This window comes from Syzygium oleosum, unplaced genomic scaffold (assembly GCF_021117445.2).
Source record: "Syzygium oleosum isolate NSW1041296 unplaced genomic scaffold, Sole_v2.1 Sole_v2.22, whole genome shotgun sequence".
Taxonomy (NCBI): Eukaryota; Viridiplantae; Streptophyta; class Magnoliopsida; order Myrtales; family Myrtaceae; genus Syzygium; species Syzygium oleosum.
Genome location: NW_026607506.1, coordinates 6,685,042 through 6,757,130, shown reverse-complemented (window position 1 = coordinate 6,757,130; position 72,089 = coordinate 6,685,042). Strand labels below are relative to the sequence as shown.

General features: G+C 38.7%; 2 protein-coding genes and 2 long non-coding RNA genes across 5 annotated transcripts; 2 read left to right on the top strand and 2 right to left on the bottom strand.

The window, feature by feature from the left end:
* The first annotated feature begins 14,976 nt into the window (after positions 1 to 14,976).
* Positions 14,977 to 22,522, top strand: LOC115693120 (filament-like plant protein 4). The gene is made up of 6 exons (XM_030620092.2): positions 14,977 to 15,238; positions 16,362 to 16,521; positions 17,390 to 17,630; positions 17,748 to 20,157; positions 20,732 to 20,780; positions 21,787 to 22,522. The coding sequence occupies exons 2-6, from the start codon at positions 16,384 to 16,386 to the stop codon at positions 22,234 to 22,236; spliced, it is 3,288 nt and encodes a 1,095-aa protein (XP_030475952.1). The 5' UTR covers positions 14,977 to 15,238; positions 16,362 to 16,383; the 3' UTR covers positions 22,237 to 22,522.
* A 3,112-nt stretch (positions 22,523 to 25,634) lies between these two features.
* On the bottom strand, positions 25,635 to 27,522 carry LOC115693116 (uncharacterized). Its single transcript, XR_008818844.1, has 4 exons — positions 27,398 to 27,522; positions 26,345 to 26,394; positions 25,822 to 25,887; positions 25,635 to 25,745 (listed from the first exon to the last, which is right to left on the bottom strand). It is a non-coding gene; the product is annotated as an uncharacterized LOC115693116 (long non-coding RNA).
* A 16,384-nt stretch (positions 27,523 to 43,906) lies between these two features.
* Positions 43,907 to 46,947, top strand: LOC115693118 (uncharacterized). Of its 2 annotated transcripts, none has more exons than XR_008818850.1 (2): positions 43,907 to 45,720; positions 46,635 to 46,947. It is a non-coding gene; the product is annotated as an uncharacterized LOC115693118 (long non-coding RNA). The 2 variants fall into 2 exon arrangements; XR_004007188.2 differs by having other exon boundaries at positions 46,578 to 46,947.
* Positions 46,948 to 50,854: 3,907 nt separating this feature from the next.
* Positions 50,855 to 57,179, bottom strand: LOC115693119 (ABC transporter C family member 3-like). Its single transcript, XM_030620091.2, has 10 exons — positions 54,678 to 57,179; positions 54,329 to 54,415; positions 53,590 to 54,240; positions 53,258 to 53,422; positions 52,613 to 52,907; positions 52,301 to 52,515; positions 51,910 to 52,215; positions 51,759 to 51,822; positions 51,322 to 51,561; positions 50,855 to 51,219 (listed from the first exon to the last, which is right to left on the bottom strand). Exons 1-10 carry the CDS (start codon positions 57,084 to 57,086, stop codon positions 51,107 to 51,109), a joined length of 4,545 nt encoding a protein of 1,514 aa, XP_030475951.1. The 5' UTR covers positions 57,087 to 57,179; the 3' UTR covers positions 50,855 to 51,106.
* Positions 57,180 to 72,089: the final 14,910 nt, after the last annotated feature.

Here is a 72,089-nt window from a genome sequence, read left to right as displayed (position 1 = left end):
GTGGAAGGTGTTTAGGGCTTGATGCACTGAGCAAGTATTAAGAACAGTAACTTGAAGAGCTTGAAGTTTTGTTTGCAAGTCTACCATCCTAAGGACGTAATTCATAACCCCACCAAAACCATCATGCCTCATATTTAAGAGTTCTTGCAGATGTGTCCCAATCTCAGCATTAGACGAGACATGGTTCATAGCCTCTAAGTCTTCCATCATTTGTTTAGCACTGCAGTCAGCTGGCAAACCACTCTTTAAGTGATTTTGAATGGACCGCTTTATTGATATTAAGCAAATCTGATTGCTCTTTTGCTAGGCAGCAAACTATGCTTTTTGGGGTTCCGTACTGGTGTCAGTGAGATTTGCCGACTTATCCTCAATAAGAGCAACATGAACATGTGCCAGCTCCATCCCAATTAGAAAATTCTCTTTCTATTTCTTAAAGTTTGAACCAGTAAGAACCTCAATCGTAATGGAGTTGCCATTTACATGGAAGGTGATTGAAAAATAATCAATGTATATAAATGTGAATACCGTGTAACTTAAAACCATATAAGTACACATCTAGAGAGTTACATACATGATCATATAATCATATTTGGGCAGAATATATGACATATAGTTGTATATTCTCCATATGACAACAGCCATGAGAATACATTCCAATCTTCGTGAATTCACGGCCTTTGGGTGTATGAATTGCTAGGATCAGTCACTCCTCAACCATATGTTGTGCATGTGTCTCTCCATAAATCAATACACAATCACCTTCTTTAGGAGTATGACCACGCATTCAGACAAGAGACATCCCATCACAATATGAAACTAATATTTCTTAAACCTAATCAAGTGTGCCACTTTGCAGTCACAACCCAGTTGAATCCTTGACTCTCTTATATCAGGGATACAAACTTTATGTCTCACATTTACGTTATGCATGTAATTTTAGACTTGAAGACAGGGATAATTTGTCATTTAAATCACATGCCATGCCAATTACAATGTTCCATTATTGATATATGTTAAACCTTATACATGTAATCAATAAATCACGCTCTACACATTATGTATGCAATGATATACATGTGAGCTAGCATATGTATTTTTTAAACCATGGAGAAATATATGAAAAAAAATGTCAAAAATACCTTAAAAATACATGTATTCAGGATTATATATGCATTTCCGCATCCTTAATATCATCAAACATGTAAACTGAATATCCCATGTTGTAAAGCATGAGGATACGAGTATGTCGGCGTGAGCCGAGCATGCTCCAAAAGGAGCCCGCCCGCGCTCTCACGCACCACTTAAGTGCACGACGCGTGCAGCACATGCTCAGCGTGCTTAAACGGGCTTGGATCGCCGATCCGACCAGTTCAGTCTGGATCATTAGTCCAAACAGTTTGATTGATCTAGTCAATGGTCAACCTGAGTCGAGTCTTGGGTCGGGTCATCGAGTCAGGTCTCGGGTCAGGTCACTCACAGTCAACTCATGTTAGCAGGTCGCTAACGTCAGCCCTACGTACGTGCTAGGCGACTCTTGCGCGTGGTCATCACACACCAACGCTGTAGTGGCGCGTGTGGGGGCGTGTGCGGCATCCCCTAGAGGTGCACAACCCATCAAAATTCTCGTCTTGATGAGAACTATCTGTTTATGTGATCAAAATTACTTTTCATGAACAAAAATTCCGAAAACAAGCCAAATTTGAAAGTTATAGCCCTATACTATGGCGACTTTGATACCACATGTAAGCCACGAAAACAGTATCCTGAGATCCATAGTTAGAAAACTAGAACACAGTAATCAAGAAAAGGGATTTGCGCACTTGATTTGGAATCCGTCGTTCTTGATGCGGAATAGTGACGATTCTAAGCACAAGTGATTTTCCTTTATTACCCTCTGTATCATTAGCTCAATAAGACTGCCCATCATAATTATCGTTTGGTAGCTATTCTTAATGTGAGCTATTTTGTGAATTGGGGTTAGAGGAGAGATTTGAACACTATTTATAGAGTTTTCAACCACAGGTCGAACTTTACTCGGCTTACACTAGGTAGTTCCATATTAGACTAACTAAGAATCTTTATGTCTTACCTTATTAGACTAACCCCGTAAAACGGTAAATATCAATCTCAATTAATGTAGTCCGTATCAGAAAAATTCTTTCACATATACGATTCAAAGGTAAAGAAATAATCTGCTATGAACATAAAAAGCTCACGCACATTAATGTTGACACTTGATTTTTTGGTCAAATTTTTAATTTTACATAAAAATCATAAAATTAGGTTTAGGAACCTTGGCCATGCTTAGGAACCTATTTCTAAACAAAAATTAAATTTTCTAGATTTTTCTTTAATTTTTCCTTAATTTCTTTTGGTTAAAAATGAGAGGAAAATCAAGAAAAATACCAAATGAAGTCCAAAAATTTCCCAAAAATAGTCATTAGTCTTATTTTAATTCCAATTTCAGTCCTGAAGCTTCAATTTTACAAAATTGCAATTAAGGATATGTTTCCTCAAATTTGGGTAATTTCACATCGTAATTGAACAAAAAATTCAATTAAATCATTTTTAGGCATTTTCAGGCTATAGTGTCTTCAACAACAGTTGATTCTGGGACCTTGAATTTCATATTGGTAGGTCCAATTTCACAATTTGATGAAAATATCAAAAAGCCCCAAATTTAATTTGAAATTAGGGATTTTAGGACTCAAATTGGGGATTTCATTCAATTTGTCATTTTTTATTGAAGCTGATACTTTCCCTAAGGGTAATCGATTGTGGGGAATCCAATTTTGGCCTTAAATTAGTAAAATTAGGTCATTTAGATCTCCAATTGAGTGAAAACCTGTTTGACCCGAATTCCAATTTAGGGTTTTTGGGCTTAATTGAGATAAAAATTCAAAGTGATCCCATATTTCAAAGTAGAATGCGTCAATGAATTGAAATTTGGGGTCAAAATTGTGAAAATAGGTCAAAATTGGGTCCAATTTGCAATTTTAGACCAACTCGAGTTTGTTGGGTCGATCAGATCCGACCTGACCCGACCCAGGTCAGCTTCTTCCTCACCTGACTCAGGGACACGTGGGAAAGGGAAGGAAAAGTTGAGTTGGCCTACCTGTTCACCGACTGAAATCTCCCAAATAGGCACGTGAAATACAACGGTGGACAGCTGGAGACCTCCAGCTATCACCGGAGATTTGTTGTAACGGCCTACGGAGTCAATTAGAGACCGAGGAACAGCTTGGGAAAGAGAACAAAAAGGCGGGAGAGAGGGTAGAGTGTAGAGAAGGTGTTCGCGAATATTCCAAAGAGAGAGAGAGAACTAGAGAGAGAAAGAGAGAAATCGAGAGCGGGAAAGAGTTGAGGTCCCCTTGGCCGAGGGATCGGTGCCGTCCCGATGGGAAAGGCGCCAGCAAATTGTCCATTCAGGTGACCTCCTGCTCCGTTCATCTGGCGGAAGCCTGATCGAGAACGCTTGAAACTCGGCTCCGATCTCCACGTTGGGGACTTTCCCGGCGAAGCCAGACCCTAAGGTTGATACAGCAGGTGCAAGAGGACCAAACCGTAGCCTCCTTGTGGTTCGGAATTTCCGTTTTGGTCGCCGGCGACGAAGGTAAACATCCTTCCCACTCATATGCCAACTGCCTGTTGAAATGCCCGAGTGATCGATCGAATCATTACTTGATTGATTCAGTGATTTCCTTTTTGTTTTTGTGATTATTAATTCCATATTCATGTTTTTGATCAGTTGTTTGCTTGTTCTATGCATTTTGGATCGTGTTTTTGCACATTCACTGAGTCGGCCCCCATAATCACCTTCGCCGGAGGTTCTAAACTTTGCCAGAGTGCATTTCCACGGCCAAAGGCCGTCCAAGTTAGTCCTTTGTGATTCATTTGATGTGTAAAAGTATGTTTTGATTGTTAAATTGAACGGTTAGATCAGGATTTGTTATAATTAGTAAGATTGTTCTTGTTAGGGTAGATTCGGGCTTAGGTTTTCTAGCCTAGAAACTGCCGGTCAACTAGCGGCCGGCGGTGGTCCAGTGGTGGTCGATAGGGAGAGGGTGATAGGATCATGCCTTAGGACCATCGGTAGTGGCCGGAGCACCGGCAAAGGTCGTCTGAGATAGGGCCGAGGTCACGGTGTGAAAAATGAATATTAAGCTCAAATGCGCCCCAAGTATTTGATGAAATGCCTGAGAGAGGAAAGGAAAAATGGCGTCGTTTTGGCACCGTCCTCGCGGGAGGATGGCCGGAGACCGGTCAGGCCGGTCCAACACAGTTGAACCGGTCTGAACCGGTCCAGTTCATTCCCGAGTGAATAAAAAATCAAAAAAATCAAAAAATCAAAAAAATCATAAATTTAAAAAAATCACAAAATTTTAAAAAAAAAAAGGAAAAAAGTCCAAAAAAATAAAAAAAAAATTCAGAAAATCATAAAAAAAATTAGAAATTTCGGAAAATTTGTAGAAATTAGGAAAATTCATAAAAAATACATAAAAAACATAAAAAAAATTCAGAAAATCTTAGAAAATTCATAAAAAAGGAAAAATTCAAGAAAAAATGGAAAATTTAGACTTCTGGAAGTAGCAAAATCAAATAAAGAGTTTTTAAAAAAAATTCAAAAATTCAAAAAAATTGCAAAATGGCTCAAAACACTTGTGGCCACCCCTTTTGAATGATATTAGAATTTTTGGGGGTTGTACAAGTTGTTCTCTTGAAAATTTCCTAGTTTCGAGGTTAAAAGGGGTTTAACCCCTAAAAAAACCCTAAAAGGGGGCTTAACCCCCAAAAGGGGCCTAACCCCTAAAAAACCCTAAAACCCCTAAAAAAAGCACAACCCCTAAAAATGGTTAAGATTAGCGGATAAGCCTCGAGAAATTATATGCTACGCTAGACATTTCAAATCGAGTTAGGTGCCGAAAGGGGGTTAGAGATTTCGACATCAAAGTCATTAACGTAACTAAGTCCCCTTACCCATGATATCTCTGGTTCGTAGAAATCAAGATGGTTCTCCTATGTCTCGATTGGTTTCTAGTCTACCATTAAGGATTAGTGACGATTCCAAAATGAAATATAGGCTAAATAGAATATATTAGAAAATAAATACCCGTTGTTTCGTGAGGTATGGTCGGGAAGAGATAGTCGTTCATTTAATGATGAGATGCCTTACCATTCATGATGAATGAAAGTACCTCCAAGCATGCTCATCGGGGCACGGCGCGACAATCAATACTAAATACCCCTACTTAAAGAAGAAAGAAAGCTCTCAAGGTATAAGCCTAGGTGAAGTAGGCCTGCGGTACAGTGATGCTCGGCTTGGATTGGTGTGCTTGGTGTACAGTAGTTCGCCATCAACAAGCTGCCGTTTTGTAGGTGATTCAGCTCGTGGGATGGAGCAACAACAGGTTGTCTCGGTTTGGAATAGAAAGTGTTCGACGGTGCAGGGACTGAGAAGCGGTTTTGTTGTCGCTAGTGCGGGGAAATTAGCAGCTGATTGTTGTTGGCCTCAACTAGACTTGCGGGTGGGTATAGGTTTGATAGTGAAATAGCAACTCACAGCAAGGCTGTAGTGATGTCAACTGTTCGTGGAGAAAGTAGCACCGGTGCAGGGAAGGTCTCGATCGTGGGGCTCTCTCTCCCTCTCTAGTGTTTCTAATATGTACTCTGAGATTTCTAATTTGTGAGGCTTAATGTGATATATATATATATACCTGATCTTGGTTCTGTTCTTGTTGATAAATAGGCCTAGATATACCTTATATGTTGTCTATGCCGCTAATATTGGTAAGAGGAGGAGCACTTTGTTGTCCTGTTTCTAGAATGATTATAGGAGGTAGATTTGGACTTAAATCTACTGATCTTCTGGAAGAAGTAGAATGCCATGAAGGAATTGACCTAATATCACAAGATCTTTTGGGAATATCACAAGATCTTCTAGAGAATTGGATCATCACTCTTCCTTCTAGATGTTGGATGATCCTGAGACCAATGTCTTAGAGAAAGAGTTTGTGTCAAATAGGATCTTTCTAAATCAAGAATTTTTTTTTTAAAAAAAAATACTCAAATCAGAAGTTGGTTCTTTACAAACTTCAAGGATCAAACAAAACAAATCAAAGAAGAATACTATAGATATATGCAAGAGCATGAGATTTAAATGTTCTTTTTTGACTGGTTTGAATAATGTTTTCTACTAAACAAAGAAATATGTGTTTTAGACCAATTCTACAAGTGGAAATTAGACAATGGCCAAACCATAGAATCTAATCATCCTCCACTTAGAAAAATAAAACTACAACATCGAGAAACTGAAATAATAGCTTCCCCTTTTAAAACATCTTCAGAAATGGAGGGTATAGGTTTAAAAAAGATAGTTGAACAAAATAATTATTCTAATCAACATCTTCACACTATAGGAAAACAATTAGATAGGATAGAATCTTCTGTCCAATCCAATCTGACCCAAATCACTACTAAACCCAATATTTTAAAAACACATCTTTTTAGAAATTTTGAAATCCCTAAAAATACTAGCATAGATTTTGCTAGAGCCTTAGAAGAAAGGAAAAGAGCAATTAAGGGAAAATAAATTTCTAAAGAAGAACCTAGATCTTCCATAATCTTAGATACCCCCAAAATAGAAAGTACCAATTTTATAGTAAAAGATACTCCAGACCAACTCAATGTTCTTGATGAATTTGAAAATGAATCCATTATTGAAATTAATAGAATTATGTGGAAAGACCCACAAAAATTATATTTTTCCAGAGCCACACCGTCTGATATAGCTTTAGAAGAATCGTCTTCTAAAATCCAAAATAAATATTCCTCAAGATCAATCTATGAATGGAACATAGATGGGGTCTCTGAACATAATCTTTTGAACATACTCAGCCAAATGGTCATACTTGCGAATACCTACAAAACTATCCTTGACGCCACAAATCATTTTGTTGCTTATCTTATAATAGCGGGATTTATTGACCATTTAAAGGGATGGTAGGATAATTATCTAACTGAAGAGCAAAGAACACAGATTCTTAATGCTTATAAGTTAGATGATTATGGTCAAAGGATTGTTGATGAGGAAGATCAACCCATCCAAGATGATGTCAATACCTTAATATATTCCATATCCCAATATTTCTGAGGAGACTTATCTCATATTCATGATAAGAATCTAGACCTCTTATCTAATATGAAATTCAAAACTCTAGGAGAATTTAGAGAATACAAAGAAATCTTCTTACAAAGAGTTTTCCTTAGACCAGATTGTAATCAACCTTTCTGGAAAGAAAAGTTTTTGCTGGTCTACCAAAATTGATAGGAGAACAAGTTCGTAATAAAATAAGAGAAGAATATGGAGAACAAATCCCATATAGCCTCCTTTCTTATCGCAAATTAACCTCTTATGTTTATAAGATAGGAACACAATGTACAAATATACATTTGCAAAAACAAATCAAAAAGGAACAAAAGAACTCCAATAAAGGATTAGGAGATTTTTGTGTCCAATATGACCCCTCCTTTAAAATTTCAAAATCTTCAAAATCTAAATGTTCAGGCAAATGTCCTCCAGAACATGAAGCCAAAAGGACTAGGAGAAGATTCAATAAAAAGAAAGATAACCAAAACATTAGAAAAGATCATGACAAAAATAAATCCTTTAAAAAATCCTTCAAAAATATTGAATGCTACAACTATGGAAAGAAAGGACACACTTCCAGATATTGCAAAATAAGCAAAAAAACTTAACGAATTAAATCTAGACGAGGAAACTCTTAATCATCTTAGTCAAATCATGGTTGAAACTAATTGTAGTTCCTCTAATGAATCTGAAGAAAATGGGCTTCAGGTTAATGATATTCAAACCACTTCCTCTTCATAATCAAACGAATCCCAAGATCTTTTTGAAATAAATGTCCTAACAAAAGAAGAAGAAATTCTTTTACAAACAGTTGATCAAATCGCTAACCCTAAAGATAGAATTAAATATCTCAGTGATCTCCAATCTTCTATAACCTCCAAACAGCATTTTGATGCCCCTTATAATCTTTCTACCATTCTCAATAGAGGGAGGAAAATTATTTTTTGACCTATTTCCATAAACGATCTTAATCAAGAGATCAACTATCAAAAGCAAGAAATTCAGAATCTCAAGCTTACCCAAATTGAGATGCAAAAGGAAATTCTAGAGATAAAATCCAATTTTATGAAAGGAAAAGAAAAAATTGAAGAATCTTCGGAATCTCAATTCAATTCTAGTCCTAACCCCTCCGATCCAAACTTCTTACTCATGCTTTAAGAAATAACAACCAGAAAATGGTTTATAAATATCATTATAAGAACTAATAATGATTTCATTTTAAATACAACATCACTCTTTGATACAGGAGCACATCTCAACTGTATTAGAAAAGGTCTTATACCGATCAAATATTTTGAAAAAACAACCCAATCACTCAAATCAGCATTAGGAAATAAATTCCATATTAATTATAAGATTCCAGAAGTTGAAATAGTAAAAGGTATTACTTCTTATAAAACTTCGTTCCTTCTTGTTAAGAACATTAAACAGAATTTCATCTTAGGGACTCCTTTTATAGGACTTATACAACCTTTTAAAGTTACTAATGATGGTATCGAGACCAAATCTTTAAAGAGAAAAATAATTTTTAATTTTATAAGTAAACCACAGACCAAGAACTTAGATACACTTCAGGAACAATCCATTTCTGAAATAAATTGTATGATCCAAAATAAAGAAAACCACCTTTAATATTTAAAAGAAGACCTTGAATATAAAAGGATTGAGCAAAATCTTTCTGATCCTAGAATTAAGAAAAGAATTGCTAATCTTGAAACTTTCATAAAAAGTTCCATATGTTCGACACTTCCTAATGCTTTTTGATCTAGGAAATGTCATATAGTGGACCTATCCTATGAATCAAGATTTTCTAAAAAATAAATCTCAACCAAGGCAAGATCTTCCCAAATGAATCATGAAGTCATGAATTTCTGTCAGGATGAAATCCAGGAACTTCTTGATAAAAATCTCATTAGAAAGAGTCAATCACCCTAGAGTTGCTCTACATTCTATGTCAACAAAAAAGTTGAATTAGAAAGAGGAGTTCCAAGATTGGTAATCAACTATAAACCTTTAAAAACAGCTTTGAAATGGATAAGATATCCAATTCCTGATAAAAAAGACTTATTGAATAGACTACACAGTTCAAAAGAATTTTCTAAATTTGATATCAAATCAGGATTTTGGCAAATACAAATCAATGAAAATGACAGATATAAAACTGCCTTCACCGTCCCCTTTGGATGGTATGAATGGAATGTCATGCCCTTTGGATTAAAAAATAACTCATCTGAATTCCAGAGAATCATAAATGACATTTTTAACCCACATTCTGATTATATCATTGTATACATAGACGATGTTCTCATCTTCTACTCCAACATTGACCAACATTTTAAACATATTAATCATTTTATTAACATTGTTAAGAAAAATGGTTTGGTAGTTTCACCAACTAAAATATCCATTTTTCAAACCAAAATTAGATTTCTAGGACATCATATTCATTTAGGAACATCATACCCATTGAAATATCAATACTTTTTGCTGAAAAATTTCCTAATGAAATCAGAGATAAGAACCAATTACAAAGATTTCTTGGGAGCCTGAATTATGTTATAGATTTTTTCCCAAAAATCAACATAATTTGCAAACCTCTCCACCAGAGACTTAAAAAGGAACCTCCACCTTGGACCTCGATTCATACCAATATTGTGAAGCAAATCAAACATAGCATCAGAGAGATTCCTTGTTTACATCTCACTGACCCATTTACTTTCAAAATTGTTGAAACAGATGCTTCAGATATAGGATACGGAGGAATTCTAAAACAGTCTAAAGACAACAAAGAACAAATTATTCAATTTGTCTCCAAACACTGGAATGACTGTCAAAAGAATTACTTCACTATAAAAAAGGAAATTCCTGCCATTGTTTTATCTATATCCAAGTTTCAAGGAGATCTTTTGAACCAAAAATTTTTATTGCTAATTGATTGTAAATTAGCAAAAGACGTTTTACAAAAGGATGTTCAAAATGTTACTTCAAAACAGATTTTCACCATATGGCAAGCCATATTATTTGTTTTTGATTTTGATATTGAATTTATAAATGGTACCTCCAATTCCTTACCAAATTTTCTCACACAAGAATTCTTACGGGGAAAATGCCTCCCCACCAGAAGACACAAAGGCAAAGAAATTGCCAAGTCTCCAAAAGTAAAACCCAAAGGCTTGGCCAATATCAGGAGCTGGCTACAAGCATCTCAACAACCACAGCAAACCTTATTGATAGGGACTCTTGTGGCATGTGAAGGTGAACTACAAAATAACAAAAATTGTCAAAAGGTAAAAAATCTATTGCGTTCAACAAATCTATTGAGGTGCTCGAGCTTCGCTGCGGCGTCGACCACAAGGTCTAGATCCGGAGGGCTCGAACGCACATATCTGATTAACTCTAATGCAACCCCGATCATACTCGAGCTTGAGCTTGATGTCGGTCATGCTAATGCGATGTCAGCATCATGGCTAAGAGAGACCCGGAGATATAGAGGACTGAGAGCGAGAAACTCTGAATGGAACTAGAGGGGCAAGGTTGGGAGAGGGGCGATGACTTGCAATGGCGAGTTGGAGGAGGTGTTGTTGTTTTCAAAGAGGCGGTGGCGTAAATAGGAGTGGTGGCATTGGCCGGAGAGAGGGAGCAGATGGGCGAGAGAGCAACGAGCGGGAGAGAGAGTGAGGGTGCATATAAAAGAAAAAGAACGGAGTAGGTTGAGGGTAATATGGTCTCTATGAATTAGGTGTTTTGTCGAAGATACAAATTACATATTTTCAATGATACAGGGATGAAATTGCAACATTTGCTGATATTTTCTTCCGATAAGCACCCTTTTCTCTTTGCAAGAATTTGCCTTCAAAGAAAGCTACAACATAAATTTTGAAATTACGTAATTATCCAACCAAAATGAGCAGAATTCAAGTAAAATAGCAAATATCAAATAGAATTGGTGGGATCAGATGAGCCGTTTTCGAGGATATTGACTTTGCCTGTAGGACTAGGACAAGGACTAGGACTAGGGCTAGGATCATGGGATAGATTTAGGACTAGCGTATTGCAGCCTACTCAAACTAGGAGCATAGGATCAGGATGGACGTGTCCCTATATTTTCAAACAGTCTCTAAACTGGAAACTGTAGGTTGCTGTTCCTCCCCAGTGGCCTGCCGTGGAATAAACATATTGAAAATTTCTGAAAAATATTTAATTAATTACCAGAATTTTTAATTAAATCTCTGAACTATATATATATATGTTCATTCAAATTGATTCTTCCGTTAAAAAAGAGACTAAAATATCGTCGTGGCACTTAAATATTGCTAAATGCCAATGTGGCATCTTGACTTATAAAAAAAAATTAAAGTAGAAAATAAATATAAGCCTTGCTCGTGAACCGGGGAAAGATGTGTAGGGATCAAGGTGGCGACGAACTGTGGGGGAGGCGATGTGTCACCGAGGTTCACTTTACCCCAGTCCAAGTTATTTTGGTTGGGGCTGTGTAACCCTAGCTACGTCAATTTAGGTGGTGATTGTCATTTATTCTCTTTCTATGTCTCGCCCTCTCTTTTTCTACACATGTGCTCGATTGGAAGTAGACCTGTCAAATAGGTGAGTCGGGTCAAGTTTGGGTTGGGTCAAGTTTGGGTTGGGTCATAAATGGTCCGACCCAAATTGACCCATTAACCCGTTTATGCGTAATGCAATTTTCTTGACCCATACCCGACCCGACCCATATCCGATCAGACCCATATTGCTAAAACACTTTCATATTTAATTAAATATAGAAAAATTCATACCCAAGCTGAAATGGGAGTGCAGAGTGAGTGAGTGCAAAAATGAGTGAGGGCGAGAGAGATGCATTGAGTTTAAATCAGTTGTAAACTCATTACAACCCATTTACGACCCATTTAACACTAATATAAGACTTCTATCCATTTATGACCCATTTACTAAATATAACTAACCCATTTATGACCCATTTACTAATATGTGGGTTAAAAAATGGGTTTATGACCCATTTTGACAGGTCTAATTGGAAGGCGACATAGGTTGTGTGGTAGTTATCAGAGGCCGATAAACACTTGACGGCCCTCACTGTGCCTCTCACCAACTTAGGAATCGCATCCGCCGTTGCTCGCCCAGCTAGCTAGCCAATTGTCACTTCTTCTATGTATATGAATATTGGTGATGGTTTTTTGAAATTTTGAATTTTTTATTTGTTCCTTAGCCACGTTAGAGCTAAATCAAAAAATAATTCCATGTCATCCTAATTAAGTCAAGTCAGTGCTTATGTGGTGTCTTCGTGACATTCCACGTCAGTGCTCTGTTTACATATTTAACAAAACGACTAACTCAAACAAAAAGCATATAACCTAGGGATCCAATTGCAACAAAACAAGTTTAGGGATCCAATTGAGCATATGGCAAAAGTTCAGGGACCTCTTGTACCTTTTTCTTTTCAAAAACCATTGCTTCTAAGTGATCTGATAAATTGCTATAATCTTTCACAGCACTTATATGATATTGTTAACGAGCGTCTTCCAGGTCTTATTAAATATATATAATAAGGGGATATTCGATTTTCAAAACATTAATTTTCAAACTTATGATACCTTTTTATTATCGAAGAACCAACAATATCTCAGCGTGATTAGTTTTAGTATATTATTTACTAATTTCCAAACAAAGAGAGATTTTTTTGCTTGTGTTATTTTTTTTGGAATCGGCGTGCGATTCCTATCACCATCTCTCTCCTTCTCATTTTCACCGTTCCAGTTGTATAATTGATTCTTCATCCAATAGATTTGTGTACTTTTACGCTAATACACAACTAATCAATTGAATAAACTAATGACCCGTAAAATAATACTCACGCCGTAAATCAATGCGTTTTAGGGCGGGAATGGAACTGAACCAAACCGAACTAATTCATTCAATCCAGTTCGATCCGGTTCGACTTCGAAATGTCATTTAGTTTGATTTGACCTCGTTTGTGAACTCGTTTTGACCTGATTACGGGTCCTCAATTTGGTGTGTCCAAAACCAATGACTAGACCTGTCAAATGGGTGGGTCGGATCGGGTTTGGGTCGGGTCGTAAATGGTCCGATCCAAATTGACCCATTAACCCGTTTATGACCCATTTATGCGTAATGCAATTTTCTTGACCCATACCCGACCCGACCCATACCCAACCCATATCCGATTAGACCCATATTGCTAAAATATTTTCATATTTAATTAAATATAGAAAAATTCATACCCAAGCTGAAATGAGAGTGTGGAGTGAGTGAGTGCAAAAATGAGTGAGGGCGAGAGAGATGCGTTGAGTTTAAATCAGTTGTAAACTCATTACGATCCATTTAACACTAATATAAGACTTCTACTCATTTATGACCCATTTACTAAATATAATTAACTCATTTATAACCCATTTACTAATATATGGGTTAAAAAATGGGTTTATGACCCATTTTGACAGGTCTACCAATGACTGTGTCATACCAGCCCGGTGGTCGACGAACGGCCGAGATGGCGGGGGCGGGGGCGGGGGAGGGATGCACGAGATCTACGGTGCAGCCGCAACACGCGCGCAACACGTGCGTGGTGAGCTGGGGAGTTTGGGGGCAGCCAATAGCGACGGTGGTCCAAAAGGTCGTGGTCGCACGCGCGAGCAGCTGACACCCAAAATATCGGATCCAGCTCAGCTCCCTCTCTTTGCTTCCGCCACACGCGTGCGGGATTCCCCTCTCGACATCGCCAGCCAATCATCGCCCGCTCCCTCCCCCACGCCACCCACATCCCGGGGCAAACCCGTCATTTCACCTCCCCGCCCCCCCCCCACCCATTTGTCACCTTATAAATATGTTCATTATGTTTTATAATGTCTTTGTTCTGTGACTGACACCCAAGCACCTTACAAAATTACCGCCGCTTGCTTGAGAAGCAAGAATAAGAAGAAAATTTTCCATAAAAAAATTGGAGCTCGGAGTCACCATCTCGATCTCTTCTCTCCATTTGCAAAAAAGTTGGTGTGATTACATCTCTTGACAAGCCCTGCATATCTCTTAGTGATGCTGAAACAAGCTATTAAATATATGATACCGAATGGAATAAGGAAATAAAACAGGCACCGAATTTGCGTGGTTCGATGGATATGATTTAATTCACGAGGAGAGGAGTTGATTCCACTGTAAATCAAGCCATACAGTAGATATTGCGATCACACTCGAGTCGCTCGGACATTCTCTATGTTTTCCGGCCTTTAAATACACCCTGAAACTCACACGGTATTTAGCCCTTACGATTTATTGCTAAATGATCTCTCGATCTTACAAAGAAATACACAAATCTTGCCATTAAACTTATCAGCTTCAAAAGCACTTGCAATGTCTTCCGATGCAAATTACAAGCAGAATTAATCGCTGATTGGCAAAAACAGCACCCCTTCTTTCTTTTATAATATCGGGGTTCAACATAAGGAAACCCTATTTAGAAATCCGACTCAAACTACTGGGAAATTTACTTGGATTACGAAACTTATTGGGATCAAATTTCTTTGGCCGGCTTCAACTGTTAGTGAAAACGGACACATGTACCGAGATTATATGGAAGTTGAGTTTGGGTACAAAACTCAATGATGAAAAAAGAAAAAAAAAACACACCTTAGAGAATCACATTATTCCCCAACTTCTATATTGTCTTTGTCTCTTCCCGCAAAACAATAAATAAACAAGTGCAAATTGATTAATTTAAAAAAAAAAGGAAAAAAGAAAAGGTAATGTTATTTTGGAGCTTTTCCAACGTCTTCTCTTTCAAGTGACACCTAAGCCTGAATATCTCATTTCACCCACCACTTTCACCACCACCACCACCACCACCACCACCACCACCCCACCTCCTCCTCCTCCACCGCCATAACTGCCCTTCTCTCTTTTCTGTCTGTCTGTCTGTCTGTCTGTCAGTCTGTGAGGACTTGATTCAATCTAACAAGAGAGGAAGGAGAAGCCGTCTGTGTGTGTGTGCTTAGATCTTTGTTGCGAGCTGCATTCACATTGGGTCGGCTTCGCTCAGCTTCTTCGCAGCTGCATTTGCTCCGGGTGAGTCCGATTTTACCAGGAACTTTTGTCAAGTCCAGGCAATTCCTGCATCGGCATTGCTGCGAATCTGTTTGAGCTCGTTAGCTGACAATGGAGTGAGAACCGGAACCGGGTGTCGTCTCTCGTGTTCATTCTCGGGTGGTTCGTGTTGTTTGGAGGCAGCTTCTTTTTTTTGCGTGTCCTTTCTGTATGTCGGAGAGGTTCTTTGCCCTTTTGCTCTATGTGAATGACGGTTTCTCGTACCATTTCTGTCGGCGCTTCTTGGTTTTTCTTTTTTGGGTACTCAATTGTTTTCTTTGGCATTTGAGGTCTGTTATTGTTTCATAATCTCCTTGATTCGGTCCACAATGTTTGATTTGGCAAATTCTTCTTTGGATTGCGGAGTTCGCGCTTTCTTGTCAGTCTGCTAGTGCTGCTGCTCGAGACTTTCCATGCTGTGTAATATCTCGGATTTTGGTCGATTTGATTACCGTCTGAATCACGGTCCTATGAGGCTGTGACCATTTCCGAATTAGTTCACGAGGTAAAAGGGTGTTTGTATTTTCATCCTCTTGAACATATGCTTCTGGAGAGAAAAAAGGAAAGAAATCCATGTTTTTTCTTTTGGGTCGAAAAACCCATGTCTCATCCGTTAATGTTTCTCTTTATTTTAGGAAATTCTGTCTCTAATGTCTGCGATAGATCTCTCAAGATTCTGCAATTTGCTCCAACTAACTTGTAGCCTGTTGGAAAATTCCATAGTAATCTGGGAAGTGCCCTTGTACGGAATGCGGTGTTTCACGGCGCTGGTTGGACTTTTTTGAGCTGTTAACTTGAAATGTTGATAATGTAACTGGGCATCTACCATGGTGAATTACATGTTTTCTGGCAGCTAATTTTAAAGTGTCGATGTGCTCTTTTCAAATGATTTACTTTGACAACTGAAATGTGAGGACTCAAACTAGGCTAGATCTCTTGTTTGTGCTTTTGAGTTTGTTGTTGTGTACTTGAGGAGTTGCAAGGCATTCTAGATCTTAATACTGGGTGATGCTTGATTTAGCTTTCACTAATCTGTTACAAAGCTCTATATCTCTCCTCTCTCTCTAGTGATATGTTTCTTACTTTATACTATTTCAACTTCTAGAGTGCAACTTTCTGTGTCACAAATGGAACGCCGAAGCTGGCCCTGGAAGAGAAAGTCATCAGATAAGGCAGCTGCTGAGAAGGCAGCGGTTGAAAAGGCGACAGCTATATTAGATTCTGCTGGTGCTTCACTACCACCGCCTAAGTCCCAGAGTGATCAGGTTGGTTAAGACACGAAGATCTTGTTTGAGAAATAAAAATGCACTAGTTCTAATGCTGTTGGCGTTGTCCCCCCAGAACTGAGATCTTGTTAGCATCCGTTTTCTGTTCAGCCTCCCAAGTATTCATAGCGCCAATTATTATTCAGTATCCTGCGTTGCACTGCAGGCACTGCTCACATGTTGTCTTGAATATGGTGCATTTATCCCATGTGTTTAAAACAAAAGCAGCTTTCCAATTGTTCCAGTAGTCACCAAAGGATCCTCGCTGCTAAATGGGGACTTTAACAGCCACTCTAAAGTTAAATATTCATGTTACTGCTGAAACTTCAGAGTTATATGGCTGCTGGTCAATCTGGATAATTTCTGTTAATTTTTTTTTTAGGGTACTTAACATGAATATAAGACATGCTTGCTTATTGAATGGAAACATGGACAAATCTATCAGTCATTTTGCTGACTTGAATTCCTTACTGTTTACCAGCATTTTGACTGATATAGGGTCTTTCTACTAAGGTTATGATTCAATTCAAGGGCTTGTGGTCTAAGATGATATCTCTCCAACATAAGTACATTGTCAAAGTATACAATTAAAAAGCCATTAACTTTTATGCCCACTCATCATTATAGAATACCATATACTGGAAAATGGGTTTAGAAGCTCATTGATGAACATCTGCTCCACATGTTTAATGTCCTTCATCCTTCTCTTTGCCTTGCTGATCCTTTATTTTAAAGTTCAAGTGCTCCACCTTCTTGTATGATTGACTGGGTGAAGCTACCTCGCTCTCTTCTGTGTAGTTTAACAAACCATTTTCTTGTTTTTTGTTGTTTTCATCTAAATCTTATGCTGTTTTGTTTTTGACAACAGGAGACCTACAAAAAACCAAATTATGTTCAAATCTCTGTTGAGTCATATACACATCTAACTGGTTTAGAAGATCAAGTGAAATTTTATGAGGAACAAGTACAGACATTAGAGCACCATATTAAGGAATTAGATGACCATATTAAGGATTTAGACGAACAGCTCTCCACTGCTACTTCAGAGATAACAGCCAAGGACATCGTGGCAAAACAGCATGCTAAAGTTGCTGAAGATGCTGTCTCAGGTATTGCTTTTGATTGTGTCATTAGAGATGAAAAATGATGTCATATTGATGGCGCTTACATAGGGATATCCATGGGGGTTGGCTGTTCATGTTCTAACTTTTAAATCTGTTGGACAGGGTGGGAAAAGGCTGAGGCAGAAGCCCTTGCATTGAAAAGTAATTTGGAGTCTGTCACACTATCAAAACTCACTGCCGAAGACCGGGCATCACATCTAGATGGAGCTCTGAAGGAGTGCATGAGGCAAATTAGAAATCTTAAGGAAGATCATGAAAGGAATTTGCAGGAAGTTGTCCTCACCAAAACAAAGCAATGGGAAAACATTAAGCATGACCTTGAAGTGAAGATAATGAATCTGGATCAGGAATTGCTCAAATCTGCTGCTGAGAATGCAGCAATTTCTAGGTCGTTGCAAGAGCGCTCTAACATGCTCATTAAGACGAGTGAAGAGAAATCACAGGCAGAGGCTGATATAGAGATGTTGAAGAGTAGTATTGAGTCATACAAGAGGGAAATAGGTACACTTAAATATGAAGTTCATGTAGTCTCGAAAGAGCTTGAAATCCGCAATGAAGAGAAGAACCTGAGTATGAGGTCTGCAGAAGCAGCTAACAAGCAGCATATGGAGGGTGTTAAAAAGATAACTAAGCTAGAGGCAGAGTGCCATAGGCTACGTGGCTTAGTGCGCAAGAGATTGCCTGGTCCGGCAGCACTTGCACAAATGAAGTTAGAGGTTGAGAGCTTAGGACGAGATTATGGAGAATCGCAGCTGAAGAGATCTCCTGTCAAGCCTCCTCCTCCTCATTATTCCCATGAATTGGAATTTTCTCTTGACAATGTGCAAAAGTTTCACAAAGAGAACGAATTCCTCACAGAACGTTTATTGGCTATGGAAGAGGAGATGAAGATGCTAAAAGAAGCTTTGGCTGCCCGTAATACCGAATTGCAGACTTCAAGGAACATGTGTGCTAAGATCACCAGCAAGCTTCAGATCCTAGAAGCGCAACTCCAAATTACCAGTCAAGAAAGAAGTTCACCAAAATCTGCTGTTGTGGTCCCTGCTGGAGGTTCCTTAAGTCATAATGCAAGCAATCCACCTAGCTTGACGTCGATGTCAGAAGATGGAAATGATGATGGGAGGAGTTGTACTGACTCATGGGCAACAACGTCTGTTTCTGAGCTTTCCCAATTTAAGAAAGATAGGAAACCAGAACCAAAAAAAGTTGATGATACAAGTCGCTTAGAGCTCATGGATGACTTCTTGGAAATGGAGAAGCTGGCTAGTTTACCAAACAATTCAAATGGAGCGGTCTCCTGTTCTGATAATTCTGACAACAGGGCATTAAAGAATGTGGATGACGTTATTGCAATGCAGATCCAGGAAGATTCAGATTCCGTGCAAACTCTGATTTCTCCTGATGCATTACCATCCGTAAATAATGATGTTTGTATGGATCAGATGCCGCTGATGAAGTTGCAATCGAGAATTTGCTCAATGCTCGAGTCTGTATCCAAAGAGAATGACATGGACAAAATTTTGAAGGATATTAAACAAGTAATGCTTGATGCATTTGCTACATTGCAGGAGCAAAGTGTGTCTCTAAAGAAATGTAGTTCTAATACCTCATGCTATACGCAAGCCTGTTCTGAAGAAGCTGTCACTACCGCTGAAAAGGATGCCAACCTGTCCAAAGACAGTGACCCGGCCGTGGAAGCTGTTCAAGTAATAACTCAGGATTTGGCTGATGCTATATCTCATATAAATGAGTTCGTGCTTCTGCTACGCAAAGAGGACCTGACAGTCCATGACATATCTGGTGATGCTGATGTATTTGGCCAGAAAATTGAAGAGTTCCTTGTCACCTTTCAGAAAGTTTTACATGGAGAGACAAGTTTGGCGAGTTTTGTCCTTGACCTCTCTAGTGTATTGACAAAGGCAAGTGAGCTCAATTTCAACATCCTTGGCTACAAGGATCTTGGATCAGCAATGAACAGCCCTGATTGCATAGACAAGGTCGCTCTACCCGAGAATAAGGCAGTTCAGCCTGATTCTTCAGGAGAGAATTATCAGAATAGATGTGGTAATGCATCTGATACATCCTCTAACCCTGAAGTCCCTGATTGTGGCAATTTAGCTTCAGGATATGATGCTAATGCAATGCAACGCAAGGTCTCATTGGAAGAGTACGAGAACTTGAAATTAGAGAAAGAAAATATGGCATCAGATCTAGCCAGATATAATCAAAATTTGGAGACAATAAAGACTCAGCTTCAGGAAACTGAGGAGCTGCTTGCAGAAGTTAAATCACAGTTGGCTTCCGCTCAAAAGTCAAATAGCTTAGCAGAAACACAGCTAAAATGTATGGCAGAGTCATACAGGTCACTAGAAATACGAGCACAAGGACTAGAAACTGAGGTAAACATTCTGAGAGCAAAAACAGAGAGTTTGAATACCGAGCTTCAGGAAGAAAAAAGGAGTCGACAGGATGCTTTGGTCAGATGTAAAGATCTTCAAGTGCAGTTGCAGAGGTTAGCACTTTTACTTAGACTCTCCTCCGATAGATTTCCTTTAAGCTTCTTGCTTTGCTAGTATCACTGCTGGCTCGTTCCAGCATTAATGTGACTGCATGCTTCTTTTGCCCCATTTTTCCTTCACTTTTATGCTCGTTTGAGTTTGGAAACTTCAGAGTATTGATGAAACAGCTGATCTAAAATTTTAATTGGAATGGAAGCGGGTTGGAGTGGCGGATAAAGTATTTTTTAAATCTTATGGCAAAGTAAAGAAATTACATCATTGGTTTATCATAAATTATGATGAAAATTACATTGTGGAGTGACCAAGGGACAGTGGCCCTGCCTGCCCTATTAGGTCTATTATTGAATAATCTACTGGCTCTTTGTTTTAGTTTTTGCTGAAGATCATTGTTTTCTCTTCAACAACTTTTAGTTCTGCTGTGAGTGATTAAAAGCTATAGTTTTCTCCAAAGCTAAGGGGCCAGGGTCCCCCAAATAGGCTCTAAATGTTTGATAGCAGTGACTGGGAATTCATACACCTCACTATGATCATGTTTAATGGTAAATTGTGTTTTTCCTCTTATTGTAGGGCTGAAAGTTGCTTAATCGAGAGCGGTGCTGACAGTAAGACCAAACAGGTGAGGCTTCTTTCAATCAATTCAATTGTATACCCCCAAATCATGTGGTCCCTGTACTAAGAATTCAAATATATTCCATATTGTTCTCTGGTAGCTTAAGCTTTAAGATGGTACCAAAGCTAGTAGTCCCGAGTTAAAATGTTCATACTCCCCTTTTCACGCATTTATGGGGTTTTTCCTGTATTATACAGACAGCACAGTTCAAGGTCAAAGACCTTCATCATAGTTGGCAGCCTTCTCCTGAGGCTGTGTTAATATGTGGAATATATTTTCTGCCGTTCTCTAATAGCTTAAATCATCAGAACAAATGGTTTGCACTCAACTTTAAGAGCCTGAACAGTAACTTTTGCAGGTTTAATTGTCATTGAACTGGAGAAGGTTTTTCTCCCACCAGTTTTTCCTAAGATTTATACCCAGCTTATTATTCAAAAATATGTGTTTCATCTTATTCTGTGTTTATTTTGCCATTGCTCCTTGACCTTGTTGTATGTTTCCACATTTGAAGAGAATAAGATGGGGTTTACTCATAAGGATAGAACTGCCTCATCTTTTTCCATGTGGTTGAAGTGCACTAATTGGGATTTAGAATATCTATGTGGCTTCAAATTTTGATTCTTTTGGAAGGTCCCTCCATGTTATGCATAATGACCATTACCATGGGTGTATAAAGGCAGACAAATAAAAGAGATGGAGGGCAAGTTCTTAAGGTCGGGTGAACTTTTTAGCAAAAACTGAACACAGAATGTTGAAAACAATCAATGTATTGAAAACTGCAATATTTCCATATTCGATTGTTTAACGAGTGCCTGGGAAATTTTTAACAAAATTCATATTGTTTTATTCTTTTAGGTTTTAGATCTGATTGGGTGTGGTTATATCTGACATGCCTGCATAAGAATAAGTAGCTAATAAATTAAATCTGAATTACTGGTCCCCTGATTCTCTTAATGACATGCTGTTCATGATTGTTGAGTGCGGAATTTAAAACTTTTTTTCATTCTCATAGGAGAAAGAAATATCAGCGGCAGCAGAGAAGCTAGCAGAGTGCCAAGAAACCATATTTCTTCTCGGCAAACAGTTGCAAGCTTTATGTCCCCAAACAGACCTCTCGAGTGTGCCAACAGATGAAATCAGTCAAGAAGCTGAAGGAACTGTTAAGGATGAACCAACAAGTACTAGCACGCACTTGCAAAGCGTGGATCATGCTGAGCTGGACAGTGTCACTTCATATAATTTGAACAGACAGAGTTCTGAATCTGTACTGGCCCTGTGTGATTCCCCACGTACACCATCTGACGTGGAAGAAAACATTCTGAGATCTCCTGTCGATTCCAAGCATCCGAAACACAGAGCCACCTCATCAGGTTCCTCGTCTTCCTCTTCTCCAACGCCGGAGAAGCAAACGAGGGGAGGATTCAGCAGATTCTTCTCTGCAAAAGGCAAGAACGGTAACTAGGCTCGCTGTTTATGGACTTCCCTGTTTTTTTTTCTTGGTTGAAAAGGGAAATAAGATCAAATGGTGACCACAGATAAGCTGTTATGTCCATATTGTAGTTCTGAAAAGTTCAACTAGTGGAGTTGAATCCTGTTAGCCTGTCATTTTGATAGGTTGCTTTTGACTTTCTGTATCTAGTTGAGCTCCATCCTGATTAATTAGTCTTCTTTGTTTTGATTGACAAAGTATGAATTGTTTTCCACCTATTTGATTGTTTAAAATAGACGTGTGAAGTTGCCCGTCCAAATTTTATTGCGGATTGGGCCGCTAAAGCCCACGGATGCAATTCCCTATCTTCAAATTGGGTTATTTCGCCTCCTCAAACTCTTTTAGACCTTTTGTATACTTAAGCCCATTTAATGGGCCTTTTTGGTTCTCCTACTTAAATGAAATGCAGCTTTATTTCGACCAAAAAAAAAAAAAAAGTTGCCCGTCACTCGCATTTAGCACATTCGACTTCGACTTACGTGTACGAGACAATTGTACTTCTTCAGTATCTCCTTTGAGGCCCTTTCTGCTAGAATTGCTCTGAAGATTCTGTTCTGCAGATCTTTTGCCAAATCCAACGTATATTATTTTGAAAGCAAAAAATTTTGGTTTTCCATATAAAAAAAAGTGATACTTATGATTTCAAATTTCAGATTAAGGGAAGGAAATTTTGGCTCAAAAGACTCTTTTATTTAAGAACCTACATTGTCCACAAAAATGAAAAGAATGGACTTTCTCACCTAGGACATAAAGTGGGAAAATTGTCCAAAAAGTCCTAAATACATTGGACGGTGGCCAATTCAGTTCTAAACCTTTCGATTGTGTCAATTTAGTACTAAATCTTTTGACAATTTGCTAAATTCAGTTTTAAACCTTGTGATGAGTTGCCAGTTGTCACGACCTACTCTCGGGTGCACCACCTATGGGTAGGCTTAACTCGGGCTCTCCCAAGCCCATATCAATTCTTGTATTAAGATTCGAGTTTTTAACATGCAAGATCATTTCAATTAGGAGTTGTCACTAATCTATTTTTGGTAAGTCGATTAGAAATCCAAGTAAAGTATCGGGAGTTCTACTTTATTTCTACGAACAAGAGATTATAGATTCGGAGACTTGGTTATATTAGATTACTTTAATGTCCTTTCGGTACATTTTTTCTTTTATTTTTCAAAAATATTTTGCAGGCAGTTTGAATTGATTTTAACTTATCCACTAACATGCAAGTGATGATCATACGGGTGCGCAATTAATGCAATTAACACTCAAATAACAAAAGCAAGCAAATTGCAAGAAAGTAAAGAAATCGGTCACACCAAAACAATCAAATATTTTTGGGGTTTTCTTTTATCTTGAAATGAAGTCTAATCTACATGGCATGCGATTTCCTAACATGCAAACTATATGACATGCATATGATATTTTTGGTATTTTTATTAAAATTCGAAATTAATAAATACCCTAATTGAGCTGTCTAAAAAAATAGTTATCTAATCTAGTTAGGGATTAATTCGAACCAAATCCTATCCCGTCTAAGAAAACTATTTTAAACATGCAAGCATTATCTAAAATCCCATCCACTAAGGAAAATCACATTTAAAACCTATTCTAATCTATTCTAGAATTTACCCTAATACTATTTAAATAAGCAATATTATCTAACAATCTTATTAAGCCTAGCAAGGAATCTTTTTGTATTTTTTAAGACAAGCAAGTTATCCAAACCAAAGATAAAGACTTACCTAATCCACACATGTGATCCACGAAGATTTCAAATTAAAGATTACGATAATCTAAAAAATAACCTATCGTCTCAGGGTTTAAATTAGAGATTATTGCAATCTTTAGGCACAACAATTATCCAATATTAAGTTGAAATAATTAAAAAAATGATCCAATATCTTTACCAATCAAATTAGTAATTAAATAAACTCATATCGATAACACCCTAATTATATAATGCCTAATATCTCAATCAAATTAATTAGATAACAAAATTTATCCGAATTGAGCAATTAAACAATTTATATCAAATCGGATAAAATCGTTATCTAATTTGGACGCGCGTAATCTTATCGGAATCGGACTGAATCACAACTTGCAGATGAGGCCCGGAGGACCGTTGAAACTTAGTCTCAGTGGCTAGCTCACGGTGTGGAATCGGTGAGGGAGCTCGCGGCTAGCGATCTCGAAGGAACGCTAGCGTGGAACTTGGTAGGGGATGTCTATGGCAGCCAATGAGGATGCCAATCAAACAAAGTGCAACCAATGCACACGTGTGTTGAAGTGCGAGTCCCTCCCGGAGTTGTATTTGACTATCTAGCCGAAATTCTCAAAGAACAAACAATGAAACTCAACCTGTATGTTTTCAGTGAGAAGAAAATAAAATAAAAACAAAGACCCAAACCCTTCTCTTGCGAGCCGTGGTCAATAGCCAAGAGAGTCTCCTCAACCGAGAATTTCATATTCGGCCATGTATTACTCTACGTGCTTCTCTTTACCTCCACCGCTCTGCTGTGTGGACCGCGTTGTCTCCGTGTGACGACTCAACTGGAACGTGACAGCGAGGAACAACAATGTCGTCAAAAAGCAGAGTTCGTCGGAGAGTTGGCCGACGACTTGCTGGATGTTCTCCGGGAAACAAGAGCAAGATCAGGAGGCGTCATTGAAACTGGACAGAGCAAGGCAGCGCGTCAATGGCAGGAGGAACTTCGATATGAGACGTAACAGGATCAATATGGAATTTGCCATCTTCTGGTTTTGCACGATGGTGGTGCAATCGTGCGTTCGAGCGAAACAAAGCCACTCTCCTCTCTTTCTATTCTCTGTATTGCGTATGTGGTCAGACCCAAAAGAAAAGTCTACGATATTTTTTCTTTATTCTATGTGGCCGTGTATTCTCTTAGTATCGTGGCCTCTCCCTTAGGGGTGAGCGGTTCCAGGTTCCTTACAGGTTCCACCTAGAACCTGGAACCTACCCTCGGGTACAGGTTCCTCATTTTTTGGAACCTAGAACCTACCCGTCAAAACGTGGAACCTGGAACCTATACAGGTTCCAGGGTCGGTTCCAGGTTCTAACAGGTTCTTTTTTTTTTTTTTTTTTTTCAGTTTTAGTTAATCAAAATGAAAGATCACCATTTCCACATAATCACATCCCAAACCCACCCACAAGAAAGTGCTCAACAAGAGAAGCATATATACTGTGCTTCTTATCTCATTCAAATCATTCCCCCGGAAACTTACTAATTGACATTCAGATGAGATGGACATACATTTCAAGATTAATAGGCAGCAACCTTAAGGAAAACAATAAATAGCTATTTAACGTTTTGCCTGGAGCAATAAGAAGCATAGTGGCCCATAATATTTGGAGGGAGGGATGGAGGGAAATGAAGGGAGGCCAGACAACAAAGGGAAAGTTGACACAACAAAATACCTTGATTAGCATCTGGAAGTCTTCCTTCGTTTGGAGAAACTTTTGAATCCTAAAGGTAGAAAAAAACTTAATGAATAAGGCACTCATAAGAATTATCTTGCTCACATACAGCTAAAACAGAGTACCTTACTTCCGGGAACAAAGTCGACAGTGGGACCTCCAGTGACTTCTACTGCAACAACTCCTGCTAGCTGAAACAGGCATTTCGCTCATAATGATCAATACTTGCAAATTGATAAATCATTTTTAATAGTAACCACTAGAATCGATCAGCTATATATAACATCATCCAACCACTAATCAACCAAGAACAGTACCAGTTGAACTAGACAGAGGAGATTTCCTACAAGCAACTGAGAACTAAATGCCCAGGGGATTGAAAACAATATAGATAAAGATTTGCTCTTAAAGCATCTGAATATAGAGAATATGTGGGTTATGCCAATTAAGGGCTTCCATACGTGCATGCACATTAGTTTTAAAGATGTTGCATGCTGGAGGGAATAAAACTTCAAAGTTAAATAGCAAGAATTTGAAGTCTTTTTCAAACTAAGCTAGTCATATCAACAAAGATTTCGTCCACCTATTGGGGGAGGCGACTCGTAATATGTAAGATGGAAGAACAAATCCTTTAAACAGTCTTTTCACCTGGTATAGATCTGCGTATGTAATCTTTGGACACTTGGACTTCACCTCCTCTGTATCCAACAGAAAAGCAAATGTAAATATACTGACTGAAGTTATATCTCAACTCCATTCACAAAAAAACTCTATTCATCAAAGCTATGACATTATCCATGATGGGTTCGTACAGTTGTATAGTTGAAACTCTTATAATCATAACATATCTACAGGGTAACTCATGTAAAACATATGCAAAGGTCTTAGAATTTCCTTGGTCGAGAATCATGGAAGCATTAGACTGAATACTAAACCACCCATCTTGAGCATGCTCTCATAAACTGAACATAAGATAATACATATACCTCAACTTTATGAAGACTGTAGGGATTTCTTTAAAGAAAGTATCAATGTCTAAAGCAACAACTATCTTCATGCATTCTATACTGATGAATATTGGAAATATATCTAAATTTGGTTAGATGAACCTAACACTATGCCACAGGCAAGTAACAAAAGTAAATCAGAGTCCGCAGATTAAATCCCGTTGATAAGTCCAGAGTATAACGTTAAGCCAACTAAAATTGCAAACGCACTGCTTGGCCCTTCAAGAACTTGTAAGTACATAGCATCATGTTAACAAACTTGTTAACTGTCTTCAACATAACAGACGGCGCGCCCCGCACGAGTGCACTAAACATCGTAAGATGATTAAGTCAACCATTACTCATCAAATGACACAAAACATAAGCAAAAGCAACTCCTCCAACAGCAGCAAATGAAGGAAAGCTATAATTGAAGTATTAGAAGACATACGTCCATGGAAATTGGACTCTCAAATCTCCACGCACCTACATATATTTAGTATCAAACAAGCATGCAACGGGACTCGCACAATCACAACCTACAATTGCATGCTCGTCCTCCAAACTGCCGTCGATGCATGAATAGATGAACTCCAGAAACTACTTCAGGCACGGATGCCGAAGAGGCGTAGACACCGCTCCGCCAAAGGAATCAACACCGCGAAGGCAGAGAAACCTAAAGGCAGGTAGCTCAGAAAGAGCAGGGAGCGCTCACCACAGAAATCAAGAGCGATCTTCAAGCCAGCATTGGCGCCGTGGGAGTACTCTTCCTTGTTCCGAATCGAGCCGTTCGGACCGGCGGTCTTCGTCCTCGCGTCGTAAGTCCCAGCATCGTGCCACCTGCAAAGACGAATCGCCAAAAACCGCCGGACATCAGAAACCGCGGGGGCTAAATCCGATCGACGGACGTCCGTCGCCGGCCGATCGAGGCGGGGACGGAACCGTAATGCGCGTAATCGGGAGCTCGAGACCCTCGAACCGGGACGAACGCCGCGCCGGCCCTTGAGGGTATTCGGTCGCTGGCAATCTCGCGTAGGGCGTTCCAGCGAGCGAGCGAGAAGGACGGCCGGAATTGCACCTCCGAGGAGAGACGGTGGGAGCCCGCCGGAACCCTAGCAGAGCGTGAGAACGGCAGAAATGCAGAAATGCTCGCAAGTGGAAGTGAAACAGACGGGAAAGAAAAGACCAAAAAATAATTGTAATCTGTTTTAGGGATTCCGGTTCCTAAAAATGGGAAATCGGGAACCGGACCCTCTCTTCATGGAACCGGGAACCGAACCGAACCCGCCGGTTCAGCTCTGCGGTTTCCGATTCTATCCGGGAACCGTGCTCACCCCTACTCTCCCCTCTACTGGTCTTCGAATGAGTCCTTTTTATATGAAAAACAACATGGGGCCCTCAAGGAAAGAACGTGATGTGATTTCCAATTAGGGATGCATTGAAATATATATTTTTTATTCTTTTCCTTCTTTTGTCATTTCTCAAGAACCCACATCTTCTGACCAATCCTTTCTTTCCTTTCTTTAATCCTTTTATCCGCAAATTTGTATCCACCGGCTTGAGTGAATCCTCTTTCCTCAATTCTTGCTCCGATAACACTTGACTTTCCAATTGTTTCTTGACCAAATTTTTGCAGGCAATCCACAAATATCAAATTTTCCCTCTTTCTCTGTATTCGTTCTTTCAAATAATCATATGACCAAAAGATTTTCATGATATTGTCTCGATATCCCCTAATTTGATGTATCACACGCGCAATGCACATGTCAATCTTGACCACTTTAGGAAATAAACGGGTTTGGCCGAATCTTTAATTCGCACGGGCTTGATCCAATTAATTCCATTGAGTTCAGAACCTCTGCACTTGAGTCCATCAACTCCAGTTCAATTAAATTCTATTAAGTCCATCTGCCGGTCCAATGCCAAATGCAATGAATAAACTATATGCTATGCTGACTATTTATATTATTTTTGTTTAGGGGTTCAAAATTAATCCCTAATTTTTGTGCAAATATTTCTAAATGGTGGGTCAAAATTTAGGTGTCAACACCAATTTAATCTTAAACATTCTTACAATTTGCCAATTTAGTCTTTTCGGTCAATTTTGGCTTAAAATTGATGACGTGACAGTCTAGTCAGTGCTGACCATTTTATATGGCATGTCTAGTATTGACGTGGACAATTTTTGCAAAATTTTAAATTTTTTTTCTTTTTCCCATTTTCCCTCTGCCGGCCATTGCTAGGCCTTGTTGATCGTCGACGATCTCCACTGGCCTCAGGCAAGGGCCGCCCATGCCGACCTTAGGCTAGCCTAAATGTGGATGTTTCTCGCTCGAGGGTAGCCCTCGCTTGAGGCTCGTGGGTTGCCATCCATTGACGAGGCTCGATGATGTAGATGGAGGGGAAAAAGGGAAAACGAAAACAAAAACTTATGAAAAAAAGGAAAAGGAAAAAAATTTAAAAATAAAAAATTGTAAAAATTGTCTACATCGGCGCTAGCCGTGCCATGTAGAACGGCCAGCGTTGACTAGACTTCCATGTCAACGATTTTCGTCCAAAATTGGCCAAAATGACTTAATTGGCAAATCTTAGAAGGTTTAGAGTATTAAATTACAGATTATCAAAATGTTTATGACAAAATTGGTATAATTGAAAGGTTTATGATTAAGATGACATAATTGAAAGGTTTATGATTGAATTGGCCGCTGTAAAATAAGTTTAGGACTTTTTGGATAATTTTCTCGACATCAGCTTGGTCAAGGGTTATGAAACGAGCAGGGAATCCAACGCGAGGATCAACACGGCCCAAATCGCACGCCCACGACGTTAGTAAGAAGTCAAATGACCATCTTGGCGTTTTGGATAAAATCTTCAATGTTCAATACACCTTGGGCTGAGCTCGCCTGAGAAACTTCCGAAATTTTGAAGGCCTCCGACACTAGCCGTTGCTTTTATGTGGTAGTGGCAGCGTGCCTCTTTCTTTTTTGTGTTATGGCTCATTCTCAGTTTGTCCTTTTGCTGTCTGATTTTCTATAGGATGTTTGAAAACAACACGTTTTACATTGATCAAGGACTAGATGTCCGACAAACCAGGATACAAATAGCTGCAGGATATTTTGACTTTAACGATCGCTGCTTCGGCAAATATCTTCCTGCCTCTGCCCTAACGTGGGAGATGATCATCGACTGGGTATGAATAAAGAAAACACTCAATCCCAAATGGGCTCGACTAGGGTCACTCGTGATGTTTGAGATAGAGAAAGGAAACTGCCATGTCATCCATAGCACCTCGAATCTTGCAATCGGGGTCGCCTAGTCAAAAGTTTTGCGATGTCCTCTGCGCATAGGCTTGCCTCTCTGATTTCTGTTACCCGGCGTCTCGCTGTCTTGTACCTTCCTTGTTTTGAATCTGCATCTTTAAGAAGCACGGCATTCTCATTGGCTCGACTCTCAAATCTTGAACATGGGCGCTTACCCTAGATAGAAACTGTATTTTCTTAAGAAGAGCAAATAGCCAAGCTTTTGCGCTGCGGACGTGACGACACATTCAGCCATTTTGCTCAGTGCAAATATTGTCTTTGATCGAGTAAAAAATTCTGCTGTCAGGATGGCTCAACTACTAGTTCTAGCAAATGCCTTCCGTCTACCCGTTCTTGTAGGTGACTGGACACACAACCTAGGGATAAGACACTCGGTACCCAAATATCTCACAATTGCAGTCGATTGACTTTTAACCATTTCAGCGGTACACTTATACACATCTTAGATTTGCCTTGATGTGCTTTTGAGCTTGATCTACATGTTTTGTTCGCTGAATTTCTCCTTTGAACTGCGAATATCCTTGTTTAATTTGGCTGAAGGCACTGTTACCTTAAGTCCAATGCCTTCTATCCTCCTATTTATCTTACCTTGTCATTCTACTCCAATCCTTCAAAGAAGATATATTTTGCTTCAATTCTCTGATTTTAGCGTTGTAATTTTGTTTCCTGCGCTTAATTTAAGCAAATCTTGTACTCTGCACTGTAAATCACTGATTTTTCTTCCTTCCTGGACTGAGCTCCAGCTTATGCTGTATGCATTGATTGTGTTCTTTTTGTTGTTGATTTACCAACGTATATGAAGATCTACTTGCGTCTCTGTTTGGATGGCAATTTCAAGGTGAAGAGCAGAGGAGTTCATAAGATGACCAATGTTTTTTTTTCTGCAACCGTCAGCTCTGCTATGCTTGATTTTGCAATTGACATAAGAAAGATGAGACGGAGCAAGCACTCGCCCATGCCTTTCAACCAGGGTTGCGGTATCGAAAGGGCGTATGGGATGTTAATTCGTCCCACACGTAGCCGAACTCCTGGATTTAAGATCTCTAGAATTTGTCAGACCAAATTCTTTACAGATGCACCTCGATAACTTGACTTCTCCGACCCTACTCAAAGCTTTAAGTGTCCAATCCACTTGTTTCCTAAATGGATTGTTGCAGCTCCGATGTGATTTTAACTTCAAGTCTTTGATCGTGTTAAAATATGTCTCGAGTTTGAGCCCGTTGAACGAAACCTGACCCAAGATTTATTAAAGGAAAGTCCGAAATTGATTATATGTGAAGTCACGGACCAGAGTTTCTTACTTGGATTATGCGTGTGTATATATATATATATAAGTCAAGGTCAAGAATGGAAAGTGTTTTTTCCAAAAGGTGTCCTTTTCCGTGTTGGACTTGTTCCAAGAGGAAAAGGTTGACCGAGTAGACCCACGAATAAATATGGGCTGTTCTTCCTTTCTTTCGTTGGAACAGAGGGTGTGTTATGGTTGCCACAAGAAGAATCTCTTAAGCGCCGCTAATGTGAGTGCTTGATGTTCCGTGGCTGTGACAATGTGGGTCTTCGTGCAGTGAAGTCTTTCTTCGGCAAATTACATCTAAGAATTCGAGTGTTCAAATCGTGAAAATCTTGTGTTAAGATTTGTGTGTAATTCCTTTGTGAGATTGAGAGATTATTTCGTAAGAAATTATGGGGCTAAATACTACGTGAGCTATTAGGTATAATTGAGGCTTGGAAAACACCGAGAGTGTTTGAGTGACTCGAGTATGGTTGTAATATCCATTGTATCGCTTGATCTATAGTGGAATTTTGTGCTGTTCTCCCTATGGACGTAGGTCACTATGACCGAACCACGTAAATCTGGCGTCCGATTTATTTTCTTGTTCTGTCAATTTTATTGTTTGATTGCTTGGCTTCCGCAACAATTGGTATCAGAGCTTGGCTTGGCTGAGTTAAAGCGAATTGATGGCGGCAGAAGACGGAAAAGTGAGAATCGACAGATTTGATGGGAAGGACTTTGGTTTCTGGAAGATGCAGATTGAGGATCATTTATATCAGATGAAACTGCACTTGCCCATATTTGGAGAGAAGCCAGAGATGATTAAGCAAGCTGATTGGGAATTGCTGGATAGACGAGGTTTAGGTGTTATTTGGCTGACGTTGGCTCGTAACGTCGCGTTTAACATCATGAATGAGAAGACCACTGCGGGTTTGATGAAAGCCCTGTCGGACATGTACAAGAAGCCCTCTGCGATCAACAAAGTCTACTTGATGCGACGTCTGTTTAACTTAAAGACGAGCAAAGGTGCGTCAATTGCTAATCATATTAATGAATTCAATGTGATTGTTAGTCAATTGAGTTCAGTTGATATTGACTTTGAAGATGAGGTACGTGCTTTGATTCTATTATCCTCATTGCCTGATTGTTGGAATACTACTGTTAAACATCATGAATGACGTTGGATAGACGAGGTTTGGGTGTTATTCGGCTCACGTTGGCTCGTAACGTCGCGTTTAACATCATGAATGAGAAGACCACTGCGGGTTTGATGAAAGCCCTGTCGGACATGTACGAGAAGCCCTCCGCGATCAACAAAGTCTACTTGATGTGACGTCTGTTTAACTTAAAGACGAGCAAATGTGCGTCAATTGCTGATCATATTAATGAATTCAATGTGATTGTTAATCAATTGAGTTCAGTTGATATTGACTTTGAAGATGAGGTACGTGCTTTGATTCTATTATCCTCATTGCTTGATTGTTGGAATACTACTGTTACTGCTGTTAGCAATTCCTCTGGGTCAACAAGTTTGACGTTTGATGGTGTTCGAGATTTAATTCTGAGTGAGGACATCCGTAGAAGAGAATCTGGTGAACATGTATCTGTTGCTTTAGTAGGTGAAAGAATAGGAAGAACTAGTACACGTGTTAGTAGGAGTAGTATGAACTCGAATAGACATAGACAGTCTAGGACTGGTGGTATTGTCTGTTTGAGCTGTGGCAAAAGGGTGCATCTTAGAAGGGATTGCTTTAAGCTGAAAAACGAGAAGGGTAAAGGAATTAGAGTTGAGTCTGCGGATGATGTTGCGGCTATAGTAGATAGTAATTCGGATAGTGCTGATTTTGTCTTGTCTGTCACTGATTATTCATCATTTGGCGGATAAATTATAGATTATGGTTGTTCTTTTCACGCTACACTAAACAGGAACTGGTTTACTACTTATCAGTGCACTGATAGTAGTAAAGTACAGTTGGGAAACAACGCTGAATGTGATGTTGTAGGTGTTGGTGATGTTAGAATCAGAATGCATGATGGTATTGTGTGGACATTGACTGGAGTGAGGCATGTTCCAGAGTTGAAGAAAAATCTGATTTCTTTGAGTGCCTTGGATTCAGCTGGGTGTCGGTAATATTCAGAATGTGGAGTTCTGAAAGTTGTTCGAGGTGCCTTGGTGATAATGAAAGGAATCAAGCATAGTGGCCTGTATGAGCTTCAAGGTGAGACAGTGATGGAATTCACTGTAGAGACGTCGGATGCATCAGTTCGAGAGTCTGAATTGTGGCATATGCATTTGGGGCACATTAGCGAGAGCAGCCTGAAGGTTCTAAGTGAAAGAAATTTGCTATGTGGTTATGTGGCTAATGAACTGAATGTATGCAGGTGCTGTGATTTAGATCAACAACGCAAAGTGCAGTTCAGTACGATTGTCAAAGAAACCATGGATATTGCAGAATTAATTCACTTGAATGTTTGCAGGTTGTTACGATTTCCTTCGAGGAAGAGTGCCAGATTTATGCTAACAGTTGTTGATGACTACTTGAGGAAGACTTGGGTGTTTGTGCTAAGGCACAAGTTTGATGCTGTTGTCAAGATCATGCAGTTGAGAGCTTTGATTGAAAATGAGACTGGTAAAACGATCAAGCAGGTGCGGACTGACAGTAGTATGGAGTTTTGCTCGAAACTGTTAAACGTATTCTGCATGAAGGAAGGCATAGTGAAACACCGCACTAGTGCCAATGAACCATAATATGTTGCAGAGTTGATGAGCAGAACATTACTAGAGACGGCTCATAAAATGCTTTCTAGTGCTGGTATGGCTAGAAAATTCCTAGCGGATGCGCTTAGTATGGCGAGCTACCTGAAAAATAGATCCCCATCGACTGTGATTGGATGTCGGACTCCCGAAGAAGTGTGGTCAGGTAACGTTGTTGATTATTCTGTTCTTAGAATATTTGGTTGTCCATGTTATGTTCGAGTTAGTGATGGTAAGCTCGATGGAAGGACAAGAAAGTGCATGTTCCTAGGTTATGCACAAGGTGAGCGGGGTTATAAGTTGTGGTGCCCGGAATTAAATTCATCTATTATCAGCAGAGAAGTTACATTTGACGAGTCTCCAGTACTTCTGGCTAGGAGTGTTAATAACAGTGTTTATACGGATTTGGACGGTGTTCAGCTTGAGGTGGAGTTGCAATCAGATACTCCTGAGGTAGCGGGTACTAGCGAAGTAATCGACACGGATGGTGCTTGTAGCGAGGTGGAGCCTATTGAGCCAACAGTTGCTGTAACTGCTGAAATTGACAAAGTGCGTATTCAGTCTCCCGATAGATATTGATGCAACGATGATTTTGCTTTATCTGCGATTGAGGAGGTTGTGTCAAAAAATCCTTGTGGAGCAGTTAAAGGTGCATGTGGAGTTGGTGTTCTGATGAGGTCCACGGCTATGGTGAAGTTCAAGAGAGGCTTGGACTTGGAAGACGTATGTGGCAGTTGAGTCCATTGGGGCTATGAGAGAATAGTAGCGAAATTCGGATTCTATTAAAGCGATTGTGACTTGGCTCAAATGTCGAGTCAAGGTGGAGATTGTTAAAATATGTCTCAAGTTTGAGCCCGTTGAACAAAACCCGACCCAAAATTTATTAAAGGAAAGTCCGAAATTGATTATATGTGGACGTTTGCCGCGGAAATATAGAATGCTCGTTTGGCGTTGGAATAGAAAAGCAGAAAGAAATAAAATATTCTTTCCTATTTCCTGTTGAAGTCACGGACCAAAGTTTCCTACTTGGATTATGCGTATATATATCCAAGGGGATTGGCTTTTCCTAATAATCTTCTTCTCGAGAAGTTCTTGTATTTCTTTTGACAGAAATTTAGAACTTCATGATTCATTTGAGAAGGTCTGGCTTTAGTAGGAATGTCCTTTTCTGAAAATCATGGTTCATAAGGCAAATCAACTATATGGCATTTTCGTGACCAAAAAGCATTGGGAATATTTGAACATATGGAATATTTGATTTGATTTTCAAGACTGGATATCATTTTTTGAAGACTTGTTTCAGAGAGATTTTTGTCAATCTTTTTGTATTCAAGATCTTCTTTAAGAAATTGAAGATGAGTCTCTTTGTCTTGAATAATACAATTTATTTCAGAAATAGAATGTTCTTGAAGGGTATTTAAATTTCTGGTTTGGGGTTTTGAAATGAAATCAAAACATATCCTTTTGCCTAAAGTTTCTGTTTCAACACCTTTTTCAGAAACTTTAAAAGGTTGTATTAAACTGATAAAAGGTGATCTCAGAATAACATTTTGTTTGATATTTTTAACAAGAAGAAAAGGAGTCTTAAAAGAAATTTGGTCTTTTACAACTTCTGCTTTAGGGATTTTAAAGCTTATATTTAGCTTATTCCCGGATGCTGATTTAAGGGACTGAGAAGTTTTTTCAAAATATATGGTTGGTATAAGACCTTGTTTTATACAATTGAGATCTGCGCCAGTATAAAAAAAGGCTGTTGTTTTTAAAACAAATTCATTATGGACTCTTATGGTAATATTGATAATCCATTTTCTGATTGTTATTTTAGAAAGCATCAAAAAGAAGTTTGTATCAGAAGGAGAAGGGAGCTCATGATTTTCATTTTCTTCAAAATCTTCTTCCTTTTGTTTTCCTTTTAGAGTTTTTATTTTAATATCCAAAATTTCTCGTTGCATAATTATCTGAGCAGCTTTGAGATTTTGGATTTCTTGCTTTTGTTTATTAATTTCGTGATTAAGATCACTTATAGAAATAGGTTTAAGACTTGTCTTCTTTTCCCTATTAAGAATGGTAGAAATATTATAACGATTATCAGAATGGGAAACTGGCTTGGGTTTTTGGAAATTATTTAAATACTTTATTTTTGTTTCTGGGTCAATGATTTCATCAAAAGTTTGTAAAAGAATTTCTTCTTCTTTTGTCAAAACATTTATTTCAAAATTAGCAGCATCTTCATCTTCACTTTCTGAAGTCGAGGATGAAGAGGTTTCTAAATCACAAATCTGCAAACCTTTTTCAAAACTAGATTCATCAGAAGAACTGCTGTCAGCTTCAGCCATTATTTGGTTGAGCTGATTGATAGTTTCTTTATCTAAATCTAATTCATTAACATTTTTGCTAATTTTACAAAATCGAGAAGTATGGCCTTTTTTGCCACAATTATAACAAGTAATATTTCTAAAATTTTTCTTTGGTTTTTTGGTTTTATCAAAACTGTCATTTTCTTTCTTTTTAGAAAACTTTTTGTCAAATTTCTTCTTATAAGGTTTCTTATAAGATTTCTTTTGATCCTTTTGTTTAGAAAGGCATTTTCCTGAGCGTTTGGGTTTTTCAAAAGATGGGTCATACTGAGCACAAAAATCTCCTAATCCTTTGTTAGAAAGTTTTTGTTCCTCTTTGATCTGTTTTTGAAGACGAATGTTGGTACATAATTGTGTATCTATTTTATAAACATAAGAGGTCAATTCACCATAAGAAAGATGTTCATATGGAATTTAGTTCCCATATTCTTCTCTTATCTTATTGCGAACTTGCTCTCCTATGAGTTTTGGCAAACCAGCAAGAAATTTTTCTTTCCAAAATGGTTGGTTACAATCTGCTCTTTGGAAAACTCTTTGTAAAAATATTTCTTTATATTCTCTAAATTCTCCTAAAGATCTACATTTCATATTGGATAAAAGATCTTGATTTTTATCAAGAATATGAGAAGAGTTTCCTAGAAAATGTTGGGATATAGAGAATATCAAGGTATTGACAGCATCTTGAATGGGTTGGTCATTTTCATCAACTATACTTTGGCCAAAGAGGTCAAGTTTATAAGCATTTAAAATTTGGGATCTTTGCTCATCATTCATGTAGTTATCCCACCATCCTTTGAGCTGGCCTGTAAATCCAGCTATTAAAAGATAGGCAACAGAATGATCGGAAGTGTCTGGAATAGTTTTATAAGTATTTGCAAGCATGACCATTTGAGTCAAGATGTTTATGAGGTTTTGTTCAGAAACACCATCAATATTCCATTCATAAATTGCATCAGAAGAATATTTGTTTTGGTTTTTTGAAAAGGTTTCTTTGTGAGAATGTCAGGAGGAGTAGCACGGGAATAATATAATTTTGGGGATCTTTCCAAGTGATACGGTTTATTTCAGGGATTGATTCTGTATCAGATTTATCTAAAAGATTGATTTGATTGGAAGGTTTAGAACGATCAGGAGTGTCTTTAACACTCAGATTTTGTATTAAAGGAGTGTCTAGAATCAAAGGGTTTTTGGGATTTAAAACTGCTTTTTCTTTGAGGAGTTTCCTTCTGTCCTCTAAAGCTTTAGCAAATTCAAGAGTGGGATTTTTTGGAATTTCAAAATTCTTAAAAAGTGGAGGTTTTAAATCTTTTTTAGAAGTTAATTTTGAAGAAGATGAAAAGTTATTTTGGACAGAGATTTCTATTCGGTCTAATTGTTTTCCTATAGTATGAAGATGTTGGTTTGAAAAATTATTTTGTTCAACAATTTTCTTGATTCCTATGCCATCTATTTCAGAGGCTGCTTTGAAAGGAGAAGCTATTATTTCAGTTTCTCGGTGTTCAAATTTTATCTTTCTAAGAGGAGGATGATTAGACTCGATGACTTGGTCATTGTCTAATTTCCATTTATAAAATTAGTCTAGAACAAAAATTTGTTTTTCTTCTAGAAATTTATTTTCAAACCAATCAAAGAAGAATACTTGGATTTCATGTTGGTACATGTAATCCTAATACTCTTTTTTGATTTTGAGTGCTTGGTTTCGAAAATTTTTAACGAACCATTCTCTGATTTGTTTGTTTTCAAAAGAATTAAATTCTTGATTTAAAATTATTTTATCTGGTTCAAAAACTAATTTTAAAACATTGATTTCAGGATTTTCCATTTTAGAAGGAGTTGGATCAGGGAAATCAGGAGTATGTTGATAAACTGGCCTGGAAATTCCTGACCTGCTATCTATTCCACTGATGTTAGGAAGAGGAGGAGCACTTGCAGATGCTTCCTCAGGATTATTCAAAGGAACATTAGGAATAGTATCTATAGATCTTCGAGAAGAAGTGGAATGCCAAGAAGGAATTGTTCTGATGTCACAAGACCTCCTAGGAATATCAACAGATCTTCTGGAAAATTGAATAGTTACTCTTCCTTCAGGGTGTTGAATAATATTGGTAGGATCAGAATTTTGAATGATTTGCTGGGGAATTCGGTTTTCTAATTCCCATTGATCAGGAAGGGTTATTTGATTCCAAGGAATGGTCCTAGGAATGGTAATATTTGCTTTAGAAATATCTGTTTGTAAAAGAAGAGTTTCTCTATTGGAATTTAGTTTAAAAACTTTGCTACCAAAAGCAGAATTCATTACTTTGTAATAAACTCTGTAAAGAAGGGCTATGGGAATAGAACCTTCAGCTATAGAATAATTATGGGTTTTAATTTGAAGTGTGAGAGATTTTAAAATATTTTTGTCTTTGAGAGAAATGGTAAGACCAGGATGACTATCAAAATGAATTGGTCCGCTGCAGAGACTTGTTTCTACGACTCCAAGAATAGACTCATCATATTTTAAAAGTCTCGCATCTCTTAAAACAAGGAGTAAAGAAGTATCTAAACCTTCTTTAGTAAGGGTTTTTGCACCAACCTGTACTAGTCCTATATGCATATAATTCCATTTTTGAGAATGTTTCTTTATAGAATCTTTGTTCAAAAGCTGTATTGAAGCAAAGGAATTAGAAAGTGGTATATCTCTTTCTTCAGTAACAATGACATAATCATTATGACCAAAAAGTTTAAACTTTGAATGCTCATAAATTTGATTAAGCTTGATTTTTGGAATGAACCAATTTTCAATAGATTTATTGAAATCTTCAATGCTAATTTCTTCTCTGTTTACTGGTCCTTGGTCTGAGGATATTTGTGATAAAGAACTAGAGGAAGACTCAAATCTTCTTAATAAGTTCATTGCAAAAGACTACTTTCTTCTTTTCAATTGATCTCGACGATGCTGACCAACGGACTCACCACCCCACTGGTTTTACTGCCGGGACCACATCCATAGATCAATAGAAAAGATCTCCACGAAGGAAATCGCCTTCACTGCAAATGATCTTATATAGAATATCTTTATCGACCCCTTGGCTTTGATACCATTAGTGGCCTAGGATCTGGTCCTAGGAATGGTAGTATTTCTAGTTCTACTTATAGAGACAATAAATTCTAATATAAAAGTGATTAATTCTACACAAAAAACTATGAGATAAATAAAATTAAATAAAAGAGCGAACATTATAAATTATAAAGAAACCATAAGCAACATATAAAACGAGAAGTAGAATCACTAAACCAACCATGTAGGTGGTATTGGTAAATAGTAATTAAAGGGGCAAAACGGTAAGAAGAAGTAAGGATATATAACGAATGTAGTAAATTGCTTTAAAGTAAAGTACATACCATCCACAGGTGGTTCGACCTGCCGATTGTGGGGTATGTAAATGTAAATGCAAGAAAGAAATTAAAGAGAGATAACTGTTATTTAAACAAGATGGAAAGATTATAATAACAGTATTGAAAGATTACAACTGAAATGTAGATATTGAAGTGCAAGTGCGAAAATATATAAAAGCCTTTGTATTCTCAGATCATGAGCAAGATCTGGAATATAAGATGATTCAGGGATGTTATAAAATCTCCAGGAAGTAATGAGACTTACTGGTTATGAAAGAGATATGGAAAGGTTATGAGATGAATGATCTCTTATTTCTTCAGGGAAGGATTGGAGAGATCTGGAGAAACTGGAGAGGTTTTGAGAGATATGGAATTCTGAGAGAAATGTTGTGTGTGTTTTTTTTCCTTTGGGGAATGAGGTCTGAATATATAAGCAAGTTGGCTTCCTTTAGAAAATAGTTCACGGGTGGTACTATAGCAAACAGTAGTAAGTACACAGTGTTACAGTGAACAGACACAATTATGAAAGCTTATGAAAAGAAAAGTAAAAGGACAGACAGACTCCTTTCGGTCTAAAAATTATGACAAATTATGAAAAGAGCAGGAGTCTTTCGGTGCCTTTTTCAGAATCTTGAGAGATCTTCTGGTAGCTCTTCTTCTTCTTCTTCTTCTTCATCCTTTACATCCCCCTAATTAGCGGGAATGGGAGGTATTCCTGGAATGCCATAACAGTCATCCTCATTGGAATTTCCGCTGTGATGTGATTGAGAAGAACCAGTTTCTTCAAGTTGAGAAATGGCTTGTTTTAGCATTCTTGCTAACTGTTGATGGGATTTAGCAGATGCTAATTTAGAAAGTACGAACCCTTTATCATGGAGGAAGGGGGTGATATCATCAGAACTAATTGGGTTAGAGCCTCTAGAAATTAGCCATTCTGAGACGGCTTGTTTGGTAACTCTATCAAAGAATTTAAAGCCATCCCATCATTTGACTTTGAATCGTCTTATGAGAATGGGAATGCCAGTTTCAATGGCTTTTATATAATCAAAATGCCATCCAAGAACCCAAGATACTCCAAAATAATAGAAAAAGAGCATCAGTTTGGGAAAGTTTTTCTCATATGGAAGTGGAGTAAATTTTTCAAGGAAAAGTTCATAACTAGGTTGGATCTTTGGGTGGATAATTTCGTCAATGGGTCCCAAATGTTCCCACCATCTAATGAACCAATATGGAACTAATTTGATATCAAATCCTTCGAAGAAAAATAGCCAAGTATGAGAGTTATTGGCATTTCTTCTCCAAAAAGTGTTCCACCAAGCTTGTTGGTAGTCAAAATATGAAAAAGATGTTCTGTATGGTAAGAATTCAGACATCTTGATATCAAATTTTTTCAAGGCCAAGGGATTGGGTTTCCACTGAGAAGGGTGAATGACCTTATGAATTCTGGCTGTGGAATAATTGGTGTGGCCTTTATCAGAAAAGTGACGGAAGGTCACAGATTTTGTTTCTGTTAAAATCTTTTCATAAAATTCCATGGTTTTATAAATATCATATGGAGTATAATTGAAATTTTTCAGAAAACATGTTCTTTGCAAAGAGGTAAGGGTCCTCATTATAAAATCCATTTTCAACATTACAAACGTTCTGGAATATTGATTTATGGAAAAATTTTGATTTTGGAGGGGTTGCTAGAGTGGGCTGAATGACCACCTCACTAGAAATTCTTTTTCCCATTGTGCTTTGAGTAGCTATAGGAGAAGGGTCGGGACTTACCATAGTTATTAAAGATTGAGGTTGGTTTTTGAAAGCTTGTTGAAGAAGCTGCAAAGCTTCTTCTTGAGATAACTTGGTTATGTTATATTGTGAGAGTTTATTGAAATCAGAAGGATTTTCTGTAAGAGGAATGGGTTCTTTCTTGACTAGATTAGAAATGGTAGTAATATTTAATGATGGCTGGGTAGCCTGGAGCCAGGTCTTGATGTTGGTTAACCCGGAGGATTTTTTCTCTGAAGAAGGTTTTGCGACTTCTTTGCCTTTGTCTCTTCTGGTGGGTTTGTTGGATTTGGGAGGCATTTTCCCTGTAAAAATTCTCTTGTGAGAAAATCTGGGAGAGAGTTCGAAGAACCATTTATGAATTCTATATCAAAATCAAAAACAGATAAAATCGCTTGCCATCTAGCAAAGATTTGTTTAGAAGCAATATTTTGAACATCTTTCTGCAAAACATCTTTTGCAAATTTGCAATCAATTCTTAGCAAAAATTTTTGATTTAAAAGTTCTCCTTGAAACTTTGAAATAGAAAGAACAATAGCAAGAATTTCCTTTTTAATACTAAAGTAATTCTTTTGACAATTGTTTCAATGTTTGGAGACAAATTGAACAATCTGTTCTTTATTGTCTTTGGATTGTTTAAGAATTCCTCCATAACCAATGTCGGAAGCATTAGTTTCAACAATTTTAAAAGCAAAAGGATCAGCAAGATGTAAACAAGGAATTTCCTTGACAGTTTGTTTGATTTGTTTCACAATATCAGTGTGGACCTGAGTCCATGGTGGAGGATCTTTTTTGAGCCTCTGATGGAGTGGTTCGCAAATAATGTTGATACGAGGAAAGAATTCGATAATGTAATTCAGACTTTCAAGAAATCTTTGCAATTGATTTTTGTCCCTGATTTCATCAGGAAATTTTTTAGAAAATACTATCGATCGTTCAATGGGTATGATGGTTCCTAGATGAATGTAATGTCCTAGGAAGCGTATCCTTGTTTTGAAAAGGGATATTTTAGTAGGTGAAACTACTAAACCATTCTTTTTCACAATGTTGATAAAATGATTGATATGTTTAAAATGTTTTTCTATGGATGTAGAAAATATTAAAATATCATCTATGTAAACTATGATGTAATCAGAACAAGAATTAAAAATATCGTTCATTATCCTTTGGAATTCAGAAGGGGCATTTTTTAATCCAAAAGGCATGACATTCCATTCATTTTGGCCAAAAGGAACAGTTAAAGCTATTTTGTACCTATCCTTTTCGCTAATTTGAATTTGCCAGAAGCTTGATTTCATATCAAATTTTGAAAAGATTTTTGCATCATGAAGTCTATTCAACAAATCCTTTTTATTAGGAATCGGCTATCTTATCCATTTTAAAGCTGTATTTAAAGGTTTATAATTTATTACCAATCTTGGAACTCCTCTTTCTAGTTCAGCATTCTTGTTGACATAGAAAGCTAAGCAACTCCAATATATATATTAGTTAAGGTCAAGAATGGAAAGTGTATTTTTCAAAAGGTTTCCTTTTTCGTGTTGGACTTCTGTTCCAAGAGGAAAGGTTGACCGAGTAGACCCACGAATAAATATGGGCTGTTCTTCCTTTCTTTCGTTGGAACAGAGGGTGTGTTATGGTTGCCACAAGAAGATTCTCTGAAGCGCCGCTAATGTGAGTGCTTGATGTTCCGTGGCTGTGGCAATGCGGGTCTTCGTGCAGTGAAGTTTTTCTTCGGCAATTACATCCAAGAATTCGAGTGTTCAAGTCGCGAAAATCTTGTGTTAAGATTTGTGTGTAATTCCTTCGTGAGGTTGAGAGATTATTTCGTAAAGAATTGTGGGGCTAAACACTGCGTGAGCTATTGGGTGTAATTGGGGTTTGGGAAATACCGAGAGTGTTTGAGTGACTCGAGTGTGGTTGTAATCTCCGTTGTATCGCTTGATCTATAGTGGAATTCTGTGCTGTTCTCCCTGTGGACGTAGGTCACTACGACCGAACCACCTAAATCTTGTGTCCGATTTATTTTCTTGTTCTGTCAATTTTATTGTTCGATCGCTTGGCTTCCGCAACAAATCGGTTTCATATCGTGAAATTCCCGAACCTAAAATTTGAGAAGATCTTAGGAATCAGACGCCGGATAGCTAACGAGCCTAATGTGTAAAATTCGATGTGCTACATGTACATCAATGAGATTCCAAATATCTAATTAAATGCACATGTTCACACATCGATTGAGTATTCTGCATGCATGTCACATCACGAGCTTAAGACACATCACTACACGATGATGATGCTACACGTCATCATGTGAATTGGTGCCTTATATGACTCATCGCCACATGAGCGGAGACACTAGGTCATCACACGGGGCACGTCAACCGGATGATTCACCTGCATCAACGTGACATAAACTAGGGTCACATGAATCTACATGAATATATAGAGAAAGAGATAAATACCAAGCCAGACGCCTCATCGACCTACATCTTCTTCGAGGTAAGATCAGGTGTCTGAAGAAGATTTTTCTCAGTAAAGGTCGGATATTCATGTCAATTTATTAGCTGCTCGGTGCATAGTCAAAAAAAACTTCATTGCATGTTTCATTCCTTCGCCAGAGCCTCAACTTCAGGTAAGAATTCTTGTGAAAGACTGCTCAAATACCTCAAAAATTTGCATCTTCGCTTTACGCCCTTCGCCAGATTCTCCCAGATTCTCCCAGATCCATCTCGAGCAAGTCTCAACAGCCCTCCTTTACAGCTTCTTACCTCGTTAGTTTCTCGTGGGTTCACGCTTGAACCGGTTCTCTCAAGTGTCCAAGTATGTCAGATGCGACGGATAGTTGATTTTGGGCAAAAGGGTCCTCTCAAGATATTGTTTGTTCTGGAGTCTTGAGAAAACCCTTTTGCCCAAAATCAATTATTTGCTCTCTGTAATCTTTGCCTACTCTGACCTCATCTGGTGATAGCTACTGATCCCAGAATTGTAGCAAGGAGCTTAGAGAAGCACATAATTCCTAATATTTGTTGTCCTGAGGATTCTTATCAAGAAAGGAATTGTATCTGTTTAAAAGTAGTTATCAGAATTGGTCGACGTTTCAAATTGATTTAAGATCTAAATGATATGCATCTATTAGATGAATCTATAATCTAATGAAGTACAAGCGAATATATCGATTCACCAATTGCGGATATAGGATCCAATACCTACCCATTGATTCAATGGATCAATTATTTCTTGTCTTATTTATGATGTGTTTCATACTTTGATGATTACATAGCAAGTAAAACTATTATGTACTTCGCAATCCATTCTTAAATGAAATGTCTTTATGTAAAAGTGTAATCCGTATGTTAATAAGATAAAGGGTACACATATATTTATAGAGATCGTAAAATTAACTGGAAATCAAGATATTTTTGCCGTGGAATATGGATTTTGCTCAAAATTTTATTCTTTATGATACTTTATAATAAAGTTAGGTATTTTGTGACACAAAAATACCGTTATTTCGCCAAATTTTATGATTCAACTTGAATCAATTCTCGATTCTTGATTCAAGAGCATAAACACGTATCTTTATTTGACAACTACGGTTATTAAGCGTTACGGGAAAAAATGGCATGATGATTGTGGCTTTATTCCGTCCTTTTATCGAGGTTCTGAATAGGGCTGGTAATTTGTGTGAGGATTCTGTTGAGACTTGATTCTTCATTCATCTGACGACATCTCTCTTTTTTTCTAAAAAAAATGTTGAAGCTTCGTTAAGCTATTCGTTTATGGTGTTTTCATTTCCTCAAATTCTGTTCATAAGAGGTTTGATTGGGAGAAATTATTGATGGTTTACTTATGTACTTTAGCTATGCAAAGGAGAGAGTAGTCCAACCATATGCTCGCTCTTTCCAAACAATGCCATTTCTTCTTTCAGTTATTGAACGATGAAAACCAAATTTTTGCCATCGTCAGTAGAACCATAAATTAGTAGTTGGCCATGGAAGATGTTCTGCAGAATCTCCTGCTACATTTATTCGGATTTCTGTCACTACTGCTCAAATGCATGTTACCAAACGCCTCTACTGTGGGATGATTATATAGTACATTTAGCGCGACCATCAGGGCTTGGTGTAGCCGTCTACCACATAGCTTAAGATTTTGAGGATGTTGAAGGAAGATGTTTCATCTCAGGTACACTTAAATTTTCCATTGGCGGTCTTCTTTGGTACATTAGAAACTTACTTTGCTGTTTATTTAATTGTTTGCTGAGTGCATGTGGAGTTGCCTCGATGAATTTGTTATTCTTTTGTTGGTGATGATGGATGTGTATCAGCTTTTTGGAATCTAATCCTTAGCAAGCGAACTGGATTACTGATGATAAAATGTTAAATAGCAAACTGAGTTTGTCAAGGATTCCTTTTTTAGGATTTGTGTTGTATTCAATATCAAGCTTTCAATCTCTGTCGCATGCCCAATATACATCTAGTAATTGGGAGGTCGGTTGACTTTTAACCATTTCATTGATGGGACACATAACCTAGGGAGACAATACTTGGTGCGCATCAAGGTTTGCCTTTTTCATTGCGTAGAGAAGTCAATGGTTACCTTGATGTACTTTTGAACTAAATCGATCTGATCCAAATATGTTTTGTTCGCTGAATTTCTAGTTTCAACTATGAATATCCTTGTTTAGTTTGGCTGAAGGCACTATTATCATACGTCAAATGCCCTTCTATCCTTGAAAGAAGACATTAATGAATTTCTGATCTTACTTTTGTTTTTCTACTCCAATCCTTGAAAGAAGACATTTTCTGCTTCAGTGCTCTGATTTTAGTGTTGTTACCTTTGTTTCCTGCGCTTAGCTGAAGCAAGCTTAGACTCTGCACTTAAATTACTGTGTTCCTGTAGTTATAAGGTTGCTAATTCTTTTTCTCCCCTAGCTGAGCTCCAACTTATCAATAAATCTTGTGGTTTCTTGAATTTTACCATACTAGATGTATTGGTTGCTTTTTTTTCCTTTTTTTATTGTCAATTTTTTGTGGGAATAGGTTCTTCCTTCTTACCAATGTATTTGAGGATCTATTTGCTTCTCTGTTTGGATGGAGATTTTGAGGCGAGGAGCGGAGGAGTTTATAAAATGAGCAATGTTTTGTCTGCAATGATCAGCTTTGCTATGCTTGGTTGCAATCCGCAGAACAAGATGGGAAGGAGCAATCACTTCCCGTACATTTTGAGAATATTGGAGAAATTTTATTGGAGAAGTTTGTGAGCGTCTCATAAGAGGAAGCTCTGTGATTTTGTCGAATCTGTATACAGCATGACTTTTTGAGTTTCTTGAAGATGCAGATCAATAAGGCTACTGTTGAAAGTGACTCTGTACTGCTTTCCCTACATATGGTTTCTTGCGTATTGTTTGTTGACACCTAAATTTCGACCGACCATTTAATGTTAATTTGCATAGAAAATTAGGGATTAAATTTTAACCCCTAAACAAAAATATTAAAATTGCACAGCATATAGTTTTTAGGAGCATTTTCATTAATAGTTAATTAGGCCTATATAGTTTGGATATTTATCGGACCGGCGGTGGATGGACTCGAGTGAACGGCTCTAAACTTAACGAAATTGGACTAAGCCCACGTTCAAGAAAATTCTTGACCAAGCCCATGAACATTATAAGAGCTAAAATTTTCATTGGAAATTGTCGAGTTGGAAAATATTGATTTGTTAATCTTGATATTATCATTGAATGAATTGACATTATCACGGAGATATTGCAATATTTTCTTTGAATCAAAATAGGAAATAATTGCAAGCAAAAAACCTAAGCTTTGCCTATAAATACATTCATTGAGGATTCTCTCGGAGAGAGGACACACAACATTGAATACACAGCCACAACACAGACATCCACGGCCACCATTGAGAGAAAAAGAAAATCGTGAAGAGAGGGACACATTCGGAGAAGCACGGCCATAGAGAAGAAGACATGGGACACATTCAAAGAAGCTCTCCCTTGACTGCCATGTGTTGACTCCACCTCATGAACAATTGTTGCTTTATTTCCTGCGGATGATATCACGTCCCACTCGGCACCTCCGCGCCTCCAACATCCGGAGTTGTCCCTTCCTCAGCCCTTCACGTCTGAGACGCTGCTCCACTAATCAGCGAGTAACCAGAGATAGTAGCCAGTGATCCCGAGCAGTTTCCAGTAATTCTAGACGATTTTCTGCAGATTCTCAGCGAGCTCATCCTCTCCGACGTTCAGCACAGCGATCCAGCCGAACTAGTGCTCGTTGCCAGCCACCATAGCACCGTCACAGTCCCGGTCTGGCGTGTCTCAATCAATTTGGACGACTCCTGGAGGTCCTCCTTTGAATACCACAGCAACGTCCACACGCAGCGAATTTCCGGTAGCGATCCAACGAGCTCTTGACTTTCTTGCCGTGCTCGCTGAATCAAATCAGCTTCTTTCCAAGCCATCCAGCACTGGCGGCGCCACCACCATTAGCCACCACAATCCGAGCTGCCCCTGAGCTGCCGTCGGTCACCCGCCATTGGCCATTCCGCGATCCCGATCCGCTGGTGATTCAAATTTGGAAAGTAATCCGCAAATCAGGTAAAAATCTCTATCCGGTATATTTTCAAAATATTTAAGTTCTTAGTTTGAATATTTTGAATATTCCGTGAATATTGTGTGATTGATTAGATACCTTAGGATAATATTTGCGATATCCGCAATATTCTAAGATACCCTAAATTAGGAATTTTTTCTAATTTGGCAACGTATCTGGACGACTATCCGACCTTATCTCTAAGGTACGATACATGGCTATACGGAAAATCGTTATCTTATCCATAATCACTTGGATATGATAATAAATTTTATTCGCTTTCCAAACTCAAACAATCAGCTTTCCGTCGATATCTATAATCCTATAGATATGACCGTTAGTTTGATTTCTTTTCCTAATTCAAATTTTCATAAGAAGAATCTTGCGAATTGCGTGGATTATTGAATGCGGTTGTTATATTTGTTTGATTGCTCTTTTTTTTTTTAATAAAGAAAATAAAAAATATGTTAGTTATGATTTAAATTAGAAGTTTTGCATGTTTAGGGAACCCTAAATGTATCTAGAAGATAGGATAATTATTTAATTTAAATTAGGACTTGAGATAATTTGTTTCCTAGTTTAAATTAGGTGTTATTCTAATCCTAATAGATTATTTAGGTTATTTTTAGATTTCGAATTTCCATGAAAATCCCAAAAAGAATGAGTTACTTTAGGACAGATTAAGATAGATTGCATCTTAATTTAGACATTTTTTTATTTCGAATTTCATTGGAAAAATACCAAAAATAAATCATTTGTCCGTCATTAGAATTAGGTCATGTCATCGCATGACATATAGTTCGCATGCTAGGTTGCATTAATCGCATGTCATTTTTTGCACGTCATTGCATATATGTTAGTTTGCATTTTAATAAAGCGCAAACCCTAAAGAATATCTTGAGTGCCTTGCTTTGTTAATTAGAAATCATATTAGGATTGTCTGTGTGATTTTTTACTAGCAATGCAGATGCTTGCGTTGCTCTAAGGTACGCCATTCTCCTAATCTTGCAATTTATTTATTGTTTTCTTGAATGTTAAATTGGTGGTTTGCGCACCCGCATAAACACCTCACATGTTAGTGATTAGGTAATAAAATGGATTCAGACTGCTTGCATAGACATTTTTTGAAAAGAAAAGGTACCGAAAGGGCGTCAGACTAGATCTAGCGTAATCAAGTCCCCGAGCTTAGAATCTCTGGTTCGTAGGAATAAAACATATCTCCCTATGTTTTATTTAGATTTCCAATCGACCTATCACAAATAGATTAGTGGCGACTCCAAGCATGAAAACTTTTGCATGTTAAAAACTTAAACCCTTAGTTGCGAATTGGTAGGGCTTAAGAGGGCCCGAGTTAGGCTTAGTCTTAATAATTCATTAGTCTGAGAAATTTAGGTAGCGACACTGTTTATTTTATCCCATGCCTTCAGGTTTAATATCCTAAAAGCATGAGTTCAATTATTTCTGATTTTGAGGTTCAATGAGTCAATCAGCAAGTTCTGTTGCCCATGTATGCATCATGAAGTGTTGAAACAGTAATAACATCATGGCTCCAAATTCTAATTTGAAGTCTTAGAAGTTAGAATCTTGTAAAGCAGAGCATTCTTTAAAATCTGGAGTGAAATGTCTGTTTCAGTCCTTACAAGAAAAATATCTGCTTTTCGTGGCAGGAATGATGCTTGTAAGCAAAGATAGACAGTACTCTCAATTCTATTATTTGAGAGTCGGAAACGCGTTACTCATTGAGCTTGCTCCTTTGTTAGATTTTTGCTCTTTACGAGAGATAGCTATTCGATGGGAACCCTGAATGAGCAGACTTAAGAAACTGTTGGAGAAGTCCAGTCGATAGTAGAAGAATTTCACTTAATGTTGGCCAATCAAACTATTTATTAAATGGTGGGTTTTTATCTTCTGATAGGGTTAGAATTTTATAAGGTGTCACTGTTACCTTTCATTACTTGTATACATAAAGATGATAGCGCCGAAGCAGCAGTGCTGTTTATAGCACTCTGTTCACTTGTATTTTTCTCAGTGTTGGCATTATGGTAGAAGTTATCAAATTCCTTTGGTCATAATAATGTTCATTTAGAGATGATCGAATGACGAAACAACAGCAGGACGGGACACATTACTATTTTCCGGAGAGGTCATGTACATCAATCTTTCTAGAAAACAAGAAATAAAGGCAACTTGGTCAAAGTTGCAAGTGTGCCGGCATTTTGAGCAGGCACTCTGATCAGTTGCCTAGATTAAGTGGCTGGGAAAGCTTGAGGACTGGGAGAACTTTTCAAACTCTAGGATGCTTTGTTCCACGGAAGACCTAGTAGTTTGGCTGCATGAAGTGACCAGTGCATCTATCTATTATGGAAAAGGTCGAGGTTCAAATGCACAAGATTTCCGAGCACTTTGCGGATCCGTCCCGATAGTCCGTAACTAAATGAAGAAATTTTATAATCTTATTCTCGAAGAGACGGTTCTCTTCCTCCATCAACGACTAATCTTGTAGCATTGCCGACGATGCCTGGTGGGTGGTCGAACAAGAATCCAGCTCATTCCAAGACTGGTCAACTAATGATGTTACCCATGAAAACAGAGGCAAAACACCAAGGAGATGATTTATTGAATGCTGGTTCCATCAAAGTACATCAAGTGCATTGATGAGTTTTTTTCTAAGCAATCCGACAGTCCGCGATCAAAGTACATTTAAGATCACATGCACGACAACAATTGAGTAATTCATTCCAAGGATGTGATTTTGCAATAGTTCAACTTACAGACCCTTCCTCAGGCTTGAATTTATGCCTGTTCTCTTATATTAGCCTCATAAACTACAGTAACCGATCAAGAATGACTTGGTTTAACTTGCCTATAATACAACAAGAACATGACAGATGACGTAGAAGGCCAGTCACACTTTTCATCATCATCAGGGGAACTATTCCAGTGCGATCACACCGCGTTCTAGTTTAATTCCCGTAAGTGGAATTCGACCTCATCGTGTATTCCGCCACCAGTTGCGCAAAGGACGACGACTTGTTGTCCAGTAGTCTCTTCGGAGAATCGTATTCTTCCACCAGTCCTGCACAGGGGGATCAAGAGAGCCCGTATTATTTCACTTGAAGAGAAGATTAATGCAGAATGCAACAGCAAGAGCAAGGAGAAATTGTTAAAAGATACTGACCATGATCTAAAACAAGAACCATGTCGCTATCAAGAACCGAAGTGATACGATGCGCGATAGTTATAACTGTGCAGTCAGCAAAGTGCTGCCTCAGAGTTTGCTGAATCAGATTATCAGTAGCCGTGTCGACGGATGCGGTAGCTTCATCAAGCACTAAGACCTTGCTTTTCTTGAGCAGCACGCGCCCAAGACACACGAGCTGCCTCTGACCCATGCTCCAGTTCTCTCCATTCTCAGTAACTGCATAATAACAAATATCGATAAAAGCTATGAAAAATTGATAATCTAAAGATTGATAGATGTACGATGTAAAGGATATTGCAAACTACATGATCAGTTAAACTTCCAGGAATTAAGTTAAAATGCTTCTTCCTATAAGTGCATCTAGGAGAACCACAAAAGAACAGTCACAAGAGGAAAAGGGAATAAAAATTTACCAGTAGAATCTAATTTTCCTTCCTTCTTCCGGACCTCCTCCGCGAGTTGGCACTTATGCAGGGCCTAAAATTTGCAGAAACCTCGTTAGCTAACATCATCGATAAATCTGCTCATATGTAATTTTTGACTGGTGCAAGGAAATGAACAAACCTCCCAAATTTGCTCATCTGTGTACTCCTCCAGAGGGTCCAAGTTACTTCTTATGGTCCCTTCAAACATAGTTGGGTCCTGAGGGATTATGCTCAGTCTAGACCTCAAATCGTGCAGTCCAATCAAGGATATATTGACATTGTCGATCGTGATTTGACCAGCAGTGGGTTCCACAATCCTGAAGAGTGCTTGTATAAGGGTTGATTTACCGCTTCCAGTTCTCCCCACAATCCCGGTTTTCATTCCACCGGGAAAAGTGCACGTAACTCCACGCAGAACGAGGGGCAAGTGCAAAGCATATCGGACCTACATTCCGCATGGTTGTCACAAATATAGGTCAATCATCAATTGTAAAAGCTGTAATATGAGATGATACAGAAGCTTCATGTACCTGCAGACCGCAAATGTTGATCTCTCCGCGTGATGGCCAAGAGATTGACGGGCGATTTTCCTCTAATGCAAGAGGGGGCTCGCTTGGAATGCTGGTGTACTGCAGTATCCTCTCAACTGATATGATTCTGTTCTCCATAGTGCAGAGATTCCAAATCACCCAAGCTTGTAACATGTTTAGGTTAAGTCCATAGGTCACGGCTAACCCCGCAATGGCTTCAGACATCAGGATAGAAGCAGTTTAAACATCAAATGCGCTGGAAACAATTACATAAATACAACAGCATTTGAAAATCTCAAAGTAAGTTCTTACCTGGATCGATAAATCCCTCAGGAACAGAGACTAGGAAAATCAAAGAAAATCCGAAAGTAATTGACGATAACATGTCTAGGCGAAAACACAACCATTCCATTGCCCCAGCGATATGAAACTTGGGCCGCGAATATCCATCGGCAAGTTTCATATTTGTATCTTGGAACCGTGATTCTTGATCAAAGCTTCTAATAGTGGTGGCTCCTGAAATTGTCTCAGCAAAGTGCTGTATTACTGGAGCTTTACATACCCCAACCAACCTTGACAATTCTCGTGCAGAAGATATGTAATATTGCTGGAGATGAGAAAAATAATTCAGTCAGCTTATATTTTTGAGAATTCAAAAGAATCTACACAGACCAAATGTATACAGATACTTGTTCAAGCTCACAACGTGCCAAAAGTTTGTCACTCGTGAGAAAAAGAGTGGAAGGACTTTGATGAACAAGGACACATTTTCAAGGCTTTTACGAGAAGACAGTCGAGATGGAAGTATTACCATTTCACTCCTTCATTAATTGAGGAAACAAAATAACTAGCAGAACACATCTAAAACCGGAAGAGTCATACTGAAAAGAGAGAAAGCCAAGTCCTCTGTGCTCTTCTTGACAGTTAGAAAAAGATCAGAAGAGCCGGGATGATTACCTGATACCACACACAGATTGCAATGACAGGGATAAAAATTATGAAAACCTGCCATGCAACCTGAGACATCACAGCAATAATTCCAAGGAGCTGGATCATCGAGAAAGCAAATGCTGCAACTAAATATTGCATGTTTGTATCCACGGCACTCTGGTCTGTAGAAGCCTACAATAGCAAAGAAAAGATGCCTTAATAGATGCAGTTGCTCATGGATAATCGTAGTCAACGCAAACAAAAATACAAGTGATGATTTAAAAGACAGACCCCTACAAGCTTATATAGAAGAAATACAGCCCCCTGTAACAATATCATAACGAGCATATTATACATACCCTATTGAGGATTCTTCCGCTTGGAGTAGCATCGAAGAACGACATTGGGGCACGGAAAATACAAAAGTGCATCCTATTGAAGAGCTCAGTTGCTGTCTTGAACCCAACAGTTGCAAGAGCAGTAGATCTCGCAAGAACACATAGAGAACTGGCAGCAGCCAAAGCTACATAGACCGCTATTAGAGTTGATCCCGTAACGGGAGGTTTGACGTCCTCAGACACTGGAGTCGCCCAAGCCATCCAATAATTACTTCCTATTTGAAGGAGCTGAAAGAGAATATGTGCCAGCAATATGACCGGCACAAGAGCTCCTCCGTATGCCAGAGTGATGTATTTCCAGTACACTGTAAATCCGACTCTACCTTTCTCTCTTTCTTCATCTTGAACAAGCTGCCCTTTGGTCCCGACATTGTCGATGACTTCACCTTTCTGAGAAGCTTTGCTTTCATCCTCCTCAGAAACCTTCCCATTAGTATCCGTACTGCCATTTTGAACATTGCTACTAGATCCTCCATTTGCCGGTCTGTCTTGTATGGAATCTACCTCTGACAAAGCTTTCTTATGTGCACCTACAAGTTCCATGAAATTTGTCCCTGCATGAAGTATATCGTTGTATTTTCCTGCTTCCGTAATCCTTCCATCCTTCATAACCTGACGAAAAATAAGAACAATGCTTCGCATCATGACTCTACAACTAGAATGAATGAAAAACGGGTTCTGTAACTTGTGAATTGCTCACCAGTATGAAATCAGCCGCGGGCAAGAATTCCACTTGATGAGTTACGTAAATCACAGTTTTGGTACTTAAAAGGCCCAACAAGCATTCCTGTCAAATACAAACTCAATAAGTAGTCGATTCCCAAAGCACTAACACAATACACGCAACAATCGAACAAAGTCTGGCAAATATCCCCAGAGAGAGTGAGGAGGGAGGCCCTTAAAAGAACTACCCTGCCTCCAAGAACCGAAAAGAAATTTAAAAAATTAGCCCATCTACAGATATGTGCTTCTATGAGTGTGAGGGTGCATACGTATGTCAATTCTACCAAGTACCAACAACTAGGAATTAGCAGGTACGTGCAGGTTACCTTAAAGAGATGAGATCCTGTATGAGCATCCACAGCACTAAATGGGTCATCGAATATATAAATGTCCGCATCTTGGTAGACCGCACGAGCAATCTGAATTCTTTGCTTTTGACCACCACTCAGATTTATTCCTCTCTCTCCAATGACTGTTTGATCGCCGTGTGAAAGAATTTCCAAATCCTTCTTCAAGGAGCATGCTTCAAGGACCCTTTCATATCTCTCTTTATCCATCTCCTTACCAAATAAGATGTTGTCGACGATCTTGCCACTCTGAATCCACGGAGATTGAGCGACATAAGCCTTAGTTCCACACAACCTGAGGGTCCCAGATATCTTTGGCATTTCTCCCAGAATGCTGGAAAGCAAGCTTGATTTTCCTGAGCCGACGGTACCGCAAACAGCGACCTTCATGCCCCTTTGTGCCTTCAAATTTATGTCCTTAAGTGTGGGATTAGACGAAGCCAAATCCCAGGAGAAATTCCCACCAATTATCTCAACTGCTGTGTCAGTAATTCCCTGAGGAATCCTCTCAACGACATCACTCCGCAGATCATCAAGACACAAGAAGGATGATATTCTGTCGAGTGAGACCTTTGTCTGAGCTATCATCGATATTGTGTCAGGAAGATTGTAGATGGGCTCTTGGAGGATCCTGAACGTTGCGAGGGCTGATAAGATTTTCCCAGAAGAAAGCGGGATCCCCATCAACATACATGCGCCAAAAGTGACGACAGAAACGAAGGTGGGTGCGCCCCAGAAAACGAAAGAGGTCATTGCCTGAGTGTAAACGAACTTCTTCAACCATCCTGTCTCGGCATTTCGAAGCTCGAAAACCTTCGACAAGAATTTCATCTCCCATCCCTGAAGCTTCAGAATTCTCATGTTCCGGAGAATCTCCGAAGTTGCCTTCATCCTTTTATCTTTCGATTTCATCATTCTGTCCTGATACTTCTCCTGCAACTTACCTAAGGGAACATTTGCTAGCATAACAAGCACAGTGGCCACGAAAGCTGCAATAGCGGCAAGTCCGAGATTTTTGTACAAGATCCCCAAAGCCAAAGCCACTTGCAAAAGCACCATCCATGGGTCGTGCATGTACCAAGCAAAGTCACCCAACCTCTCGGCGTCAACGGACATGAAATTGATGATCTCTCCACTAGTATGGCCCTGTTTTGACAGGCACGAAAGGGTCAAGCCCTTGTCATATATCATGGCAACCAACACTGATCGCATCCTAATCCCAACCTGCTGTAACCTGAAGAACCATTGCCTCTGTGAAAGGCACTCAACAAGCTTCGCCACTAAAAATGCCGAAACTAGCAAATAGCCTTCATTTTTGTATTGGCGTCGCCCGTCAAGAAATTGAACAAGGGTATCAATGAGGTACGGGCCAACATAAGAAGCTAACACATAAAGAAGCGCAAAGAACGCCGTCGAAAGAATCTCTCTCCACACAGACAAGAACAATGCCTTCACCAGCTTCCAAGTAGTCACTCCATCACTAGCCTCGCCGTTGAACAGAAGCTTACTTCTGAAGTTTTGAGAAGCCCCTACCACACTATCGCCAGAATCAAGTTGAGGAACATCCTCGAGGTCCAAGGTTTTCTTATTCCCAATGGAAATAAGTGGACTCATCCAAGAGAAAGTAACTATGCTAAGTATACCAGCTTTAGAATAAGGGGTTACCGTCTCGCTCCCTCTAAACTTATTCAACCCCACACCATCCCCATTACTCGAAATCAAACTATTACCATTTAGAAGGGGCTCTTCAAGGAGGTTCTCTTCAACCTCATTTTTCCCGAAGAACCCCGCACAACAGAAGTACAAACCGGTCAAGACAGAGATTATGTCGGATACAAAATCCCGAACCGGCAACGAGACAACATGTTTCTCATACCGAATGATGTCTAAAACCAGGGAATAACAGGAAATAGAGAAGTAGAAACCCCACCAAACTCTTAACAAGAATGGGAACTTGGATTCACCAGAATCAGAGTTTTGACCATGCAGGTAAACACACACTGTACCCCAAGCAAGAGTCGCGAGAGCTGAATCCACAAGGGACACCAGTCTCACATCCGACCAGCCATTTCTATACCAATAAAAATAGTTCAACACACACAAGGCGAGATTGAACAGAGACACGCCCAAGGCCCAAGAAAGAGTCAGTTTATAGAACAGACCCCTCTTCCTCCTGTGACTCCCCTTCGAACCCTCATCATGCCCTGCCCTTATTTTCTTGCACACCCACGAGACAAGCAGGGCAAGCAACAACACCAGGTGCAAAGAACCAGAAAAGCCATGAACAAAGATGGGTTCGACGAGAAAATCGCTACCTAAGGACATGGGAGCAGAGGAGCGGGAGAAGAGGCTCAGGGCGACCTGCTTTGGAGAATCAAAAGGTCCCATTATGTGGGAGGGGTTTCTGCGAGCTGGGTGTGCGGGCTTTGGTGCTTCGGGAGAAGAGTCTGAGTCTGAAGAATATGTTCTGCGGGAGAAACAAGAAACGTGGTGTTGTCTTGATATACTCTCGTGAGTCCGTGGAAATTTGTGCACGATTTGTCGCCTTCTTGCGCGCGAGCGTGTTGGTCCACAACAAAAAGCGGTCAAATTTGGAGTTTTTTTTTCGTTTTTCCTTGGGCAAGGGGGAACGTGGTGCGCAAGCCTCAGCAGACGGAGATGGCCACCATTTTTGGTTGGCCAATGAAGGAGAGGCGCACAAGAAAGAAATAAACAAAGGAAAAAAAAACAGAGCACGGAGACAGAGAAAAGTTTCGGCCATTATTTTCCTGGAAAGTGCTGACGCGAACTGGTTTTTCAAATCAACGTCAGAATATAGACAAAATGAATCGTCAGAACGCGGTTTTTACAGATGGGCAAACCCCGACGTCTTATCCAAACAAATACCGGGAAAACGTGACGATTTTCAGTGACAAGTTTCGCGAATCAGGTAGACCTCGCAGGCTTTTTTCTTTTTCCCTCGTCTTTTTAGAGATACTTGCTAGGCTGATGTCAGAAATTCGAAGATACGCAGGGTTAATCCTGCTCGAGTAGAATTATCAAAAAAATCATAAATTTATTGTGATTGTATCAATTTAATGATAAATATTTTTTGTTAATTAAGTGATAAACTTTTTATATTTGTACCAATTTCAATTCATCCAGTCAATTTTAACCAAATCGCTGACATAGACGTCGGCTCTAGCATGACCGGCACAAGGGGTGTCAATGGTTCAGTTTGGAAATTTGAACCGAACCGTTTGGGTGAGCATTCGAACCGAACCGAATGGCTCCTCAAACCGAATAAGATCCGAACCAAAAACCCGGTTTGGATCAATTCGGTTCAGTTTCGATTTTCGGTTTTCCTTTATTTTTTTGATTTGATTTTATTTTTTTGGGTTTTTGGACAGATGCCCTTTCTCTCTCTCTCTCCCCCCACCGCATCCTTCTGTTCTTTGTCGCCGTCTCTCTCTCTCGTGGGGCCTTTCGCTTCACCTTCAGAACGATGGCGGTGGTTTCCCCTCCTCTTCACGACCACTGCCCTCAACGATTTCGCCGCCTTCGCGCGTGTCCGACCTCGACGGCTTCCCCAAGATCCGCCGCTTCGGCCCCCTGCAAAACCCCGCGGAGCTCTCCAACGGCCGGTGGTACGGCACCAACCAGATCCTCCCTGACGAGTCGGTGATCGTCGTCGGCGGCGGCGGCCTCTCAGCAAACAATGTCGAGAATTACCCGCCGAGGAGGCATTGCTGGCCAAGTAGCTGGAAACCGCGATGAAGGCGAGGATCTTGGGAGAAATGGGGAACAGAATCATCGAAGGATTGGACGAGAGAGAGAGAGAGGGAGACGTGAAGATCTCGAGAGAGTAACCCAAATGATCGAATCTGAATGTTGTGCATTTTCGGTTCGGCTCCGCTTATAAACCGAACCGGCAAAAAAAAAAAACGGTTATTTTTTCAATTATACGAACTGAATCGAAAATACACAAAATTTTGGTTCGGTTCTAACGCCCCTAGCCAGCACTGATGTGACGTGGATAAATTTTTATAATATTTTAATATTTTTTTCGAACTTTTTATTTTTTCTTTTATTTTCTCTTTCTTTTCTCTTCTTCCCTTCTTCCTCTCGCTGGCGAGGTCGGTAGAGGCGAGGGCCACGTTGTTGGCCACTGGCGAGGCTCGTCCTCGCCAGTGGCCGACTAGGTTGACCTTGCAGACCCTTGCCTCTGGCCGGTCCCCAAGGTCCAGCGACCGGTTAGAGGAAGGAAAGAAAAAAAACAAAGAGAAAGAAAAGAAATAAAAAAATAAAAGAATTCGGAAAAATATTAATATATTATTAAAAATTGTCCACATCAGTATCGGTTGTGCCACGTAAGACGGCTGGAGTCCATGTCAGCGATTTTTCGGCCAAAATTGACCGGATAAACTGAATTGATACAAATACAAAATGTTTATGACTGAATTGGTACAATTGCAATAAGTTTAGCATTTTTTTGGTAATTTTCCCTCATGTTTGCCAAAGACGGGATAGTATCCCATTTGGAAAAAAAGAAGTCACCACTTGTAATTTCCTCAATTTCTGGTAATTTATGTGACATCGTAATCTCAATTGCATCAATCATTGCTAATGTATTTTCCCAGACTATAATTTGATTAACAGATTTGGTTAACATAAGAATTGTAGGTACTTCTAATAAATTCCTTTTTTTTTTCAGTTCTCATTAACTTTCCTTAATGACCGTAAAATTCCTCTACAATTCATCGAATCTAAAGAACTTATTAATGAGTAATTGTCCTTGTATGTCGTAATTTTCGTAACTCAATTTTAATTTTTTTTTTAAAACTGTGACAATTGTATAATCGGTGACTTTCCTTATACTCTAGTAAGGAATTTCCTGGTGATCGGAATTTATTCCTTTTTAATCCAATGGTCATACTGGATTCTGAATGATAGAATTTTTCGAGAGATGCATCATTCTTTATCTGTCTTTTCATGGTATTCCTTTTATTGTTTGACTCTGTATGGCATCAACTTAAGGAGAGAAAGAGGTGGGAGCTGCAATTGGTAAATTGGGTTTTGCTTCGAAGTAAGGTTAGCAACATTAGAGACCCGTTTGTAGAAAACGAGATTAAACCCGAATTATAAATAAAAAAATTAAATATAAGACGACACGACACGTGACATGACACGTCTAAGTCTATACGATGACGCTAATTAACACGATTTCATCATAATTCTAGCATTTAACGTGTAGAATCAAAATCAAAATATTTTATAGATCCATAGAAATCGACACGAATTACAAAACGACACGTCAACGTGAATAGAATGGTCTACCTCCAGTGGATGATAAATGCTCCGAAGATATGTACTCTTTTTTCCCAAGAAAAGAAAGCGAGAGAAAAGAGCAAAGGCCATGATAATTGGATGGAAAGTCCTCTCCTCGCTAAACACCTTGAAGTGACTGCGAATGTTTTTCCTAACAGTCAAAGACATCGACATGCCTCGACCTTTCAACAAGACCCACCGCAATCAAAAGTCTTTTATGTTTCGTCTTTCTCTTGGTTGTCCAAGAACAAGGAGTTGTTCTTACTTCCAATGTCTTAGGTTCGATCCCCATTAAAAATTTCTCCATGGAATTAGATTCTAGGATCGCTTCAGCATTCATGTTAATTGTGTTAGATTTAGGGTGCATTCGTTTCGTGAAAAATGAATAATTTGAAAATTATTTTTCTGAAAAATGATTGCTTATAGCGTTTAAAAAAATTAGCCAAAGAAAAATATTTTCATAATCGATAATAATCTATGCCTAACTATTTTCGTGGGCGATGAAATTTTTTTCCATTAACTTATTTTTGTAACCGATACAAGCGAATATTTTTTGGAAAATATTTTTCAAATCACTTATTTTTCGCGAAACGAACGCACCCCTTGGTTGACAACGAATACTTTGCGATACGAAACACATAATTCCGACGCTGCCTCTAGTCTTCCATGAGTACAAGGAACAAAACCAAAAAAAAAAAAAAATTCTTTCACAAATTTCTTTATAACTTTAGGCTCCGTTAGTTTTTCGGAAAACGAATTATTTGTAAAATATTTTCCTAAAAACGATCGCTTGTATATCTTACAAAAATGGGTGAACGAAAAAGAAATTTCATCTTCCATGAAAATATTTAGACATAAATTGTTGTTAATAATGAAAACATTTTTCATTGACTAATTATTTCAAGTGAAATGAGCGATTATTTTTAAGAAAATATTTGTCAAATTGTTTATTTTTTGCGAAATAAATGGAGCTTTAGAAACTTGTGGTTCTAAGGAAATGTAACAGTACTGAAAAGTCTATTTTTGCAAGAGCAACTTTTTCCAACATTGATCGATCAAAGTCTTGTCTGGTTACGAAAGTTAGGAATCTAAAAAGATACCTCAAAACTCAAAGCACGCATAGTTTTCTATCTTTGGGCCATACATGGAGCAGTAATCATTGGAGTTCTTTGGGAAAATAACTCACGGATTCATTGTTACCGCGAGACGTGGACATTTGAAGAGGCAAATCACGAAACGACGATGAACCACGGGTGAAAACCAGTCAAGGGTTAGTTACCAATTGGCAATCGTTAAGTACAAAATAATAGTGTGATTATAGTCATAAATAGTTAAGGAAATAATTTTGATAGTTTCTTTATATATTTCAAATCAATCGGATGTTTTCCAAGTTGATGATAAATGCTCATAAACCTTGTACCAATTGAGTCCATCAAGCTAATTTAGACTGAAAATTGCTGACGTAGATGCTGGTTGTTCTATGTGGCATGGATGATGCTAACGTGAACATTTTTTTAATATAATTTTTTAATAATTTTTTGAATTTTATTTATTTATTTTTTAATAACTGTGCAGCACCTATCGTGTGCTTGAGACAATTGGATGCTTTCCCTTAAAGTTCCGTGTGTTTCGCTGGAAAATAAATGTTTTTGGAAAATCTATTATAAAAAATGATCATTTGTATTGTTTGAAATAATTAGTCAATAAAAAATATTTTCACTGTCGATAACAAATTTATGGAAACAAGTGCGCATCAGAGCCTGAAAGTATAAAATAATAACTGCACAAAACAAGATTTGGAAGATAAGAAGGAAAAAAGAGTGTAAAAGAAAAAGTGCGCAAAACAAAATGTGGAAGATAAGAAGGAAGTAGAACTTAGGGAAGTCAAAATGGTCAATTTTGTATAATCTCTCATTTTATAGCAGTATAGATAGATATACTATTTTATCTTAATAAATTCCTACGTCATCCTTAATTTTGTCCCCCCTCCCAAATTTCTCAGATATCTTGAAATTTCAAAGTTTAGGAAAGCATTTTTAGGAACTTTTTGGAAAAAAGCAAATTTAAGAGCTAAATCTTATAACAATAATGCTTTAAATACGATACATGAGTTAATTAAGTTAATAATTTTTTTTCAATTTGAGAAAAAAAAAACAACTTTTATGGTTATGGAAATGTGACATTCGCTCTTTTATTTTATTTTTTGGTCATAAACACCGAATTTCATTACTAGAGAAAAGTCTGCGTAAATAATTCAATCACTTCAGAACAAAGAAGGTCCCCATAGGGCCTGGGGGGGGTATTTGCAACCCAATTTTGTGGTAATCTATTGGAGCTTATCAGATCAAAATGATCTGCTTCTACCTAAAGGAGGACTTAAGGAATGTTCTATAGAATCAGTTTTGGTTTGTATGAGCATCGATTTTGTTGGGCTTGTTGATGGAATCAAGTTGGAACTTAAGGAATGTTCCATAGAATCGAATTCTCCCGCATCACAAGCAAGCGATACGTGTGTGCATGATTAGTTTTTTTTTTTTTGCAGCATAAAAGCTAATAATGAAATTTATAATTTAATTTCACAAAGAAATAAAAAAGTTGATATCACTTTCTTGTTCTATTTTGCGGTAATCTACCGGAGCTTATCAGATTAAAATGATCTGCTTCTAGCTAAGGGGGACTTTCGACCAAGACTTGAAGTATGCTTTCACAAATTTTTTTATACCTGTGCTTCTATGGAAATGTGACAGTACTGAAAAGTCTCTTTTTGCAAGAGCAATTTTTTCCAACATTGATCGATCACAGTCTTGTCCGATTACGAAAGTTAGGAATCTAAAAAGATACCTCAAAACTCAAAGCACTCATAGATTTCTATCTTTGGGCCATCCATGGAGCAGCAATCATTGGAGTTCTATGGGAAACTATCTCACAGATTCATTGTACCACGAGTCGTTTGACATTTGAAGAGGCTATCACGAAACACTAATAGACCTCGGGTGAAAACAAGTCTGAGGGTAGTTGCCAATCGTTAAGGACAAAATAATATTGTGTTTATAATCATAAAAAGTTAAGGAAATAATTTTGATAATTTCTTTAAATATCTCAAATCAATGGGTTTTTTGGGCTTTGGGAGTAAATGATGTACAATTAATTAAAAATATTCTACTTTAATACATTAACTAGTTTCAAGCACGCGTAGGTGCTGCGCAATTAATTTTCATTCCTTGTGCAGCTTATAAGCTAATAATAAATGTTAGAACTCAATTGCACAAAGAAATAATAAAAAAAACTTAGACATTTTTTGTTCTACACATTTTTCTAAATATATAAGAAAATAGAGAAGCATTCTAAATTTATCACATAGAGTGCATGGATGAGGTTGATTGCACAATAAGGACAATTAAGTAATGTTACCAAGTGCACTTTTATTTATTTATTTATAGAAAGTGGGTGGTTAATTTCTCTTTTCTTTTTACCTTTTTATCCTTTTTAGTGGTCAATTTTCCCTTTTTTTCCTCTTTGATTTACAGTTAAGAAAATTAAGGGCTACAATAAAAAAAAAAAAAAAGTGAGACAATTGGGTGTTTTCCCTTAATGCTCCGTGTGTTTTGCTAAAAATAAATGTTTTAGAAAATATATTCCTAAAAGTGATCGCTTGTAGCGCTTGAAATAATTAGTTAATAAAAATGTTTTCAATGTCGATAAAAATTTATGAAATATACGCGCATCAGAACCTAAAAGTATAATAGAAAAAGTGCACTAAACAAGATGTGGAAGATAAGAAGGAAAAACAAGTATAAAAGAATAAGTGCACAAAACAAAATGTGGAAGATAAGAAGGAAGTAGACCTTAGGGAAGTCAAAATGGTCAATTTTGTATAATCTCTCATTTTATAGCAGTATAGATAGATATACTATTTTATCTTAATAAAGTACTAGAACATCCTTAATCCCCCTCCCCTCCCAAATTTCTCAAATTACTTGAAATTTCAAAGTTTAGGAAAGTATTTTTAGGAACTTTTTGGAAAAAAGCAAATTGGACAGCTAAACCTTCTAATAATAATAATTTTTTAAATAGGATATATGAGGTAATTAAGTTAATAATTTGCTTTCAGAAATAACAACTTTTGTGGTTATGGAAATGTGACATTCGCTGTTTGATCCATTGCACCTGTGGCAATACCAAGGGTCCAGTAAAAGGTTTCTTTTTAACGGGCTCTTACAAGAGAAATAAGCAAAGAGCGTGCCCAGCAAGTTATGATAATGATGTTTAAAATAACAGAGTTACTGCAAACAAAATCTCATCTAGTCTAGGCTAGAAAATCTCTCAACTTCAGAATCAGGCCGGGGGTTCGAGTCCTGACGGGGCGAAGCACTTCACCACCTGTGCTCGGTCGGGCCTGAGCCTCGCCCATCTTGCTTGACCCGAGGCCTAAGTATGGGCATGGTTATTACCTGCATGAAAAACTTAATTTTAAGCTTAGTGTGAATAAGGGTTAATATCATAAAAAATCGTAAACTGGTATATTTGTGATAAATTACTATAAATTAATTTTTGGATTGGCATAAAACCCAAAACTAGTACACTTGTGACAAATATACCCAAAATTAATTTTTGGAATACCAAAATTCTAAACTGATACACCTGTAATATATTTAGCCCAAACTGATATGGATTTCCACGTGAACTTATCATGTCAATTGAGTACTGAGCGTAAATATATCACAAATGTACCTATTTATGATTTTTGATAACCCAAAAATTAATTTAAGATAAATTTATTAAAATATATTAATTTGGAGTTTTTCATTGTATTAACCCCATACGTAACTCACCGATTAGAAGCTTTAGTGGATGAATTTCTTTGAATTAGCTATGGACGAAATAGTAACTACACAAAAAAAAAATCGCGCTAACAAAAGAAAAAAAAAAGAGATCTTTTCTTCAATCAATCTTGCGATCTTTCTCTCTTTCCACAGATAAAGAAAAGGAACTATAGGCGGGACTTTCCATGCACGTGTTTTGACTCACTTTCGATCGGTTCGAAAGGGCTCGGCTACTACGTGAAAATATCAGAATGTTGTCGCTTTTCATTAGCCACTTGTACATGGGCTACGCAAAAGCAAATCTTAATGAATCAACTCGCTTTCATTGCTCGTTTCCTCTCGTTTCATTTTGATCGTGTTATATTTCGATATGTTCAAGTGACACCGGTTCGCCCATGATGGATTGTGTGTATAAGAGGCACCCTTTAAAAGGGTGCGAGTTGTCTTCTGAGCGAAGTTAATATAACTTCTTGAAGATAGAGAAAAAGATAACAGATATATGTATAGAAAAGAACGTACCTTTGCTCTCTATCGATATAACACAAAAAAGGCTTCCATCGGTACTTTGAAAAGATAATCGGTATTAATACTGTAGAACAATAATATTTTCTTTGTGATAATATTCGGACCATCGTGAAGTCGTAGATTTGTCCATTACGCGCGCTGGTGATTCAATCTAAATTCCTGGATAATTTTTTTGTCGTGCATAAAAAATGTTAGTCGTATTCATCTCGACTTTTCCTAAAAGATCGGACGTATGTAGTGAGACTATATTAGGAACACAGTGATTAGACATTCAATTTACTCGGATATGTCCCAAGTACACGATTCATGAAAATTATTTTTTTGGTAAGTAGTGTTGAGATATGATCATCACATGCAAATGACGTGACAAACTTGCAATGTGTTCAAACATCTTATGGACGCTTCCCTTTGAGACGCCACCGCCTAGAATTCTAAAAGTCTACGCTACTCGTAGAAACATTGAATTGGGATTATAAATCCCACGATTATTGTATGGATTCTCGATGTGGGAATTGGAGTTCCAAGTTCCCGGATTCATGGAGTTGTAGATGGAGAAAGCATCTAAGAAGAGCCTTATTACATTATTTGATTGGTTTTAGTGTGCTTAAACTTATTAAAATTCTGTTTACGAGTGTTCTATGAATACTTGTTGTATTAGCTAACATAACAAGCATGGCTGCAATAGCTGCTAGCCCAAGATTTCTTTACAGGAACGCTGAGGCGAACCCAACTTGTACCAGTACTAGCCACGGGTCATGGACCAGCTAAAATCACCAATTCTCTCTCTGTATCCACGGACATAGAGTTTGTGATCTCTCCGTCTCCACCAGCATGTTCCTGCTTAGACTGGCATGGAAGGGGTAATCGCTTGTCATATGTTGCAACCAGCAACGAGGGGAAAAGTGCCAAAAAAGTCATAAACATTTTGTATTAGTGCCAATTTAGTCCTAAATCTTTTTTTGGTGCCACTTCAGTCATAAACCTTTTGCATTGATGCCAATTTAGTCCTAAATCTTTTTTTGGTGCCAATTAAGTCATAAACCTTTTAAATTGATGCCAATTCAGTCATAAACCTTTTGTTTTTATGCCAATTTAGTCCTTTCGGTCAATTTTGACAGGAATTTGCCGACGTGGACGCCTGTCGGCCGGCGGCCGGTCACTAGCGCCGACGTGGACAACTTTAATAATATTTTAATATTTTTTTGATTGTTTATTTTTTTTCTTTTTTTCTTTTTTTTCCACTTTTTTTTGGTCCCCCCCTCCTTCCTCTCGCTGGTCGCCGGTCCGGCGACCGGCCAGAGGCCAGAGGCCGGCGAGCTCGACCTCGCCGGCCACTGGCGAGGGCGAGCCTCGCCAGATTCGATGAGGTCGGGCCTTGCCGCGGCCTCCGGCGAGGGCTCGAGCCTCGCCATGGTCGGGCGAGGCCCGACCTCGCCGGATCTAGCGAGGTTGCTGGGCGAGGCTCAACCTCGCCAGATCCGGCGAGGTCGGGCGTCGCCTGACCATTGCGAGGCTCCCCCTCGCCGCGGCCTCCGGCGAGGGCTCGAGCCTTGCCGTGGTCAGTCGAGGCCGCCGCCCTCGCCAATGGCCAGCGGGGTCGAGCTCACCGGCCACTGGCCGGTCGCCAGACCGATGACTGGCCAGAGGAAGGAGGGGGGGGGACCAAAAGAAACGAAAAATTTTAAAAAATATTAAAATATTATTAAAGTTGTCCACGTCAGCGCCACGTCGGCGCCGGTGAACGGCCACCGGCCGGCAGCCATCCACGTCGGTAAATTCCTGTCAAAATTGACCGGAAGGACTAAATTGGCATAAAAACAAAAGATTTAGGATTGAATTGGCACCAATTTAAAAGGTTTATGACTTAATTGGCACAAAAAAAAGATTTAGGACTAAATTGGCACAAATGCAAAAGGTTTATGACTGAAGTGGCACAAAAAAAAGGTTTAGGTCTAAATTGGCACTAATACAAAAAATTTAGGACTTTTTTGGCACTTTTCCCCGGCAACGAGCAAGCCCTAATCCTGACAAGCTGCAGCCCGAACATCAACTGCCTATAGGGAACGCACTCAAGAAGATTTGCCACCAAAAACGCACAAAACTAGGAGGCAGCCTCAACTGTTAAAACTCACATTGCCCATTACGGAGTTGAACAGAAGTATCTATGAGATACACGGACCAACATAAGAAGCTACGGTGAAAAGACGCGGAAATAATTTCCTTCCGTTCCGATAAAACCAATGCCATCACCGGCCTATACGGAGTCGCTCCATTGCTTGCACCAACATCAATTAGAGGGCTCAGCCACGAGAAACTTACCGTACTCAATACACTCGCGTTTAAGTATGTGGTTCGGTTCCACTTCCGAGATGCTCACTTAAATCTGGATCGCGTGTAGCCAAGTTACCATCTACAAGGGGTTCTTGAAGCAGGTTGTCGTCAACCTTGCTTTTACCAAAGAACCCCACGTAACAGCGGAATAAACCAGCAATAACAGGGACTACATTGTCGGTGTTTACGTTATATCCATAGTTAAAATAAAATAAAAATCCAGAGAAAATTAAAACCATACATGTATCTTCAAAGACGTTGTCGTGCGTTTCAATAAAAAATCACAAGACGTAGGGGGTTAAACGGATTACCTCTCATAGCGTGCCTAAAACGACTTGGTTCGGATGTTCTTTAGTTCGAGCCCCACAATTGTCTAATGTGCCCAAAACGACTTGGTCCGTATGTTCTTCAGTTTGAGCCTCATGACCGTCAGACCTGTAGTTCAAACACACCACCAATTGCACGATGAACGAAAGAAAAGACCCACGGATAATCACCACTATAATTGTGATAGTAATCTCGTGACGGCAATTCGCTGCACTCTTGATGTTTTAGTCATGGCACCAAAAGAGAGAAAAACCTTTTTACCTCTCCCGCACACATATTGCACACCCACTTTTCTTTTAGCAACTGTTGCTAATCACGGTTTTTATTTGCGATCAGTAACCGTTTCTGATCGCTTGTGCACACTGCACACGATCAACAACGGTTGTTGATCGTGCACACGAACAGCAACCGTTGTTGTTTGTGTGCGATGCACACGATCAGCAAGTGCACATGCGTGCACATTTTAAATTTTCTTATTTTTAATCATTTCATTTTTTATTTTAAATGATTAAAAAATAGAGTGTATAATCAGAATGTGTGCATTTCGTGTGCATCACATGCACGCGCGCCCATGACCAAAAACTAAATTAAATTAAATCACATTTAATTTAATTTCAGCTCGACTCGATTCAATTGCTGTGATTGCAAACATATTTACAATATTGTCTCTCCCGTTCAATGTCATCTTGAATTGGTTATGGTATGTGTGACATTCCTAGATTTATCATTGAGCTGCTGCTAGTAAAACTTGTACTAACACATTAGTACTCTCAAGAGAATTGTTTGTCCTGATCAACCTTCAGGTCCTACAAGCTAAGATTGACATCTAGCAATACGTTTATCCGGATACTGTGAATGCTTTAAGAACATAATGAACCTGTTAGCTTTGGCTACAATGTAATTCAATCCCTCTGCCTTACTATATCCTGATCAAACAAGGACCATGGAATATTTGTCAAGTCACCAATTCAATCATATGCATAAACCTAATTGACATGCATTTTATACAAGATATTGATAGTTCATTATCGATTACAACCCCAGCCGAGGATTTCAATGCAGTGTCATGATTAGATTCGTAGGACATCATTATTGTACCTTGCATGTAACAAAGAGACAGATTCCATTGTTTCCACATGTGTAACTTCATATGTGAATGAACTATGACCATTAAGTACATAGACGGATCAACGAATCGGCAATATAGCCCCGTTTGGTTCAACTTTCGCCCTAGCATTGGCCAAATGCTAGCATTTGAAATGTCGAAAGCCCAAAGCTGGTCCAGACCAACTTTGGGCTTTCGGCATTTCACAAATGCTGAACCCAAATTTTTTGTCCCTAAACTACCCTCACTTATTTTGACTTATTCCAGTTTTGCCCATCTTGGTACTGTTCATCTTCTTTGTGAGGTGGCCGGCGAGGGAGGACGGCAAGGGCAGCCGACATCGGATCGGGCCGGCGAGGTCGCACGACCCAGGTGACGGCCACCTGAGGTTGTGTGACCGCCTAGGCGCCACCGGCCTAGGTCGCGCGACCCTCATCGAGGGTCGCCTGGCCTCGGGTGACGACCGTCGGCGGCAAATCTAGCTCGCCGGGGGTCGCCCGACCTCGGGCGACGGCCGCCGACGCCAGATCTAGCTCGCCGGTGGCCGTAGGCCTTCGCCGGCTCCATCGAAGGGTACAATAGGTTTTTTTTTTATAATAAAAAAGATAATTTCCAAAGCCCTTTTGCAAAAAAAAATTTACCAAACACTACTTGGGCCAAAGTAGCTTTACAAATGATTTTTTACCAAATGCCACTTGCATTTCTCCAAGGGACTTTAACCTAAAGGTATTTGGATTCCCCCAAGTAGTATTTGAAAAGTTGAACCAAACGGACCCTATGTGCACCTATGAACCGTAGCCATCCAACACACAAGTCAACACTGTGCCTCAGGTCTAAGGATTATTTACACAAGACCAAAGCATGAATGATTAAACATTGGCCACACTAAAAGCTTCCATGTTACTAATCGTTCTATTCGTGTCACATTCAGTGAACTTGTCTGGTACAAGAACTTGTGTTCTAACTCAAGTATCACAATACCCAATGACTCGTGACTCGTCATTCCCTTAAATATCCAATATTTAATGGTGAAGCTAAGAATACACCGGTCTCAACAGGATCATTTATATTAACTTAATGATCCATCGATTGGGAACGATTTAAAGATTCAATCTAACTCTGAACCCGTTACACATATTCTTAATGTCTCAAGAATAAGTCTAATCACAACTGATGTTATGGAATCATTTATATATATAAATAATTGAATAAATGAATAAATGCATCCTTGCCATTAAATAAATAATGAAATTGATAGTACAACTTAATCCCTAACATGTAACTATTACATGATTATTTAGGGCATACATCCAACATACATTAGAGACAGAATACCAATGGAGCACGCTTTTCATACATAACAATGTCTATGACAAGGCAATAACATGAAATGGACAACTAGCATCCCCAAAGATAAATTGTAAAATGCGGAAGAGAGAAAAGGGGAATTTGTGTATATTTTGATTTCTCATAACAAATATTACATCAGCCTATTTATAGACTTTATAAGACAACTATCTAAAGTAAGAAATATCAATCAAGATATGCACAATCAATGAGATTTACGTACAATCTTGATTGATATAAATAATCAAGAGTGACATCACAATCCTCTCTAACATAGGATAATATCCTATTGAAAATCTTAAGAATCTCTAATATAGTATCGCTAACAACCTCTCAAACTCAAGGTGAGTTCAAAGAAGTCAACTATAGTTCGAATCAATGTCGAACAGTGCAAGTAAACTTGTTTCTCCAATGATGCCGCGTGGCATCGGGTTTGTGGATCCGTGGTGGGTTGGTGTTTTTCCAGATATGGCATGTCTGAGGGCGGCGAGTCCGGTGGTGCTGTTGGCTTCTCAAAACGATGCACAAAAGGTTGAGAATAAGAGGGGAAACAGCAAATAGCCGGTGCGGCTAGCTTACGAAACAATAACTGAGTGACGCGGCCTATGTGGCTGGCGTCGTAACATCAAGCGGCCTATATGGTTGGCTTGGAAAATAGTTACTGGGATGCGGTCTGTGCGGGTGGCATCGAGAGAAAGCCACCTCCATGAAAAAGGCTCGACAGGCGACACGATCAATGCGATTAGTGTCGAAACACGACTATTATGCAAATGACTCGATTAAGTGCTTTCTCATATGAGACTTGCGGGCACCAAGTGACCACTCTTGAGTGGCGATGATGGAGATGGATTTATTTGGATGTGCACCGAGGTGCACGGGGTGCGAAGTGGAGCTTTGGCCATACAAACACCCACCTAGAGCTCCCCAAGCGAGAGTCATAAGTGCTCAGTCCAAAAGAGAAACCAGCATTTCTTCTGACCAATCACTTGCATACCAATAAAAGTAGCCTGTCACACACAAGACCAGATTGAACATGGATAAGCCGAAGCGGCAAATCAGAGTTGGCTTGCAGTACCAAAGTCTGCTTCTTCTGCGATTTCTTTGGAGTCTTCACCACGTCGTGCCGGTGTTTTCTCGCACACCCACGAAATCAAGAGCCCAAGCAACAATATCAAGTGCAAAGAACCAGAGAAACCCCCGAAAAAATTATGGTCCTGAGCAGAAAATTGCCGCCAGAATGCATCAGAGTGAAGTAGCTTGAAGAGAGCTTCGGAGGACCTGCACCGAGGATACGAAGAGCTCCAGTCTTTGATGGGCTACTTGCGGTTTCTGTCAAATGGCTGTGCTAATACTCGCCTTCCACGACAGTTCCAGTGTGACATAGGAGGACACACTTTTCAGTTGACTGTTGACCGCACTTGCGGGAGATGGAAACGACGACGTGGAGGAAGAACATGCCCATTGCACAGTTTTCGCTTATCCTTAACGGTCCCTTTGGTCTTCATGCGGATCTTGGGGTTGATCTTTCCTCTGTTAAACCATTCGAGAGTGTGTTTGCTTCTTCGAGCGCTTTGGTGATGAAGTGAGAATACGTGCATAGTGGGTGGAGAGAACAAGAGTAGTGGC

Bases quoted from the DNA above. Each gene is read 5' to 3' on its own strand.
- LOC115693120 (XM_030620092.2), top strand. From the start codon at position 16,384: ATGGAACGCCGAAGCTGGCCCTGGAAGAGAAAGTCATCAGATAAGGCA. The intron at 16,522-17,389 runs GTTGGTTAAGAC...TTTTGACAACAG, and splicing joins CTAAGTCCCAGAGTGATCAG to GAGACCTACAAAAAACCAAA. The intron at 20,781-21,786 runs GTGAGGCTTCTT...TCATTCTCATAG, and splicing joins CTGACAGTAAGACCAAACAG to GAGAAAGAAATATCAGCGGC.
- LOC115693119 (XM_030620091.2), bottom strand. From the start codon at position 57,086: ATGGGACCTTTTGATTCTCCAAAGCAGGTCGCCCTGAGCCTCTTCTCC. The intron at 54,416-54,677 runs GTAACCTGCACG...TGTATTTGACAG, and splicing joins CAGGATCTCATCTCTTTAAG to GAATGCTTGTTGGGCCTTTT. The intron at 51,823-51,909 runs GTTTGTTCATTT...TGCAAATTTTAG, and splicing joins CAGATGAGCAAATTTGGGAG to GCCCTGCATAAGTGCCAACT.